The sequence below is a fragment of the Lemur catta genome, chromosome 1 (genome assembly GCF_020740605.2).
Source record: "Lemur catta isolate mLemCat1 chromosome 1, mLemCat1.pri, whole genome shotgun sequence".
In the NCBI taxonomy this organism is placed as follows: Eukaryota; Metazoa; Chordata; class Mammalia; order Primates; family Lemuridae; genus Lemur; species Lemur catta.
In genome coordinates this window covers 171,555,953-171,628,041 of record NC_059128.1, presented here as the reverse complement: position 1 = coordinate 171,628,041, position 72,089 = coordinate 171,555,953, and the positions used below count along the sequence as shown (strand labels likewise).

General features: G+C 38.1%; 2 protein-coding genes and 1 long non-coding RNA gene across 4 annotated transcripts; 2 read left to right on the top strand and 1 right to left on the bottom strand.

Moving 5' to 3' along the window:
- Nucleotides 1–18,541: 18,541 nt before the first annotated feature.
- COPB2 (COPI coat complex subunit beta 2) lies at nucleotides 18,542–48,487 on the top strand. Its single transcript, XM_045539238.1, has 22 exons — nucleotides 18,542–18,714; nucleotides 23,773–23,910; nucleotides 27,106–27,192; nucleotides 27,396–27,522; nucleotides 28,373–28,521; nucleotides 31,506–31,652; nucleotides 32,541–32,640; nucleotides 33,310–33,452; nucleotides 34,995–35,194; nucleotides 36,108–36,218; nucleotides 38,413–38,501; nucleotides 38,588–38,694; nucleotides 39,731–39,874; nucleotides 40,480–40,610; nucleotides 40,866–41,073; nucleotides 44,301–44,411; nucleotides 45,393–45,607; nucleotides 47,065–47,157; nucleotides 47,247–47,427; nucleotides 47,597–47,665; nucleotides 47,815–47,886; nucleotides 48,134–48,487. The coding sequence occupies exons 1-22, from the start codon at nucleotides 18,712–18,714 to the stop codon at nucleotides 48,227–48,229; spliced, it is 2,721 nt and encodes a 906-aa protein (XP_045395194.1). The 5' UTR covers nucleotides 18,542–18,711; the 3' UTR covers nucleotides 48,230–48,487.
- A 463-nt stretch (nucleotides 48,488–48,950) lies between these two features.
- Nucleotides 48,951–61,833, bottom strand: MRPS22 (mitochondrial ribosomal protein S22). Of its 2 annotated transcripts, none has more exons than XM_045539253.1 (8): nucleotides 61,631–61,833; nucleotides 58,798–58,961; nucleotides 57,539–57,703; nucleotides 55,325–55,468; nucleotides 54,918–55,001; nucleotides 53,356–53,501; nucleotides 50,243–50,351; nucleotides 48,951–49,149 (listed from the first exon to the last, which is right to left on the bottom strand). In XM_045539253.1, exons 1-8 carry the CDS (start codon nucleotides 61,800–61,802, stop codon nucleotides 49,054–49,056), a joined length of 1,080 nt encoding a protein of 359 aa, XP_045395209.1. In that variant the 5' UTR covers nucleotides 61,803–61,833; the 3' UTR covers nucleotides 48,951–49,053. The 2 variants fall into 2 exon arrangements, with proteins under 2 accessions (XP_045395209.1, XP_045395198.1); XM_045539242.1 differs by having other exon boundaries at nucleotides 58,798–58,964; nucleotides 61,631–61,828.
- On the top strand, nucleotides 56,745–58,728 carry LOC123629892. The gene is made up of 2 exons (XR_006732362.1): nucleotides 56,745–57,278; nucleotides 58,392–58,728. It is a non-coding gene; the product is annotated as an uncharacterized LOC123629892 (long non-coding RNA).
- Nucleotides 61,834–72,089: the final 10,256 nt, after the last annotated feature.

Below are 72,089 nucleotides of genomic sequence, written 5' to 3'. Positions count from 1 at the left end.
CTGCTATCTTTCTGTTACTGATTTCTAGTTGAGTTGATTGTGGTTGGAGAACAGACTCTGTATGATGTCACATTATTTTAAATTTGTTGAGGTTTGTTTTATGGCATAGCATATGGTCTATCTTGGTATATATTCTATGGCCATTTGAAAACAATGCAAATGTGGTGATGCTTGGTGGAATATTTTATATAGCTTGATTAGAGGCCAGGCGCAGTGGCTCATGCCTGTAATCCTAGCACTCTGGGAGGCTGAAGTGGGTGGATCATTTGAGCTCAGGAGTTCGAGACCAGCCTGAGCAAGAGCGAGACCCTGTCTCTACTAAAAATAGAAAGAAATTAGCTGGACAACTAAAAATATATAGAAAAAATTAGCCGGGCATGGTGGCACATGCCTGTAGTCCCAGATATTTGAGAGGCTGAGGCAGGAGGATCACTTGAGCCCAGGAGTTTAAAGTTGCTGTGAGCTAGGCTGACACCACAGCACTCTAGCTCGGGCAACAGAGTGAGACTCTGCCTCAAAAAAAAAAAAATTATATATATATATATATATACATATATATCTTGATTAGATCTTATTTGTTGATAATGTTGAGTTTCTAGAATTCTTTTATGTTCTTGCTGATTTTCTATGTAGTTGTTTTTGTCAATTGTTAAGAGAGGGGTATTGAAGTCTCCAACTATAATTATAGATTTGTCTAATTCTCCATTCAGTTGTATCAATTTTTGCTTCATATATTTTGTAGATCTATCATTTGGTGCATTCATATTTAGGATTACTATGTCTTTTTGGTGGACTAATCCTGTTACCAGTATATAATGTCCCTCTCTTTCCTCTGAAGCCTATTTTATCTAAACTAATTACCTTAATAGACATAAAGCTGACATAATTTTATCTGACAAAATATACAACAAAAAAATATAATTTGTTCTGAAATATATAGTCACTTCTTCTTGCTTCTAAGAAATGTTTGCATAATGTATCTTATTCTATCCTTTTATTTTTAACTGTCCATATAATTATATTTGAAGTGAGTTTCTTATAGTTAGCACATAGTTGGGTCACAATTCTTAATCACTCTGCCAATTTTTGTCTTTTAATTAGTGTATTTAAACCATTAACATTTAATGACATTATCGATATGTTAAGGCTTAAGTCTGCCATTTTATTTTTTGTTTTCTCCTTGTTCTGTTTTTTACTTCTTTGTGTTCTTTTTCCTGGTTTACTTTGGGTTACTTGAATATTTTTAGAAGTTCATTTTGTTTTATTTATACTGTTCTTGAGTATATCTCTTTACATAGCTTTTTATTGGTTCCTCTAGGTATAATGTTATTTATACATAATTTATCACAGCCTACTAATACCATTATTTTACCAGTTCAAGTGAAGTGTAGAAAGCTTAGCTCCCTTTACATATTTTTACACTCTCCTGCCTGTGATATAATTGCTAAATATTTCTTTTGCATACATGTAGAAGCACATCAGATGGTGGTATAATTTTTGCTTCAAGCTTTGAATATAATTTAGAAAACTTAGGAGAAGGAAAGCCTATTGTATTTACCCATATTATTGCTTACTACATTCTTTTTTCTTTCCTGGTGTTTCAAGTTTCATTCTTTTATCATTTTCTTTCTGTTTAGAGAATTTTCTGTAGCCATTCTTTTAGAATAATTCTCCTAGTAACAAATTTTTTTAGTTTTATTTTATTTGAGAATGTCTTAATTTTTCCCTTCAATCCTGAAGGTTATTTTGCTGGATATAGGCTTCTGTGTTGACAGTTAAAATTCCATAAGCATTTAAAAATGTGCTACTTCCTTCTGGTCTCCATGGTTTCTGATGAGAACTGGTGTCATTCAAATTGTTTCCCTGTATAAGTACAGTGTTGTTTCTCTCTTGCTTCTTTCAAGATTTGTAATTTGTTTCTAGTTTTCAGAAGTCTGACTATGATGTAATCTTCATGTGGATTTCATTGGATTTATCCTGTTTGGAGTTCTTGCAGCTTCCTGAGTCAAATTAGAGAAATTTTCTTTGAGTGTTGTTTCAGCTTTGTCCTCTTTCTCTTCTCCTTCGAAGACTTTGATGACATGAATGTTAGAACTTTTGTTATAATCCCAGAGATCTCTGAGGTTCCACTCATTTTGTTTTCAGTCTATTTTCTTTGTGTTGTTCAGATTTGGGTAATTTCTAATGTTCTATCTAACAGTTCACTGATTTTTTTCCTCTGCTCACCCCATTTTGCTATTAAGTCCATTCACTGAATTATTTTTGTAATTTCAGTTACTGTACTTTTTTAGTTCTAAAATTTTCATTTGCTTCTTCTTTATTTCTTTTATTTCTTTGCTGATACTTTCTTTTTACTTCTCTGAGACTTTGTACTTTTGTTTCAAGTATATTCATTAATTGCTCATTGAAGCATTTTTGTGATGAGTAATTTAAAATCTTTGTCATATAATTCTAAAATTTCTGGCATCTTGGTATTGGCATCTATTGATAATCTTTTAACATTCTGTTTGATCTTCCTGATTCTTAGTATGATAAGTGATATTCAATTGAAACCTGGTCATTCTGGGTATTATGCTTGATTCTTTTATCTTATTTGAACCTTCTGTTTTAGCTGACTTTCTCTAACACTGCTCCAAACAGTGGGAGTGGAGGATGGAGAAGGGCATCTCGTTATTTCCAGATGCAAGTAGAAGTCCAGGTTCCCCACTCCGCCTCTATCGACACCTGAAGACAGGATGTGAGTGTTCCTTGCTACTGCTAGGTAGGGGTAGAAGTTCCAATTTCCCATTAAGCCTCTACTGGTATCTCTCCAGCTGAGAGGAGTAGGAATACCTCATTGCTATTCCCCACATGGCCTCTACTGATGCCACAGGGGTAGAGAGCAGGGTGGCCTTCTTACTGCAAGGCCTTCTGTGATACTAGCCCACTGAGATTATGGAGAGCTACCTCATTACTGACAGATAAGGATGGATGTCCAGGGTTCCCACCTGGTCTCCACTGACACTGTGTAGAGGTCGGCCTCCTTATGATCCAGTGAGGATTACAGTCTCAACTCTCTACTTGGCCTTCTCTGATACCACCCCAGCAAAAAGGTTGGGACATTTCATCACAGTTTGGTGAGGATGAGTGTCTAGGCTCACTACTAGGTCTTTGTTGGAGTAAGTGGGGTGGGGCAGCATTTTTTTCTGTGGCTCTTGCCTGGAGTAGAACAGTTATCATCTAAAAGCTTTCTATCTTGCTAGACTGCCACTTTCCTGCCCCATTAGTTATAGAACAGGCCTTTGTTTGGGTTGGGTTTTGTGTGTGTGCCCATTGGTGTTTCCATGTTGCTGATTTCTTCAGCTCCAAGACTGAGATATACAGTGCAAAAAGTAAACCCTGGTAACTCACCATTGTATCATTATTTGGGTCCTGAGGTCCCTAGCTTGTCTGTTACACTTAGGGAAAGGAATAGGGGGTAGTATGTCTCCTCCATGTTCCCGGAAATGAAAGTTAAGAAATGATTTTACAAATTTTTCAACATCTTGAATCATTAGGAATTCTCTAGTCTATGTCCTGAGTCCTTTCTTTTCCTCCCCCACTAGAATAGACTAGAAGAGACTTGTTGTATATCTGTTTTCATCAGTACATCTCATCCCTGGGATAATCATTGTGGAATAGCACCATGAATAAAAGGATTGTGGGAAGTTGTAGCACAAAAGGCAAAAGGAAATACAAGGTGCCAAAAAAATTAGGTTAATATTTTTAAAAGGTACTCTCATCTCAAATATATTATTTTCATGACCTTTGTAGCAATCTATGAGTTAGGTATTACTACCATTTTACATTGAAAGACCAAGGTTGTTAAAGGTAGCAAACTTCTCCAAGTCAAGAAGACATGAAGAGATGGAGCCAGCTGGATATATCCTCTTTATTATGTAAATAAAGGTTTTCCCAGATCTCCTCCCCCCCCACCCCACCAGCAGACATCTACTTGCATCTCACTGCTGCAACAACTATGTCACATGTCCATTCCTCACTGCCAGGAAATATGGAAAAGCTAGTGAGTGCTTAAAGCAAACGGCAATAAGGAGAAGAAGGTTGAGAATGGCTACTGCATCCACCACACTGCAGTTTTGCCATAATCCATGGCGTTAACCAGCAGCCTCCTTCCTACACAGGCTGACCCACATCTCCATGGAGCCTACTTCGTTTTTTTTTTTCTTTTGCCCAGACTTAACTTTTCAGCACTGCTTCATTTTTTTTCAAGGCATATTCAATATGCCTCCATATTTGGAAACTTTAAAAATGAAGAATAAGTTTAAATAAAATTAAACTTAACATTTACTTAGTATCTAGAAATCTGGAACAGATGTAATGTTCAATATATGGGGCAGGAGAATTTTTATATTTAACCAAAAGGGGCATGAATTTAAATAGGCTAAAAGGCACTGTATTAAGAATTGAGCACCATGGGCTCTATTAAAAGACACTACCCAATACCCTGAAAGTTACAGGGACTCTAATGGCCACATATGAAGATGAGTTGATCACCTTCTTTGTCAGCTTGACTTATCTACTGAAGGAGGCCATGTTCTCTGGGCCTGTCCAGAGTCAAGCTTCAAGGAATCAGAAATAGTTTGGTGACAGTGTGAGTTAGCTCTTCCTAAAGTACAAGAGAGACCCACATGGGTAAAGAGAAAGGAAGATGCATGCTGTCAATCACAGCTAGGGCTAAGTGCCTTGTTTGGCAGCATTTTCCTTCAGGGTCACTGAGCACACACAGTAGCCAAGTTCAGGTAATTTCAGGAAAAGTTCTTCACTCCACATGATTTGCCCAAGGAGCAAAGCACAGTAGAAATATCAGGCAGATATGAAATTCCAAATGTTGGTGATAACTGTATTTAACCTCTCCTAAAGGAACACTACAGAAGCTTTAATTCTTTGGTGGGGGAACCCCAATGTGTGAAAAAAGAAACAGCAATTGCTGACAGAGTCACTTTCCACCTGAAGGAACCTTGCCAAAATCAATTTCTAATAGGAGAGAAGGGTAATGAGAGTGCATTGTGGATTACAGTCACATTCTACGTCTCTAAAAGCTTCTCTAGACAGACTGTAAATTACCTTGACCTTAAAGAAAATGTTCACACTAAGGCTTTGGTTTTTATGAACAGTCCACCTGGATAGTCCGACCTGGCTTTAGATAAAATAAGAAATGAGCCAAGAAACCAACCGAGCCGCACAGAGCCAAGGGTCGGGCCTGGTTGGATGATTGATTCTGACTGTTTTCTTGCAGCCCATATATCTAGAGAGCAAAGAGCATTATTTTCATAAACGATAATCAAACCCAAGTCCAATTTGGAATGGCTACTTGCTATCCTAACCTCGCTTTGGCTATCATTAAAATCAACGTGACATTTGGAGAATTAAAAACAATAGACACAGACTCTGGAAAACTTAAGCCCAAAAGGTATGTATCAGAAGTATATTAGCTGGGGAACAAGACATGCCATGATCCTACCGCAGGATCTGTTTGCTCAGCACAGTGCCATAAGCACCACAAGTACTGCAGGTGTCTCTACCCTAGGTCTTCTCCACTGGTGCTGCTGCACTTCCCTGCCCTGAGCATGCCCCCTGTGCTGTGACTCCACTGCAAATTATCACGAGCTGACCAGCCTCTCAAGATTTAGCTCAGGCAGCAGCACTTTACAGGTTGTACTGAGGCCACATGGCCACATACAAGCTCAAGTCCCCGGGGGATGGGGAATTCTCCAACACAGGAAGGGCATGCTGGGCAGCCTAAACAACACATCAGCTGTAAATGAGCTTAAAAAAATAAAGAGCTACTCCCATGTGATATCCAAATTTTTAATTATATAATACTATGTATATAATATTATTTATCTTATATACATATGTGGATATATATGTACATATTTTCTATGAAAAAATTAGCATTTTCTGGAAAACAATAAATATTTATAATCAGGGTTACCATGAGTACGTTTGGGTCCTGGTGAAGACCTTATTTTCAACTCCTCAGCAATAGAAGACAGGCTGAGAATCTTTACATGGGATTTGCATGGGTCCTCCTCCAGACTGTTGGGCCCCAGTGATTGGTACCAGTTTCCTGCCCTCCAGACCCCAACTGCAACCTCTAGCCCAGCAGTCCGCAACCTTTTTGGCAGCAGGGACCGATTCATTGGAAGGCAATTTTTCCACAGACCAGGGTTGCGAGGGGTGGGGGATGGTTTCAGGATGATTCAAGTGCATTACATTTATTGTACAAATCTCTCTGCTAATGATAAGCTGTATTTGCAGCCGCTCCCCAGCACTAGCATCACTGCCTCAGCTCCACCTCAGATCATCAGGCATTAGGTTCTCATAAGGAGCTGCAACCTAGATCCTTCGAATGCAGTTTACAGTAGGGTTCCTGCTCCTATGAGAGTCGGATGCTGCCACAGATCTGACAGGACGTGGAGCTCAGGTGGTGATGGGAGCAATGGAAAGTGGAAAGCAGCTGTAAAACTGTACATACAGATAAAGCTTCACTGGCTCGCCTGCCACTCACCTCCAGCTGTGCCACCCAGTGCCTAACAGGCCACAGACTGTACCCATCTGGGGGGTGGAGGCACAGAGGAAGGAAGGAGTTGGGGACTGCCGCTCTAGCCCACTTCTTTTTGACCCTTCTATTAGACATTTCCTTCTGAGTTAGGTGCTTTAGGAGATACAATATAGAAATAAGAAAAAGGAACTGACATTTACTGAGTGCTCATTTAAATTAATGCTATAGGAGCCTACCTAGCTTAACATTGCCTTTATCATAGGTAGAGCTATAACCTTACGACACTCATCTGGGTTTGAGGTCAACTCTACCAACATATTGTGACCTTCGGCAAGTTATTTAACCTCTGTGACCACCATATTTCTCATCTAATAAAAGGGGGATACTTTCAGGGTTGTTGAATGAAAAGCACCAAACACTGTGACACATGGCCAACTGCTGTTAATATCTCTTCCTTCTGAAATCTGGCCTATTCTTTTTTTTTTTTTGCTTTTATTATTATTTTTAATTGACACATAATAATTGTACATATTTATGGGATACAGTGTGACATTTCAATACATGTATACAAGATGTAATGATTAAATCAGAGTAATTAGCATATCCATCACCTCAAACATTTATCATTTCTTTGTGTTGGAAACATTGCAAATCTGCTCTTCTGGTTCTTTGAAAGTATCTTAATAAATTGATGTTAATTATAGTCACCTCACAGTGCTATAGAACACTAGAATTTATTCCTTCTATCTAGCTGTCATTTTGTATCTATTAACCAACCTCTGGCTATCTCCCCCACCCCTACCTTTTCCAGTCTCTAGTAACCACTATTCTACTCTCTACTTCTTTGAGATCAACTTTTGTAGCTTCCACAAGTGAGTGAGACTTTGCAGTATTTGTCTTCTGTGCCTGGCTTATTTCACTTAACCTAATGTCCTCCAAACTCATCCATGTTGCCATGAATGACAAGATTGTGTTCTTTTTTATGGCTGAATGGTATTTTGTTGTGTATATATATATATCACTTTTTCTTTACCCATTCATCTGTTGATGGACACTTACGTTGAGTCTATATTTTGGTATTGTGTGAATAGTGCTGCAATAAACATGGGAGTGCAGATATCTCTTTGACGTACTGATTTCCTTTCCTTTGGATATACACCAAGTACTGAGATTGCTGGATCATATGGTAGCTCTATTTGTAGCTTTTTAAAAAATCCCCATACTGTTTTCCATCATGGTTGTACTAATTTATCTTCCCACCACAATGTATAAGAATTCTTTCTCCACATCTTCACCAGCATCTATTATATTTTGTCTTTTTAATAATAGCCATTCTAAGTGAGCTGAGATGATATCTCATTGTGGTTTTGATTGCATTTCCCTGATGATTAGTGATGTTCAGCATGTTTTCATATGCCTTTTGGCCGTTTGTATGTATTCTTTTCAGAGATGTCTATTCAGCTCATTTGAATTTGGCCCATTCTTAAGTGTTTCCTCTTCCATGAAGCCTTCTTCAGTCTCCTAAGGCAGATGGTATCCTTCTCTCCTCTGTGTTCCTTTTGTCTTTGATTTGCACCTTCTTTACAGCACTCAACGTAGGCAGTGAAGGCAACTGAATGGCAAGACTCTACCATATCCCCAGCATCACCTAATAATGCCTTGCACAGACTAAGCCTTCCATAAAAAGTCACTGAATTGAAATAGCTAAAGTGAATTCTTCACGGTAAACTATCAATTTAGCATTCTAAATTTGCTAGTTAGTTTTCTAAATTTCCCTTTCTCAACAACAAAAAATATATTTTGCATTTATAGTACAGTCATACAATCAAGGTCTGGGCTCTACATTTGGCATATTATGAAAAATTATAACAAAATAACCCTTAAAAACATCCTTAGGAAGGAGCCATGCTGGAGACTGATGCACAACTGTCTTTCAATAAGTCCAACACAGGCATATTTACCTTTATTGTTTCCCAGGTTAAGCACTAGATACACAGATGGTTTCATTTAGGGGCATGTGATAGGAAAATGATCTATTTTTTTTTATTTCAGCTTATTATGGGGGTACAAAAGTTCAGGTTATATATATTGCCCATGTCCCGCCCATCCCCCCGAGTCAGAGCTTATTTAGTGGGGTGACAGGTTCACACTATGGGAGCTACAAAGGAATCAAAGTATTCCAAGAGAAAAACAAATTTACTTCTAGCTTGTGCTCATTCCATGGTAAGGAGAGAGGAATTACTAATACTGTTTAAATTATTTTTTATTTTTGAACTCAGCTGAATCTGCATAAATTTAAATGTATGATGTAATTCTGCTACATAGTCACAGGCTCACTGCTAATTTTCACCAGTCTCACTGGTAAATTTTGCTCAGAGTTTTGTTGTACACACTAGCTTTTTAGCAAATTGTAACCGGGAGTACTAGAGAATGAGACAATGGAAACATATTTGATCTGTAAAAAATGTCCCAAAGCTGCATCAAGAGCCATCTTTGCTGTAGTCTTGGCTGTTGGAAGATGTGGCTAAATTTCTGGTCTTTCTCCCTTCTCCCCTATTGCCAAAAGCAATACTGACGTTCCTCTTTATCTAGGGCTTTTAAGAGGCAATATGCAGATCACATCTCTCTTTGGTGTCCCATGGATGCTCTCTCTATGGGAACATGGCTCTCTACCTACCATACACAGGAAGCGGCCTCTTGTGCAAATGCCACTAACCTCTGCAAGTACTACTTCTCTGTGTACTTTGTTTTTCACTTATGTGGCTATAGGTACTAAAATCTGTAGTTAGATCCCTGCTTTTGTTGCAATTGTAATTTACAAAAAGAATGATTTTATAAAGTCCTTTCAAAGAGGCATCACCCTGGATATATTTGTGAGGACAAATATTATATTTTTGTAATATTTTAAATATATTATCATAATACACTCAGGCCCCTTTAGAATAAAGATAATGTCTTTTTTATCTCTTACCAGAACTTAACATTATTCCTAGCACATAACACGTCATAAAGAAATGCTTATTGAATTTAATTGTGTAGTCTACATTATCAGCGTGGTACTTGGGTTTGTAACATGGGTTCCACGAAGTTTTGAAATTGAGTGAAAAAATATCTGTGTAATATATTTTTTTCCTTCTTGGGAGAAGATCCTGCTCTAACCTGGGAACACTGGTGGATGCTGTGAAATTTTCTCTTATATTCTTATCCAGGTGAGAGAGGAAGCCGTGGTGGAAGGAATGGAGGGAGAACTTGACAGATGATTGAACAGAAGCTGTTAGAGAGTCAAGGCCAACAGATACTAGGAGAAAATAATCATATGAAGAAACCTGGGAAAAATTCTTGCCAAATATGTCAAAATGGTATCCTGCCACACCACTCATCCATGGGCTGAATTTTCAGGGGCCCTGGGAAAGCCTCCGTCTCACCTCCTTTTAAAATGTAGCTACGATTCCATTATGCAGCTCCTTGCCAATTAAGTCTAGACCGCTTTCAGCCATTCTAAATCAGAATAACTTAACATCATTATTGTCTTTCATCCTTACAATGCCTTTATTAAGGCCCATTATAAACTCCCTCAGAAGCTTCTGGCTTCTGGTAATAGCAAGCTAAGTTATTCAGATCAACATTCTTGCTGAAAACAACAACAAAAAATACTGATAAAATATATTTAAACCAACACCACTATCTTAAAATAATCAAATATTGGAAAACACAACAAAGAACTTCCAGGTCAACATCTGGATGAAAGCCTGCTACCAAAATGGTTAGAAGGCTACTGGATGACCAAAACCCCTGGAGGCATCTGTCAATACTCCTGTAGACAACAGGGGCCAAATTTGTACTAGTCAAGACCTGGGGCCCACACAAACTGGAGCGTCTAATAGGACACTCTCCCCTAAATTAATACACATGCAAATTAAAAATAAACCAGATCTAAATCTGCCTCCTCTACTGCTCAACCTGAGGGGACTGCAGAAAAACCTGCCTTGGCCCTGAGCAAAGCAGGAGAAGAAAAAGGAAAAGGAACAAAAAGTCCTTGAGAGGTTGTGGCCACAGACCGAATTCTTGTGGATTCCTACCGTAGGTATACTTAGCCCGAGCAGGCCAGAGACCTTTAAGCCATGCATTTGGCATGAGGGGATCTCGACTGTTGTTGCCCTCAGGTGCCTGGAAAAATAAATAAATAAATAAAGCCTCTCTGGACGAGGGCACATCCAAACTAGACTTCAGAGTACCCCCACAGATAACTTAAGGAAAATGACCAGTTATCTCATCAAAGATAATCAAGAACCAAGGGAACAAAAACCAGCAAAACAGAGGTAAGGAATAGACCAGCATAGACGTTAGCTATTATACCCGGGTTTAAAAACAATTATGCTTACAAATTAGAAATGAAAATATCGTAACTGAAATTTACAACTCAATGATCATATTTGCAACATATTGCCAATACCTGCATAAGGGAGAAATAATGAACTGGAAGGTGGGGCAGAAGATAATATATAGAATGCAGTACTGAGAGAAAACAAAAACAAAAAATACAAAAGGATGTAGGAGTTGTGGAGAATATAGTACAAAGTTCTAACATTGGTATGTCAGGAAGAAAAGAATGAAAGAATAGGATAGAGAGTGAGAATTTATCGGAACTGATGAAAGACACCAATTAACAGATTTACAAGACCCAGTGAATTCTAAGTAGGACAGAATAAAACCCATGCTTAGACAACTTATCATTTAGGAAATTGCAGAAACTTCAAACAAAGAGAAAATCCTAAAACAGCCAGAGAAAGAAAAATTATCTTCAAAGGAGCAACTAACAACTGACTTTTTAGAGGCAAGTCAGAAAAGGGTAGACTGATACAGCTTTAATGTGCTCAAAGAAAGGTAGCGCTAACCTAGAATTCTATGCACAAAAACAACAAAAAATACCATTCAAGAACAAATTTGGTCACTTTCCTTAGTGTGTGGTCCCCTATAAAATTCTGGACACTCTGGGAGAGGCTTGAAAAACCCATATTGATTGATTGTGATTTAAGAGTGATGCGTAAGGTAATAAGTCCATCAGACCTATGTCTGAGAACATTGTAGAACAAGGCCCTGACACGGCACACAGAGTTGGTAAAAGGTGGGAGGTACCTGAGAGGTTGGAGATGGCTGACAGAGACCAATAAGGTCTACCTTAAAATCTGCCCTAGTGTGAATATAGTCTGTTGGTGGAAAACATCTGCTTTCTCCTTGCATTGACTCCTCATCTCTTGATACATCAAGGCCTAGTTCTTTATTCCTACCTTACAAGCAGGGTTTACATTCAAAATATTTAACAATGCTAAGCACCAGCACTCATCTATCAGAAAGGATTCCCAGTATCAATCCAGATAGTGGCCAGTTGCACAGGAGCAGGATTCTGGCGCCCCCTACCCTATTCCTTCATTCATTTCTACCTGACATGACAATGTTAGAACCTTGTACTATATTCTCCACAACTCCTACAACCTTTTGTGTATTTTTTGTTTTTCGTTAACCCCTTTAGTGGCTGGATTGTGGAGAAACCCAGGGGAGGAACCTGATCAGCTAAGGTGGTGGAAAGCAGAGACTGTTTAACAACAGGTAAGGATTTCCCTATTTTAATACATGCATTGGCAATACTATACATACCAGCTGAATGTGAGCCCTGCCTACAGCCCTTTCACCAGGCCCCTTATCGTCTCTCATCCTTCTTCTGCTCCATGATCATTTGCCTCACCTTTCCCCTTTCAACTTTAAACCTTCCAACAAAGCTGCTTCCTTGTCTAGTTCCACCAGGAATACCCCTTAACATAAAGTCCATCTCTCTCTCAAAACCTGATTCTGAATTGCCTTGAAACACTGAGACAGTGATTTCATATTCTCTTTTGGCAGCCTATTCATTCCTGGATATGACTGTATCATTTTGTTGTACCTTAAGTGGGCTTTGTAAAATGAAAATCCAGATTTATCCAGAAAATAAAGAGGTATTTCTTAGTTATAGTCAGATTCAAAATAGGCTTCCTTCAAAATGGCAAGTTCCTTTGGTATATTTTATATTTGCTTAAAATAACTTCTTTTCTTTCTTACACAGTATATATTTATAATAGAAAAATTAGAAAATACAAATAAACAAAATCACCTATAATCCTCTTCTACCTTCCCCAGATATTGACTTTACTTATGTCTGTCTATATGTATGTAACACTCACTTTATATATAAACCTTTTCAAGATAAAGTCATAGCTATGTTCCTTGTCAGTGTCAGATGTATCAAAGTATGGCAAAGAAACAATTTCTTCTTCCTAGAGATAATAGCTTTATTTGGAGTTTAGTGAATGTATCAAGCACTATCAATGTGAAGTTGCTTTGACATCAAATAAGCAGCGTAGCTCAATATGATTTGGATTATCATCTTCAGATATAAAAGCACATACCATGAGTTCAGAGCCCAAGAACTTCATTTCTAAACCTTGGGGCTTGAACTACATTTGAATTCAAATTCAGTAATGCACTTAGATCAACTTGAGCTGACAAATTCTTTAGAAGAAAGTGGAATAAAGCAATTTGATGGAAATTGTACTGTGTAGTGCCTTGTCACTCCAGATATTTCACTTTTACATTAAATTTTTTTCAATTAATTTAAAGGTAACTGCTATATGCCAGATATCCAGGCTATTTGTCATTATTATTCATTTATTTATATGCAGCACTGTCATTTGCAAGGACATAATTCTTAAGGAAACATAATTACTCTAAACCTACCAACTTGCTTATGTAAAACTTTGTGAAATCTCTTCCCTGGAAAGAAAGTTAAATGTTGGTTGAGCCCCAGGACCCTAACATTTGCAGAGCCTTGTTCCAAGCATAATGAAGTCTCACCAAAAATTTGCTGACCGAAGGTGGCTTCCAGAGAAAAAGAGCAATGCATGCTATGAAATATGTGGGAAAAGCTACTGTGGTGGCACACAAATTAGGTAAAAATGAATGCCCATTAATAAATACTTCATATAGCCACTCCCCCCTCATCTACTTCATTTGACAAGAACATAGAATCACAGACTCAAAATTCTCAAAAATTCGGAATAGGAAGGGACTTTGGAGCTCAAGCTATCCAACCTCATTTTGTAGGTAATGAAACTAAGACCCAAAGAGGTCACTTCAAAAGACAACCCTGGGACAGAGAAGTACCCAGAGCCTGCTGGTCATGACTTACCACGGGGTCAGTAACCCATGTGTGAAGAGCAGGATACAGAATGCCTAAGCAGGTAGAATACTATGGAAATCACTAAATGACAAACTCCCCAAACTTTACTGCCATATTTACAATGTGTAGCAATTCCCATCTATGAAATCACCTTCTTCATTCTAAAGCTCACTTTAAACCCTGACTCCTCTAAAACTTTTTACTTAAAAAAACATGAAATTAATGTAATTTTTAAGGGTAAAATTATATACAAGTCAAAAACAGGACTAACAGTCTGGACTTTTACATTTTTAGGTAAACAAAAGTGAACGTCCTGTCTATGCTGAATCCCACATCAAACTCTCATGGAGTAAATTTATTTTAACAAATTAAAATTCTTAGAAGGCAATCATATGAAGTGTACAGCACATTGTGGTTGATCAATGCTTTTGCAATCATTCAAACCTTTGCCTCTAAGTGTTGGGCAACCACAAGCTCCATTTTCCTCGGAAGACAGCTCAGTGGTTCTCCAACTCAATTTAGTCTGCTGATGGCTGCTACGTGACTATGTGGTCAAAACTTTCATTCACTTCATGCAGACATCCAGCTGATAATCTTAACATTTCCTTTAATAGGAAAAGTAAGTGACCTGTAATGATGAATCAGTAATGGAGTATAAAGGTTACCCCACTTAACATTCTTCAATGGTTCCCCAGAGCCTTCAGGATGAAATCCAGACTCCTTTAACTGGCAATCATGAAGCTTACAGATCTGAGCCTCATCCACCTTTCTAGTACCAGTTCTCAATCCTCCCCCATCTTACTGTCAGCCTAGGCATGCTAAACTATTCTTAGTTCTGTGAAAAAATTGGATGCTCTGCATATACTCTCTTGACATTTGCCTGGCTAGTTACCACTCACACTGCAAAGGTCCATTTGGTTGCCTATATCCATTTGGAGTGTTATCATAAATTAACGCAGGAGCAGTCAACCACTTTCGGTGAGACGTGTCTCACATCAACATTTGCCTTTTCCTCACTAATCTCTGGGTAAAATAGTTTATACTCTACTTCATCCATTTATTTAATATATATATGTACATGTAAATTTGAGACAGGGTCTCATTCTATTGCCCGGGCTAGAGTGCACTGGCATCATCATAGGTCACTGTAACCTCAAACTCCTGGGCTCAGGTGGTCCTCCTGCCTCAGCCTGCCAAGTAGCTGGGACTATAGGCGCTCATCACCATGCCAAGGTAATGATTTCTTAATCCTTTGAAAACTTGCTTCCCCTAGCATTCCTCAACTGAAAATGCTTCTTTGAAGGCTACTGGTGTCCTCATATTCGTTTAATTCATTAGCAATAGTTTTCACAAACACTAAGCCTCCTTTAATTCTCTAAAGCCACTAAGACTGCTAGTCACTCTATTACATTTCCCCTTCCTTTTCCTTCCCTGACATACAGGTTTTTCTGGTTCTCTTACTCTGATTGTTCCTTCACTACCTTCATTTCTTTCTCTTTTTATTTTTTCTTGGTTCTCTTTCTCTGATAGTTCCTTCACTGGCTCCACTGTCATTCATTGGCGCCATATCATTCTCTAATTAAAGATATTCTTCTGGGTTCATTAGATTTAAAACATCAGCGATAGGATCCCTCCCACTCCCTGAACTCAACAAACTCCAGTCATATGTGTATCCAGTTGATTCTAGTTTCTCCAGAAAAAAGAAGAAATTACAGCCCAGCAAAAAGGCATTAGTATCATTAGATATTACTTCGGTTCACATCTTAGGTTTGTCACTCATTCTTGAGCAATGTGGCATAGAGCATAACTTAACCAATTCAGGCCTCAATTTCTCATTTATAAATTGGAGAAAATAATGCCTATCTTTTAGTATTATTTTATGAATTATAGTATGCAAAGCACATGTATTGGTGGGTACATAGTGGACACTCAAAAGTTTTTCATTATTTTATTTATATTTCATTATTATTTGATTTATATTTCATTATTAATTTATATTTTATTTTATTTCTACACTCACTTCCCCTAAATTTGTGTAGTCTTTCTGTCCCAATTCATTACTTCCAACATGTCATACACAACAACAAAATGTAAATCTTCTAGAGGGCAGATATGAACAGGTTTCATTTCTAGCCCAATGGTTCCCAACTGCTTACTGAATCAAAACCCAATTCCTCCCTATTTAAAATTTTTCAGGTTCTAGCCTCAACCTCCCTCTTCAATATTCTCCCTCACTGCTCTTCTAAATTATTATCATTCTCCAAGAAAACTGCACTTTTTCTGGTCCTCAAACATACTATATACTCTTTATCTAAAAAGCCCACCTCAGATTCTGCCTCCTTTATGGAACTTCTCTCTCCAGCTGGATATTTTACCTTCAGAGTATTTTATTGGTAGTCATAACCTGCTTGGTATTCGATTATTTGTGCATAACTGACTCTTCCTGCTATATGTTATAACCCCTTTGAAGGGAGAAACTAGGTTTTTATTCATCCTGCTACTTACCTCTTTGCTAAGTGATGACGCCTGTATATTAAAAGACAAAAACAAACAAAAAACCTAGACTCTTCCTCAAGGAATTATTTTCATTTCCTCAACTTCTCATGAAGGGGTGGGGATAGGGGATGGGAAGGGAAGAGTGTATAAGGGGTATTGATAGAGGGAGGCACTGCTGGCTGAGTTTCCACTTGGAATTCTCCCAGTAGCAGCAAAAAGGCAGGGTTGAAACAGCCATCCTAGAAACTGACCAGGTAAGACTTTAAGATCTGTTGATCAATTGCTATCAACCTCTTGGGAAACCCTTTACTAATTTGCTAAACTTGTCCATATTTTTCTTCCCCAGAGCTATTTTTCCTAATCTTCCAGTCTTCCCTAAACCAAAGAGTAAACAAAAGATTTTATTTTAAACCCAGTTGAACACACTGGGATATACACATGAATATTTAATGTTAGTTTATGTAGTAGATGTAGTAGAAAGAGCACAGAACTTGGAGGACATATCAGTCTGGGTTCATATTTGAAACTTTTATTTCTTTAAAATTTCTTTCAATCAAAATCCAAGACTAAATTTTACGGGTATTAAGGCAGCACCTAAGTGTAGTGCTTTGTATATAGCACAAATTCAGTATGTAATGGTTGAAAGAAGAATGAATTTATAGTTCAGAATTATAGGACTTAATTTTGGTTAATTGCAGTGGAAAAATGAGAAAAGATACAGTCAAACTAAGCATGACACTTGGGGGCTCAGCCCCACATCAATACCACTCAGATAAAACCTTGGGTGCCTAGTGGTATACAAAGATTAAGTATCCCCGGCTGAGCCCCTTGAGAATAGAGATGATATATCATTTTATTTTGTATTATTTGGTACTGTGCCAAATCCAAAGATACTCCCTCCTGCAAGAGTATCCGGGAATCAGAAATAGTGGAAGCTCCATTATTCAAGCAAATTGAGTATAGTTCATATCTGTAAATTTTTCTACTAACTCTTGTGATCCTCAATCACTCCATTGAGTAAGCAAAGTATGTAATTACTAGACCAAATTTACATATCATAAGATCACACTGCTGGTAATAAAATCCAGTTCCAGACCCACTCTCCTTTCTGCTACTGAATGTCACAGAAACACAGGATAGGAGAAATGCAAGGGCCTTTAGAAACCATCCAGCCTAATTTTTTTTGAAGGTGAAGAAAACTAAAGCCCACAAGAGGTCACGTTAGTGCAAGGACCCTACTAAAGTCCAAATAACTTGATGCAGAATCCATGTTTCTCTCTGAATATCACTACACACACACACACACACACACACACACGTATTTTCTCCTTTCTTAAAATCTGGAGGTCTAAAAAGACTCCAAGGCTTCTATCAAGTCAGAGATATGCGTTTATATGTAGCCAGAGGGTGGCAAATTTTATTTGGCCCACAATGTTTTACTAAAAAAAAAAGAAAGAAAAAGAAAAAATTTAAAAAAAAGAATGGAGGGGATGTGAAAGAGGGGTGAGAGGCAAATGCTCTTGCACTTTATTTTGCAACCCCTACAGCATAGGCATTTATTGTAGAGTTCAACTACCTTACTGAAGAGATGTTTTGACTAGCACAGGACTGAGGACAAATCAGTCTGGGTTCAAATCCTGATTCTACCAATTACTATGCAGTCTTGGCCAGGATATTTAACTTCTTTGAGCCTTAGTTTCCTTATCAGTAAAATGGAGATAATTCGGGTTTGATGTGAAGATATGAGAGGAAAGGACGTCTGGCACACAGCCGAAGATCGATAAATATTTGCTGAATGAATAACACAGCCGATGGCTAATAAAAGGCAATCAGACGCGGTCGGGTAGTCCCATCTCCTGGAGAGCTCCGGAACTGAGGGCTCTTAGGCTTCCCTCCGACCAGCCCGGAGCCCAGCCCCTCTTTTCAGCCGCAATCAGTTCCCGGTCCAGCGCCCGCAGGGAACGCTGTGGGCCTTGGGCTCTGCGACCAGAGCACGTTCGTCTAGTTTCTCCCTCTCTCTCCCTCTTCCCTCCCCTCAGAGCCAGAGTAGAGGAGGCCCGACAGCGCTTCCGCCATAGGCCTCCCCTACCGCTAGCATCCAGAGGGGAATAGGAATTTCATTTTCCTCGTCTTTTTAATCTCTCCGTTTTCTAGTCCTGGCCCACGCTCAGCAGCCGCAGGCCACTGCTCTCTGAGATCTGGGCCGTACGCTACCTCCCAGGCAGTGCCAGGCAGGCTACGGGCGGTTGGGTAGCCACGTTGCCTAGGAAACTGGGGCGGGGCTTGGAAACGCCAGCTCTGTGCGGGATTTGCGCAGGCGCTCAGGCCCTTGGCCTCCGCTATCGCGAGAATAGTCTCCCGGAAGTTCCACGTCAGTCAGTCGGTCAGCGGGTCGGTAGGTCTTTCGGGGTCTGTGTCTCCGGTAACAATTGGGACCGTCCGGGGTCGGACCGACGCAGCCATGGTAAGTTCAGACCCTGCAGGAGGGAGCGGGGGACCTAACGGCTACGGGTGATTCCTGGGGCTACTGGACTGAGGGCTGCGGTAAGCAGCGGTCTGGGCTCCTGCTACGGCCGCCGCCTCTGGCCTTGAGTCCTGGTCCAGGTTGAGTCGTGGAAGGGAGGAGGCTATGGGGCCCAGGAGGCCGAGATGGTTTGGGAATGCAACGTCTGCGAGTGAGGGGTCCCTGACTCCCCTGGCGCTTACCGGAGCTCCTGCGGTCTGCAGCGGAGTCGGTGGTGTGGGCAAATACAAGAGGCAGGAAACGTTGAACTCGGTAAGAGGCTTTGGCAAAACTACTTCATTTTGCTCTTAAAACAGAGCTAATCATGTACTCTTGTTGGGCTTGTTTTTGGAATAGTGTGCGCTGACCACAAACTACGAACTTAAGCAGAGATGCCCAGGAAAAAAATGTATATGGAGTCAAAAGTGGAATTTCAAATGTTTTGGAATCTCAGCTTAGGTTTCTAGGGAGAAAAGGAGAGTGGGGAGGTGCTGTTTATAATACTGGCTGGTGTGGTTTTCTGCGTTTGCAAATACAATGGCTGGAATAGGAGTCATGACAGCACGTTTTTATTATCACCCTCACTCTCAAAAATGCCCTAAAATACTTTACACAAGAGTGCTATAATAATAAAAAATACGATAATGTGAGAATATCTTTTCAGTATTTTATATTTAAGCATTTTCTTGCCTTTTTAAGTTTTACTTGTTGTAAAACACAGGATTTTGGAACATGAATACCACAGGGGTTAATAAATACAGTCCTTCATTGGCGGTTTAAAAAAAAAAAGCTTTAAGTTTGTATAAGGCTAATTGCAGCAAAGCTGGAACTAGAAACAGATTGATCCCTTGGGGAAACTGATGAAAGTTATGATTACCCCTAGAAAAATGCCATACAGAAACACACCTTTTCGAATAAAATGTATTGTGTTCACTCACAGACACCTCTCCCCACCCCTTCCTCATCCATGGACTTTCTTGGGACCCAGGTTAACAGCACCTGAACAAGACATCAAGTCTCTTAATTATACCACTTCATGTTACTAACGACCTGCTCTAATTTGGATCTGCTGTGCTTGCAGTCATGGACATTTTTGAAAAAGGCCCTTGGATCTGCCTAATTTAGTTTTCTTTTACAGTCTTTACATTTAGAAAACGTATTTTAATAATGAAACATTGCCCTCATTTTCTTTAATATATTTTAAATCTTTTATGTGAAACACAAAATGTGAATTTGCTCATTTGCTCATTTACCATAGACTATTTACTATGTGCCATGCGTTTTGCTAAACAATTGCCACCTGATTCTCTCAACATCTGGGGGATAGTTTCAATAATGCTTATGGTGTGGTTACTATAGGCCAGGCACTGCTCTAACTGCATAATTCTGAATTTAATTCTTACAACAATAATAGGTCAATAATAATAGTGTTATGCCTGTCCCAGACAAGTCCAACCTGAAAGAGGTGAAGTAAATTTACCCACTTTTGCACATTTGAAATGAGTGGTAGAACTGAAATTTGAATCTATCATTGATGCTCTAGTCCCGTGTTATAGTGTCTGTCCTTAAACCCCCATACCCAAATATATAAGGTGCTGTGGAGATAAAGACATGTATAAGTAATGACCATGCCTTTAAGGAGCATCTACTCTAGAAAGCAAGAAGACATATGCACATAAATGTATCATCAATGGTTAAAATGAAATCTTACAGGATCCGCTAGGAAAGAATACTTCAGGCTAGGATAATCAGAAAGGTCTTATTGGTGGCAGTGGCATTTAAGCTGAGTCCTAACGCACCTAGCTTTTGGAAGATGTAAGGAGACATTTAGAGTTGAGGATACAGTGTGAGCATCTTAATTATTGTTGTCCCAAAGCACCTAGTACATTCAAAGTAGTCACTTAAATGTTGGGAGAAGTGTTATCACAAGAGCTCTTGCCTATGCTTTATAAACTGAGACTTAGGCTTTGAAAGTACGTAGTCGTACTGGCATTGGTCAGAGTTCCCTGGCCCACCTTCTGGAGCATCACTTTTACTCAATAATCAAAAATTTAAAATATGTATTAAGGGTAAAACGTACACGATTTATAAGTGTCCATGAGTGTGAGATGGGCTGGCTTATATGAAAACTCCACGATAGTTCCTGGCACATAATACACATGTTGTATCTGTCCGCTCTGAAGAGAAAAAGGAGTTAAAATTTGTGGTTAGTAATTAATTAATGGGGCAAAGTTCAGAAATTGATGAAGTAAAGAAGTAAAAGGTCTCACTTCCCTGAACTAGCAAGGAATGCAAAGATGATGGTTTGAAAGTAGAAAATTTGAGATAGGAAGAGATGACAGTGGAAACATTTTTGAGGAAATTGATGAGAAGAGACAGAGAACTCTGATCTTTTATAAAAGTAAAGTAAGAGAGAGGTAAAGATTGTTGCTAAGAGTGAAGGAGGTGTGGATAGAAGTAAGAACAAGGCTTGAAGTAGTCAAAGACCCAAATTTGATAGAGATCCAAAAAGACATGAGTAAAAGCCTTGTGAGGTGTTTGCTTTGTCTTAGGAAATTATCTTTGCTAAATCTTCATTTTATGTTCAAAAGTAACCTTAAATTTCTGTCCCATTCATGATCATCATAGAAGATCATGACAGTGAAGATTTGACAGTAATTTAACTTGCCAAATAAGCTTTTAGGTTGTATTTAAGACCTGTTGAAGGGGAAATATATTTTAAATTAGTTTTTCTCAGCCTGCCTCCAAGAGAGAATTAAGCCTACCGCCTTAAGGCATCATTTTATATAATGAATTTAACTTTTCTCCTAGAGTGGCAACCTTGGGAGAGTGGGGAAGATAGTTAGTCCAGTTATTTTCTGTTCTGTGCTTCAGATGAAGAATCTGGCTTAAAAAGGCCATTTTAAACTATTAGTATGTTCTGACTTGAGAGAATATTTTTGTTTTTGTTTTAAATTGTTCCAGTTTCGTTACTAGTGTTTTTCTCTGGATCATAAGATTTCTGGTGCATTTTTTTTTACATTGTTTCAATTTTGAAATAAAATTTTAAAAGCATTAAAAAAATTGTTCCAATTTCATTAGATTTCTGTAATGTAAATCCATTAAAATATTTCAGACATTCCCATTTGCCTCCAAAGGCCTTCACACATTATTATTATGATCACACATTACATTACTGAGCATTTACTAATATTTTTGCCAAAATAAATCTACTTTTCTCTGAAGAAATCAATTTAATATTATGATTTAAAGTTACTAGGACTTCATGAATAACAATTCTTCAGAATATTTCCTGAATTACATGAACACAAAATAGTGATTTAATAGATATTTTAAATTTATTTACTAGATATTTTATAAACCATAGGTTTTCAAAGTGTGGTATATATTCTCTTATGAGTCTCTGATACTCGTTCCAGAGCTCCACAAATTAAAACTGTTTTCCTAATAATAAGATGCTATTGGCCCTTTTCACTATGCTATATTTGCACTGGTGATGTAAAAGTAATGGAAGGTAAAACTGCTGGTGCAGTGGCACCAAATTGTTCTGACAGTATGTTCTTCATTGCCACAGTTTTTTTAAAAGCTAGATGCAGTGGCTCATGCCAGTAACCCCAGCACTTTGGGAGGCCAAGGTAGGAGGATTGCTTAATGCCAGGAGTTGCAGACCAGCCTGGGCAACATAGGGAGACCTTGTCTCTAAAAAGAAAAACAAAACAAAAATAACTGTTTCATTTAACAATGTTGTTGACGAAAGAGTAAAGGTTGATTTTATTACATCTCTACACTTGAATATCTATCTTTTAACTATTCTGAGTAATGAAATGGAGAGTATTCATAAAGCAGTTCTGTGGTGGTTTTCTCAAGGAAAAACGTGTCTGTAGTTAAGTTGTGAGCTTTACTTGAGACACTGAGAAACCGTGGTTACATTTGATTATTTGGTAGACATTTTTTAAAAACTGAAAGAAGCTAGTTGGTCCCTGACAGTATTTGTTACCAATGATAAAATTAGAGATTTCAAGTAAAAATTAGAATTTTAGAAAACTATCACTGAACTTTGCAGATTTCCAGTGCCTAATAGCTTATCAGTTGAGATAGGTGGTGATATTAATGAATGTAATATTTTTTATAAAATATAGTTATAATGATGTGTCAACATTTGAAAGATCTGCATAACTCAGTGAATCAACATTTTCCAAATGACCAATTCTTGATGTTACAAAATCATGCATGAATGAAAGACCCATTCAAAGTACAGAATAGACCAATGGATTTTAATCTAAAAAAGTGTAAGCAGTTTATTGATATGGTTTCAGATTTCACATTGCAGGTAACCTTTAAGAAACTACCACTTCTCAAGCTTCAAAGAAGAATATCCTATGATTTGAAAAAACTATTAAAATATTCTTCTCTTTCCAACTACATATCTGTGAGGTCAAGTATTTTTTGTTATACGTCAACCAAAACATCATATCACAGCATATTGAAGGCAGATGCAGATATGAGAAACTGTCTTCTATTAAGTCAGATTTTAAAGAGTTTTACAGAAATGTAAAATGTTTCCACTCTTCTCACTAAATTTCTTTTGAGAACATTTTTCATAAAAATACGTTATTTTAGTTAATATGCAATGGGTTTATTTTTGTTACTTGAAAATAAATTAATGCATAAATATTTTAAAGTTGTTTCAGTTTTAATTTTTAACATGCTAAAATGTCAACAGATAAAACCCACCTTAGCAATAGCTCTTTGGGGTCTTCAAAAATTTTAAAGAGTGTAAAGGAGTCCTTGGACCAAAAAGTTTTAGAACTGCTATAATTTTTAAAATTTTAAATGTTCTCATTTTTTGTATGCATGAGTGAAGAAGTAGATGTGTTAGACTTGAAACTGTGTCTATAATTTCTCAAAGTAAAAAACTGAATTGTTTTGTAGGCCTGTTAATGCACTGTTTTTAGTTAAGATCTTAAGCATGTTTTCTTTGGCTTAGCAGTTTAATTTTTTTAATGTTTTTTTCCTTAGCCTCTGAGACTTGATATTAAAAGAAAGCTAACTGCTAGATCCGACCGAGTTAAGAGTGTGGATTTGCATCCTACAGAGCCATGGATGTTGGCAAGTCTTTACAATGGCAGTGTGTGTGTTTGGAATCATGAAACACAGGTAGGAATTTTTAAGGACTTCATTGGAAATAAAATACTGTTAGACTGTGTTCATAATGAAAGAGAAAAAATATCACAGAATCCTGTAGTTATTTGCAAACTGCTTTCTCTAATAAATTGGTACAAAGTATTTTAAATACAGAAGAACTAACATTTATGGGGGCATAGTTTGTGGGAGAATTTGTTCTAGGTATGTTATTAAATATTTAAATAAAACAACTCTGATTTAGTTAGTATTTGCTCTCTTGAAATTGAGGAAACTGATCCTAATAAAAAGATCACTTGCTCTAAAGTATTTAATAGTTAAATTTCCATTCAGCGAATATTCTATCTTAAATGTGAGATTTTTTATTTTACCCCAAATACTCAATGTAATGATATGCAGATAACTTTCAACCAGCCATACAGATTATAGATTATATTAGGGAAATACTTATAGTCAACTTTTGATTACATGTGATAGTTTGCATCTTACAGATTATCTGCCTTAAATGCTTGTCATGTTCTGTTTCACCTGAGTAAATAACATATCCTTCAAATTATCTCATATTCTCCACAGCCTTTCTAGGTCATCTTTAATCTTTTTCTTTTAGCGTATAAAACATAAAGCTAGCACTATACCATACAGTTTTGTGTCTGCTTATATGGCAATTATCCTCCAAATCCAAAGTTAAGTTCTTGAAATCCAGATAAAATTCACATTTGAGGAATTTAAGATGGCAAAAATAGAGTTAGGAAACTAAGGTCAGGAGTAAACCTAAAACCTCCTTTACACTCTCATACTCCCTGTAATGAAACAGTAATGGCTGTGCACAAAACCAAGATCCCATTGGTGACATTTTATCATTTTGCTTTCTGCTGTATCCCAGTATCTATAACATAACCTGGCATATAACAAGTACTCAATAATTATTTGTTGAACTAATGAATAATATACATTCCATTTATCACTAATTCAGAATTTCTTTCTCTGCAATTTTAAATCGTGTGATTTTCTTTCGCTTTGATGCAGATAATATACATACCAACTGGCTTTTTTGGTCTAGTCCTCCATCCAGATGTTTAAAACCTTTTTGATTTTATGTTTTACAGATATGTTGATGTCCTCTCCCCTTAATTCTTTCTAGGGATTCCCTCTGTTAGCTCCATTTGCCCATCTCTCAGCTCTATCACTAGACTCTCATATGCTCTCAGGCCCAGGTGTATTTCCCTTATCTTTCCCTAGGCTTTACCATAATATAGCTTTGCTTTGTTTGTGTCATCCACTTTGCCTCCTTTTTCTCTCTTATACCTTCCATCTGATTCCCCTGATTCCCCTTTCATAATTCATCTCATTGGTAATTTCGTGTTTAATTTCATTCTTTCCTCTAAGAATGGAGGTTCTATAAAAACAAGGATTACCCTAGTCTCATTTCCCACTCTTGCTCCAGTGCATGGGGTACCACCTGACACAGAGTCAGGCTCATGGTAGATAGTAAGTCTTTGTTGAATGATTGATCTATTTTTGGTTCTCCCTGCTGTTTTTCCTGTATTTATCACCAACAAGAGTTATTTACCACTCATGTACATTGAGAGCAAAATTCTTGAGAGAGCCAGAGAGGTTTTTGGACTTAAATTCACGTGTGCTTGAATTTCAGATAAGGAGATATATACTTTTTGAGGTGATGGATGCAGAGGGTTTTTACGAAAGCCAATATTTTATCATTTGAAGCCAACTTGCTGATAAAATTATATGGGCAAGCTGATCCTCCCTATATTTATCTAAGATGAAGATGAAATTTTTGCCCTCCCTGCATCACAGGATTGCCAAAAGGATCAAATAAAATTAGATAAAATTGTATATAAGACCTATAAAGTACCATACAAATATTAGTCATTACTTTCCTAACCTACACTGGTTATTTTTATGTACTGAATGTGTAGCTATCCCTACCCTTTAGATTGTTTGGCTTCTAGAACAGGGAGATCATTTTTACATGTCATTCGTATCAGCCATGGAACATATGTGGTGTGGAACCAAGACTGTTCTGCAGCTGCTTTATTGTTACTGCTCAGCAGAACCCTGGATTTATTGGTTCCTCATGAGCTTTTGTGGATTTTTCTGCTGTCTTATGGATTGCATGTTCTGTCTGATATCCTCCTTGTCTGTGTCATGGTCAGATGGTAGCGGTTGTACATGTTGGAGCTGATGTCCCCCTTCATTCAGTCTTTGAAGAATATTCGAAGTCTGGCTTGGAAAGTCAGAGTAGGCTCAACAGTTTTGACCCAGTCCCTATTCTTTTTCTTAGTGTACATGGTTAATCAGTAAGATTGTATTGTGTTCTTTAGTTATTTCATTATTGCTTTCCAGTACAAAAAGAGGGATTGAAAAATGATAGTTTGAGTTTCAGAATTTTAAAGAGCAGGCATCAAAAAGAGAGGACAAAGAGGTGCAATTATCTCTGCTCTTTCTAGGAGGGTGTCCTAGTTTTCTGCCTTTATCCTACGTATATAAGTCCACTCTGAGCATCTTGAAGGAACATATAAATCACACTGTGTTTTTATATTTTACTAAAAAGAAATAAATAGCATTTGTATGGAATCATACTTTTAAAGCATGCAAAAGAATTGTACCTTGTTTATGAGCCATTTCTATGGGTTTTACTTTTAAAAAGAAGAAACTAAGAGCCAATTCATTCAACAAATATTAGTACTTATCATGTACTACTTGTGTGCCAGCCACTGTTCTAGGCTCTGGGTATACATACAGTGGTGAACAAGATTCTTGCCCTTAGCATAGCAGGAAAGATTGACATTAAACACATAATTATGAGGTGGTACATTGCAAAAGGGGAGTACAAATTTCCGTGGGTGGGTTTTCCAGGCAGAGGGAACAGGAGCAGAGGTGAGGCTGGGGGTAGCCAAAGGTGAGAGGCGAGAGAGGGAGAGAAGGGCCAGAGCACAGAGGATCTGGAATAACATCTTGTGGACATTTGCTTTCTCTTATCTTCTAAAAGTGTTTTAATTTTGAATCTATTACAGAAAAGATGATTATTATATTTCTTTTCTCATTTTAATGTTGAGCTTTCATATTTTAGCCTGAGAATATGTCAAGATTATAAGTGATCAAAATAATTGGATGTATTAAATATAGCAGAATAGATTTTTCAGATATTCTCTCATAACTCAATGTGTATATTCTTCTTAAAATTTAAAGACATTGGTGAAGACATTTGAAGTGTGTGATCTTCCTGTTCGAGCTGCAAAATTTGTTGCAAGGAAGAATTGGGTTGTGACAGGAGCGGTGAGTAATTATATGAATCTCTAATCCCATTTTGTGAATTGCTCAGTAATTATGTAAATTAGTTGCAGAATTTTGATTCCTGATTTGTTTTATTAATTAGTGCAGTATTTTGAAATATGGACTTCATTCCTTGAGCCTATAATATAGTTTTTCATACAATTTACTTCATAACAGTGATGATGGTTTTAAAATTTCCATTCTAGGATGACATGCAGATTAGAGTGTTCAATTACAATACTCTGGAGAGAGTCCATATGTTTGAAGCACACTCAGACTACATTCGCTGTATTGCTGTTCATCCAACCCAGCCTTTCATTCTAACTAGCAGTGGTAAGAGATGACTTCTTTTGGTCATGTGCATCTCTTTTGGTAATTCATTTTCATTCAGTGAGACATGATATTCTCTAATTTCTGTTATAAGTAGAGTTCTAATTCCAGGCAGCCTTTAAACTATTTAGATCCATTACTGTGCTATTGATTCTGCTTGCTTATCAATAAAATATCAGCTATACTTAGGATTTGTATAGCAGTTGCTGTATTGTCAGAAAAGACCTGAAGGTCTAGATGTTTAAACATCTGCTAAACAGAAAGCTGATTTGCATCCTGACGAATGAGTTTTCAGCAGATTGCAATAGACCCTAGTCAGTTTTATCTTTATATTCAAATTAGTTTGCTCCTTAGGATTATGTATAGAACAGTGGACCTTTTGGAGGGCAATCAAAACAAGTAGCACTGAATTGGTAATAGCTCTTTGAAACATTTTTAAATTAAAAATTGAGATGTAATTCAAAACTTTTTTAAACCAGTCTTATAAGTGCAAATGCTTATTCTCTAGTCATTGCCATCATTATTCAGTCATACTTAGATTCTAATCAAACTTACATTACTCTTCTGTCATTCTTTAAAGCTCACTGAATTGTTCTTAAATTTGTTCACAAAATTTTTATATTTGCTATTAGTAATCTATTTTATTTATCTCCACTTTAATAGAGAGATAAGTTTATTCATAGGATAAGGATTTTGAAAAATCTGTTTAGTTTTCATTCTGTTTCTGCAAGTCATGGAATATATGATTTGTGTTAGGTTTGCTGCCTTAAAAGGCACTAAGACTCTGTATCTTAGCTCTGAAATGAAGAAAAAATAGAAATTGCACCTAACTTGAGATTTTCTTTTGGCCTAGATGATATGCTTATTAAGCTCTGGGACTGGGATAAAAAATGGTCTTGTTCACAAGTGTTTGAAGGACACACCCATTATGTAATGCAGATTGTGATCAACCCCAAAGATAATAATCAGTTCGCCAGTGCATCTTTGGACAGAACCATCAAGGTAGGGTGTCTACTCTTTCTTTGTGTCAGTTATCATTGTTAGTAAAATATAATTGCTTTAGGCATTTTACTACTGGCTGGCCAGACAATTACTCCTGTCTTAGAAGTTTTTCTCAAAATTTATTTTGAGAGTTTTTCTCAAAAGCTTATTTTGAAGTCAAAATAAGACTTCTCATTTCAACCCAAAAGGATATGTTTTATGTAGAAAAATATTGTGGCAACCCACTGCTCTTAATGCAGGAGCATTTTTCTGTGTGGAAGCAACATGTTGTAAAATTTGTTCAGCCTCCAGAAACCCAGAATAAGAAAAACACCCGTATCTTTTTTAGGTTACTACTTTCCTCTCCTTTTAGTGTATTCATTGACCCCACTCGTTATTGATCTATTTTATGTATTTAAATTCCATCTGCCTCCATTCTCTCTTTCTTATTCTAATTTCCCATACCACTGTCATTATCTTTCTAAAACATAGATTCCGTCTTGTCAGTGCCCAATCTAAGGATAAAGTCCAAATGCCTTAGTATGGAATACAAGGATTTCCAAGACTAGCTTGGACTAATATTATGAGACATCTCCTAAAATCCTGGTCTACTCACCATCTTGTAGAGATACCATGAATGTTCACACAACCTGACCTTATTTAACTGTTTCTTCTGCATTCTCTTTATTTTCCCATTTTGATTTTTTTTTTTTGAGACAGAGTCTCACTCTTTTGCCCCGGCTAGAGTGCTGTGGCATCAGCCTAGCTCACAGCAACCTCAAACTCCTGGGCTCAAGCGATCCTCCTGCCTCAGCCTCCCAAGTAGCTGGGACTACAGGCATGTGCCACCATGCCCAGCTAATTCATATATATATATATATAGGTTTTTTTTTGTTTGTTTGTTTTTTAGCTGTCCATATAATTTCTTTCTAGTTTTAGTGAGACGGGGTCTCGCTCTTACTCAGGCTGGTCTCGAACTCCTGAGCTCAAACAATCCGCCCGCCTCGGCCTCCCAGCGCCTGGCCCCATTTTGATTTATTTTTCTCCAGAGAACTACTCAGCTTTCAAGGCTTATCACAAATATTTGCTCTGAGAAGCTCTTAATCAGACATCTACTTCACTTCTAGACAGAGCCAGTTATACTCATCCCATTCCTTCCGTTGCTTTTTGCCTCTATAACAGCCTTTCTCACATTGAATCTTAATTAATGTGTTTTTGGAAATCTTTATCCTCTGAAATGTTGGATATTTAGGGCAGGAACTGTATGTCACTATCTTCCCCCAAACAGACATTCAGTAGCAAACAGCACAGTGTCTTGCCTGTACTAGATGCTTAATACATGTTACCTTGAGTGCAGTTATATTCCTTTCCATCATAATGTTTAAAATATCTTGGCTGGGTGTGGTGGCTCACGCCTGTAATCCTAGCACTCTAGGAGGCCAAGACAGGAGGATCACTTGAGCTCAGGAGTTCGAGACCAGCCTGAGCAAGAGTGAGACCCTGTCTCTATTAAAAATAATTCATTAATTGATTGATTGAAATATCTTTATATGCATGGATTTAAAATCAAATTAACTTTTGCTTACACATATTTGATTACATCTGTATAACATTTTTATTAGTTTTCTTTTTACTTACGTAGTATATGTCTGAATACCTTAGGATTTTGACCTTACTTTTTTCCTTTTTGTCAGATTGCCCTTACTTTAGACATAGGTTGGAAACTTTGAACTTACTTTTAAACTTTCTTCACTAAATTAGGCTTATTTTGAGAATAAGAATTACTTTATCTTTGGTTCCAGTAAAGTTTTTTGTATACAGTAAGTGGTAAATATGTGTTTATATATACTCCCCACAGGGCCTCCTATGTGGTAGACACTCAGTAAAAAAGATAAAGCTCAATTCTTTGCTGTGGGAACTTTTGACTGCTTTTCTATACTTTAAATTTTTTTTTTTTTTTTTTTTTTTTTTTGAGACAGAGTCTCACTCTGTTCCCTGGGCTAGAGTGCCATGGCGTCAGCCTAGCTCACAGCAACCTCAAACTCCTGAGCTCAAGTGATCCTACTGCCTCAGCCTCCCGAGTAGCTGGGACTACAGGCATGTGCCACCATGCCCAGCTAATTTTTTTTATATATATATATTTTTTTAGTTGTCCAGTTAATTTCTTTCTATTTTTTAGTAAAGACGGGGTCTCGCTCTTGCTCAGGCTGGTCTCAAACTCCTGACCTCTAGCGATCCTTCCGCCTCAGCCTCTGTACTTAAAATTTTTTCATTAAGTAGTAACTTTCTTTTAATATATCTTACTAAATCCACTTTCATTAGCTCTGTATTAAATCTCTCATAAAATCATTTCTTACCCTTAAAGTAGGGTTTTTCAAAGTCTTACACATCTAAGATTCTTGGACTTCATTGTAGATCAACTGAATCACAATCTCTAGGGATAAAGCCTAGAAATTGGCATTTTCAGAGAACAATATAGTGATTCTGTCCCCTGGAAATTCAAGTAAAGTAAGAAAGAACAAAAACAGGTGAAAAAAATGAATATTTCTTAGCTTTTCTTTCCTGGGCTTTGGCATTTTATATAATATGTCAGAGGGTGGTGGAGGCTGGGCATGGTGGCTCATGCCTGTAATCCTAGCACTCTGGGAGGCCGAGGAGGGCAGATCATTTGAGCTCAGGAGTTCAAGACCAGCCTGAGCAAGAGCGAGACCCCATCTCTACTAAAAATAGAAAGAATTATCTGGCCAACTAAAAATATACATAGAAAAATTAGCAGGCATGGTGGCGCATGCCTGTAGTCCCAGCTACTCGGGAGGCTGAGGCAGGAGGATCGCTTGAGCCCAGGAGTTTGAGGTTGCTGTGAGCTAGGCTGACGCCACGGCACTCACTCTAGCCCGGGCAACAAAGTGAGACTCTGTCTCAAAAAAAAAAAAAAAAGAAGTGTGGTGTATCTGCCTTCTGAAAAGCAAGGCCCTATATTGACTAGCAGTTGCTGTTCTCTGAAGGTGTGGCAGTTGGGCTCTTCTTCACCAAACTTCACTCTGGAAGGACACGAGAAAGGCGTGAATTGCATCGATTACTACAGTGGTGGTGACAAACCATACCTCATTTCAGGTGCAGATGACCGTCTTGTTAAAATATGGGATTATCAGGTACAGTTTTTTCATAACCTTACCTGCCATGTGTTAGATGTGTTTCTTACTTTTTCTTACAAGACAGTTAAAACTTGGGTCATTGAACTCTGTTCATAGCATAATTAAAGTCTTAAGGCTTTGTAGTTAAACTGTGTTCCTAGAATTATCCATAAAAATGCACACATGCATATCAAGATTTTAAAAATAAAATGCCAGCCTGTTTATTTTTCATTTAATAATAGAAATTAGAAATTTTAACATTTTAATGTTAAATTATACATCATCCAGTATCCTCATTGGCATGCTTCTATTTATATTGGAAAACTAGCAGATCAGTAAACAATATCATGATATAGCTATAGTACAACCATTTTGCCACATAGAACTCTTATAAACCTAGTTATGAACTCTTGTTACCATGCTTCTTATCTCCAAGATTTTCTTAAATTTCTTTGTTTCTGTTTCCCACATAAAAAGTTTCTTTAAGCAGTTAATAAAATGAGGCCTAGAAAACCAGTTTTACCCTCAAACTTTTTCAGATTTTTAGTTAAATACAGAATAAAAATATTAAAAGCTAAAACAGCACTATCTACTTAGTCCACAGACGGTAGGTATGAGTATAAAGGGGAAAATTTATTATCCTAAGAATTTGGGGGAATAATAGATGAAAACTTACTTGTTTTTTTTTCTTTAATATAGTAGTTACATTTATGTTTATCTATTTTGTGAAATAGAGAAAATTCACATATATAACAAAATTATTCTATTTCAAAAAATTTCTCTATTGGATACTATTTAAGTTGTCTTTACTATCATTTATAATGTATCTATGCACTGAAAAAATGAAAGGTGGGTTGGTTACTGGTTTTTCACTAATAAATAATGTTTTCTGTGTCTTAATTATAGAATAAAACATGTGTGCAGACCCTGGAGGGACATGCCCAAAATGTGTCTTGTGCCAGTTTTCATCCTGAGTTGCCAATTATCATCACAGGTTCAGAAGATGGTAAGTTAGAAGTGTATGTTTATTATTATGCTAGTAATTACTCAGTAGATATTTAAACCAGGCAGTGTCTCTGCATTGTAATTGAAGATTTCCAAGGATTTTGATATTTTTATTAGCGTACTGGGCTGAAGCTCTAAAAGAGTAAATGGGCATTATTATTATTGATATCATCATCATCATCCTAATGTGTTTTGATGCTATCCTTAAATAAGAGGACACCCAGATGTCCTAGAGAAAAACTGAAAAAGCATGTGTTTCAGAGTCAGACAAACCTAGGTTCAAATTCAGGTTCTGCCACTTCATGAATGTGTGGTTTGGGAAAATTATGAAATGGAAATACATATATTCACTTTATAGTATTACAGTGAGAAGGTGAAAAGAAATCATGGGTACAAAGCATCTGGCACATGGGAAGCACTGTACCCAGGAAATCCTATTGTTATTTCACACTTAAAATCACATTTCTTAGTTTTAGTTTCTTATACATTTTCTATTATTATGTTTATATTGCTTTATAAAATCTTTTAGAGGCTGTAGACCAAAAATAATCGCTAAGCTGCCAGGAAGTGTTTTTTATTCCAATAGAAAGACTTCGTGTGGCTCATTCACCTGACAGAGTTTATTGTTGGATTTTGTATCAAAAGGGAATATTCACATTGTTCTTTTTAGGAACAGTGCGTATTTGGCATTCAAGCACCTACCGGCTTGAGAGCACATTAAATTATGGAATGGAGAGGGTGTGGTGTGTGGCCAGTCTAAGAGGGTCCAACAATGTCGCTTTGGGCTATGACGAAGGGAGCATCATTGTTAAGGTAATTATACTATCTCTCTAAGTAGATGGACATAGGCAAAGCAGTTTACCTTGTATTTTAACACTGTCATCTTCCAAGTCACCAGTTTCATTAAACTGGCACTTCTTTCCTTAAGCACTAGAGATTAAACAATGGAGATTTAATATTAGGTTATTAAGTATGAAATGTCCGATTTCCTTAAGTACTAAGTTTGACAGTTGATATCTCTGACATTTCACTTTGACACTTCTTGTGTTGTTTTTATTGTGAAGGTACATCCTTATTCTTTCAAACACATGATTTGGCTTGTGATTATCTTTCAAATTTTTCGTTTAGAGCAAATTTTGTGAAGCCATGGATAAGTCAAAAATTCAAGTTATTTTCAAATATGAGTTGTGTTGTGGAACCAGTGCAGCACAGACAGCTCAAAATATCAATGAAGTGTTTGGGAAGGATGTGGCTAATGAATGCACAGTATATCGGTGGTTTAAGAAGTTCCGTTCTGGTGATTTTAATCTTGAAAATGAACCACATAGGTGACCTGAGACCAAGGTGGATAATGATGAGCTGAAAGCTATAGTGGAAGCGAATCCATCTCAACCTACATATGAATTAGCAGCAAGGTTTGATGTTATTATTGCCAGCAATATTGGACCATTTGAAACAAAGAGGCAAGGTAAAGAAGCTGGATAGATCCATACCACAATGAATTAAATGAGTGTCAGAAGAGAAATTGTCTCGAAGCTTGCCTTTCTTTGCTGTCATGACATAAAGGCGAACTATTTCTACACCATATTGTTACAAGTGATGAAAAATGGATTCTTTTTGACAATCGCAAGCGTTTTGTTAGATAAACGCTTAATTGGATAAAGATGAAGAGCTGAGAAACAGTCCAAAACCGAATATTCATCCAAAAAAGCTAATGCCACATCTGTTTTGTGGTCCAGCCCTGTTACCATCCACTATAGCTTCATGAAACCTGGTCAATTGATTACAGCACATGTGTACTATAACCAGTTGGACAAAATGATGAGGAGGCTTGCTATTAAGCAGCTGAAATTGGTCAATAGAGACAGGCCAATCCTCTTGCAAGACAATGCTCGACCATGTGGCCCACAAACAATGCTACTCAAACTACAGAGGTTGGACTTGGAAACTCTCTGTCATCCACTGTGTTTACCAGACCTTGCACCAACTGACTGCCACTTCTTCCAGGCTTTGGACCACTTCTTGCAAGGAAAAATATTCAATTCTCAACAAGCTGTGAAAAATGTCTTTAGCAATTTCATTATCACTCGCTCTCCAGGCTTTTGCTGCTGACATAAACAAGCTACTTACTGCTAAGATGACAAAACTGTGTCAATACTTTTGGTGCATTCTTTGATTAATTGTACTGCTTCTTGTTTGAGATAAACTAAACTTTTGATTCAAAATAGACATTTCATATTTAATGACCTAATAGTAAAAGGGGACTAGAGCTCTCTGTTAAGTAAAAAAAGAATATCTATTTTGTTGTGGTTTTGTTTCCTTTTCATTGCTAAGTGCCATCTGTCATTGTTTCAGCTTGGTCGGGAGGAACCTGCCATGTCCATGGATGCCAATGGAAAGATAATTTGGGCCAAGCATTCAGAAGTCCAGCAGGCCAACCTAAAAGCAATGGGAGATGCTGAAATTAAAGATGGGGAAAGATTACCACTGGCAGTAAAGGATATGGGCAGTTGTGAAATATACCCTCAGACTATTCAGCACAATCCTAATGGGCGGTAAGCCATCACCAAAATCTCTCTGGCCTTCTGTGAGCAGGGTTTGTATATCCATGGTGTATGCCATTCCTGCCCTATGGTAGATGTTTCTGATCATTCCCATTGAGCTCTTGCCTTGGCCTCACAATCCTCAACACAGCTGCAGGCAGGCAGCCATGCCAGTTGATCAAATTGGCATGTAAGATGGTGGAGCATATTTGCCCTCCTGGCCCTGTTGTCTACCACACATTTTTGAACAGTTAAATAGTATTGTGTTTACTTTTATTTCATATGCATTGGGTTTGTTTTCTTGTGCTCTTTTGAGAGAAAGGGGCAGGTGTTACAAATGATAACCTTAAAGAGAGTTAGATCTGTTGGGAAAATTTTATTTGACTATGCAACATTCTGTTTTTACTCATTGTTTGAATGTTAAAATATCCTGTTTATTTTGATAAATTTAACTGTCATTAAAAACTAGATTAAGATATTTTTATTCGTTTTATAATCAGTTTTAAAATGAAGATAGTCTTACAATAAGATAATGCCTTCGTGTGGTATAAATGTCATGAGCAAAGTGCTAGGCATCTTGGTGCTCAATGAGTACTAATTGAATAGTTGGGAACTTCCTCCTATGCATTTCCAGCCATTCTCACCTTCCTGTCCCCAATCTCTTTTGTTTATAAGAGAAGGCCATTGCCATAACATTTTCAACAATAAAGCCATATTTATAATTTGCTTTTGGATTTGTTGGCTAGAATATTTTTGTGTAGCTCTGTATTCAGAGAAATGTATAACTTTAAAAGATATAAAATTGTATTAATAATAATTGACTAAAAATAACACTTGTTATTAGAATTATTTTACCATAAAGATGAATTATTGTTACTTAACTTTGGTCCTCTGTACTTCCCTCCTTGGCTTTTGTAATTTCTAGGTTTGTGGTGGTGTGTGGTGATGGGGAGTATATCATCTACACAGCAATGGCATTAAGAAACAAGAGCTTTGGGTCTGCCCAAGAGTTTGCATGGGCCCACGATTCTTCAGAGTAAGTTTTGTCTGTAAGATATCCAGCTTGTCCTGACTGCAGATGGGTGTTTATACTGTTCTGTAAAAGAGATTCTCAAGGCTTGGTGTGGGCTGTGTTTCTGTGTTAAAAAACAGTTCTCACTAGAGCTGCCCATTGGAAGATTAGAGTCAGAGGCAACTGTGTAGCATGAGCTGTCTTTGCCCTTTCTATGTTAAGTATTGAGCTGGCTCACTCAAACTGATGTAACAATCCCATTTAAGTGGGGACCCAGCACCCAGTTCCTTGATGGAGTGCTTGGCCGGATCTGGCGCTTACGGGCTTAAGGCAAATTTGGCCCTCAAGTGTACTTTGGCAGGCCTTGGCAGACCTTCCCTGTGACATGGTGTCCTAAGGTGCTGCTGCCTCTTTATGAGCTAATTAGGGGAGATGTTGTGGTTTGATGTCATTTTGATGAGAAGTTTATTGAATCTTTTTTAAAACTCATTTTCTGTGATGTTAGCCACCTCCCATTTCTAACAAAATGAATTTCTGTTTGAATTCAGAATGTTCACATTAAAAGCAAGAAAAACGAATTAACTCTGAATTCTTTTACGAGATAGTCATTGAGTCTGGTTCCTTTTTTTATTCCTGTTTGGTGCATGTAATAAACATTATGACTTTGATGTTTTCAGACCACACAACTCTATTACATCTTCATAGTTTTCTTTATTTTATTTTCCCCACATTTGTTGCCTCCTCCCCCCAACAGTGGGGTAACTTGAGCCTCAGCACTGCATAATAAGATGCATTTTTAAAAATTTTATAATAACTAAAATTTACTGAGATGAGGAATTATTTTGATCTTTTTATAAATTTTCTAAATACACTCATATATGCACAGTTCTATATACTAAAAAGTACTTTGTTATCATCTTAAACATTTATAGTTTGTTAATTGGCTCACTTCTCTCAACATACCTCTCTGTTTCGATAGTTCCTCCTTTTTAGCTTTATCTACCCAAGACTCTGCTCAGCATCTCTCCTGTCCTGAGCAAAGCACTTAGCACATCACCTCACACGATCTCAAATATCCAGTGACAGCCCCCTTTTCCAGGGCAGACGCCTGAATATAATCAGTTTTATAAGGTGTTGCTGAACGTGGCTGACTAGTAAAACACTTGTCACGGGTTTTATTTTTTTAAATTACTTTTATTGAGGTATAATTTATACAGAACAGAATGTACCATTTGAAGTGTATAGTAGTCCCCCTTTATCTGCTGTTTGTTTTTCTGCTGTTTCAGTTATCCAGGGTCAACCTCAATCCAAAAATATTAAATGGAAAGCTTCCAGAAATAATTAATAAGTTTTAAATTACATGCCATTCTGAGTAGCATGATGAAATCTGCCATCCTGCTTGGGATGTGAATCATCCCTTTGTTTAGTACATCCATGCTGTATATGCTACCCACCTCTCACTGTATAGGAAAAAACATAGTGTAAATAGGGTTTGGTACTATCCCAAGTTTCAAGCATCCACTGGGAGTCTTGGAACATAACCCCCACAGATACGGGGATGGAGGGATAATGTACATTTCAATGGATTTGGACAAATCAGTGCATATAATCCATAACTATGAACACAATCAAATTATGAAACATTTCTGTCATCCCCCAAAATAGTCCCTTATTTCCCTTAACAGTCAGTCCACACTCTATACCCATCTACTCCTCAGTCCCAGGCAAGCACTCATCTGCTTCTTGTCACTATATAGATTAGATCTGTCATCTTTAGAGTTTTATATAAATGAAATCATATGCTGTGTACCCTTGTATCTAGCTGCTTTTGCTCAGCATGTTTTCAAGATTCATCCACGTTGTCTAGATCAGTAACTGGTTCCTTTATTTGCAGAGTAGTATTCCATTGTATGAATATACCACAATTTGTTTAATCATCCAACTGTTGATGGACATTTGGGTCATTGTCAGTTTCAAAAATGTTTGTAAGCCCTAGTAATTTGTGTAATATACACTATGAAAACCATACATTATCTATCTGTTCAACTGTAAGGAATTCACCGATCCCTTAGGGGAAAAAATACATCAGTGAATCTTCAAATATTCATTTTATATTTTTGCATAATCACTCAAAAATATTTGAAGATATTTCTAACACATGGTGGAATTATAGTTTAGTATATAATATGCTATTTTTGCCTTCCTTTTTTTCTCCCAGATATGCGATAAGAGAGAGCAACAGTGTTGTAAAGATATTTAAGAATTTTAAGGAAAAAAAATCATTTAAACCAGATTTTGGAGCTGAAAGTAAGTGTTATTTATATAGGATACATTTTTAGAAGCTTTGCAATGGCTCAAAAACATCTAAGCAAAAATTTCTATGTTCTTTTCAGGTATCTACGGAGGCTTCTTATTGGGAGTCAGATCTGTAAATGGCTTAGCCTTCTATGACTGGGACAACACAGAACTCATACGCAGAATTGAAATTCAACCCAAACATGTGAGTTTTCCATCCATTGTTGTTTTTGGAATGTTTATCTTTGTGGTGAGTTCTGGCTCCCTGAGGCCAAGAAGTGTCTTTTACCCTGCTGTCCTGTTCTACTGTATTGAACACAGTGCCATTTACCTCAGGATTGCTCAGAAAATCAGGATTGTGGTATTTGAATGAGGCAATAGACATGGGATATTTTCGGAAGTATAAAAAGTTGTACAAAGTCCAAGTGCTATTTATATTTTAAATACATTTTTTAAAAGCATACTTTGAAGACTTCCAAATCAGGGAATTCTTGACTTGGAAAGGCTAGAGAAGCTCCCACACAGTTTAGAAAACCTTTTCTTATGTTACCTGATGATGGCTGCCTAAACTTCAGGTGACTGTCTCCAGTGACAAAGTATTCTACCTTTAGAACTGCCTGCTACTTTGACAGCTTTCACTGTCAGGAAATTGTCTTTGAAAACAAACCAGTCTCCCTGGGGGCTGGTTCTAGAGCATGCATTCTCAATGGGGGCAATAGTGTCCCCAAGGGGGCAAAAATTGGTTCTTGGGGGGGTTGAAAAAAACTCACTCTGTTTATGTATGAAGCATAGAGATGTATATGTATGTGTATCACATATGTATAAACAGATATCCAGTATATCTGTGGTATTAAAATTTCTTTGGGGGAGGTGATTAGGAAAAAAATGTCTAAAGAGGCTCCTAGGGAGGGTGAGTAATAATGAAAATAAAGGGTGAGATACACTGTTCTAGAGCAATTGGGGAATAGGCTGCTGCTTCTCTAAATTATAGCACATCCAGTGTTTCCTGACAGACGTCCTTCCTGTCTCCCTTTGGTCTTTCTGTTACTAGGCTAAATAGAACAGCCCTGCCCTGTCTACCTTCCCAAATATATATATATAAATATACTACATAAAATTGTTAAGTGCATACTTATTATGTTGATATAAGAAGATAAATCTTTTAAGAAACAAAGTGTATGTAGTTTGTCCTATCCACTCAGAAGTCCAAATCAGTTGTCTGCGTTTTTGTCATGTTGCAGATTTTCTGGTCAGACTCTGGAGAGCTAGTTTGTATTGCCACTGAGGAATCATTTTTTATCCTTAAGTATCTGTCGGAAAAAGTCTTGGCTGCACAGGAAACACATGAGGGAGTAACTGAAGATGGCATTGAAGATGCCTTTGAGGTAATTGCATCAGCACAACTTTAGCATTGTTTTAAAATGATTTATATTCTTGTAACAGACTTCACTGATTTTAACATTTCATTATAAATTAGGTTTGGGGAGGCTAAGCATTTAAGGGGTTCTGGTGAAATGTGAAAATTAAAATCTTGGCTCAGAGATCAGAATCTGAAAGTAAATATATTTAAAAGAAATTTGTGCTTTGATTTTAGGGAATCTTTAAACTTACTTTGGTATCTTTCCATAAGGAAATTTGTAGTTGTTTTGGTCCGAAAACTATTGAGCCATAGAGATTTAAATGAGCTCCCAAATGGTAAAGACAAACCATCCATTTGGAGATGTCCTAGAAGATTTTATGAAATACTTAATATTCCAGTTTCATGTGAATTAGGAGGTTTTTGACCCAACAATGAGATTTCACATTATAAATACTAACCTGAGACTCTATTCTTAAATGAAGAAAGAAGAGAGAAATTCTAAGGAAAGATTTTTCTTTCTTGAAATAGGATTTTACTTTGCATTCCTTACTTGACCTTATCACCCTTTTTGTTACTGACAGATCTCTAATGTTGGATAAGGTAATAATAATCTTTATTTTCCTTCTGCAGGTTCTTGGTGAGATTCAGGAAATTGTGAAAACAGGGCTGTGGGTAGGCGATTGTTTCATTTACACAAGTTCTGTGAACAGATTAAATTATTATGTTGGAGGAGAAATAGTCACCATTGCCCACTTGGACAGGTAACTGAGTATGATTTTGCTTTTGACCTAAAGTTTTAAAGTGTGCTTTTTAAACAGAATCTGTTGCTGGCTTGTATTAATAGCAACAATTGGGTGATTAAATGTTATAGTTTTAGTAGGTTGCCTATCGTTAACCAAAATTGCATCAATCAAATGGGAAGATTTAGAGCAAGAGGCAGGTTGGGGTGTGGTGTCTGTGTGTGTTTAACTTCAGATTTGAGCCTACTTCTAATTTACTTTATGTTTCTATTATAGGACAATGTATCTCCTGGGCTATATTCCTAAAGACAACAGGCTTTATCTTGGGGATAAAGAATTGAACATTGTTAGCTACTCCTTGCTGGTTTCAGTCCTAGAATACCAGACAGCTGTCATGAGAAGGGACTTTAGCATGGCTGATAAGGTCCTTCCTACCATTCCAAAAGAACAGAGGACCAGAGTTGCACACTTTTTGGAAAAGCAGGTAAGAGGTTTTTTCTTTTCTTTTTGTTTTTAAAACTAGCAATATGAAAGAATGTTAGTATGGATTTGAAAAACTTAATTTCATAATCACCATTGATTTCCTATGACAATGGAATTTCTCCGTAAACTTAAGGCACTTGTTACAGCATATGGTGCACTCTCCTTATACACTTCCTTCTCCTTTCTCAATGTTCTTAGTACCCCCTTTAAATATTGGAGGTAATTTACCAGTCTTCCTCTTCTATACACCTCTTTTCCAGTGTCTTAATATTTTCATTCCCTATACTACATTTTTCTCTCTATCCCATCTGCCTTTTTTTTAATTGTGGTAAAATAACACATAAAATTCATTATTAGCAACATGGCTTTTTCTTAGTGTTTTTTAATCTAAGTTATACGCTATGTATGCACAAAGCATAAAGTGAGTTCTGTAAGGCTTAAGGAAAAAGCAGCCCTCCCTTCTCTGCTTCCTACTCCCTAGAGGTAAATACTTTTAATTATTTTATCTAACCTAACTCTTTTGGTATTTATTTCCATATCTCTAAGTAATAATGTGCATTTTTATAGCAAGCAGTGTAGCTATTTCTTCATTTCTCAGCTTTAGGCATTTCTTCTGACTTCCTACTCCATTGAAGAAAGGTTTAGCTTTCTTTTACCCCACTGCTATTTTTATTCCCAATTCTTGGTATTCTGTTTTTTCTCTGTGGAAACTTCTTGGATCTTGTCCCTATTGTTCTGAAATGTTTTAATGATGGTGGGTTTTGGCATAGGGGTCAATTTTCATTCATTCTGTGGATATTATTAGATGAGCTTTTTAAATGGGAAACTCATGTCCTTCATTTCTGAGAGATTCTCATGAATCATTCTGTGGTAATCCTTCCTTCGATTTCTATGTTCTCTTCTTCTGGAACCATTATTCAAATGTTGAACTTCCTGCACTGGTTATCTTATTTTGTTATTCTCTGACTTTTTAGATCATCTTGTTTATAGGTGAAAGTTTCTCTTATCTGATAATGTGTTTCTTTTTTTGGTTTTTGTTTTTAGTTTTTAAAGTTTTCTTTTACATGGTATGCGTTCTTCAAGTTGCTTTTATTGATTTGTTTTGATCTCTGTCTTTCCTGTTAGAGATTTCCCTTGGGTATCTGATGATCCTTGGGCCCTTATTTAAGAGCGGAGGTCCAAGAAGCAAATTAAAAGATCTGAATTTGGGGGGCGGGAGGCACAGATTTCACAAAATGTGATGTGGTTGGGCCATTTGATTAGGGATCCTCAACATCAATATTTTCATCTAATGCATTTAATGACTTTTCATGCATTAAATGTATTTAATGATCACTTAATGTGCCAGGCACTGTGCTAGCTGACATACAGCTCTCATGGAGTTGTCATTTTAGTATCTTTAGGTCTTTCCCTTTGGGTTGTTTAGATTTTACAGAGAAGCTCCCCAATCACCATCATTCTGGAGGCTGAGTAGAAGACAGCTTGGATTATTTAGTATTTCATTTAGTCTATATATCTATTTTCATAACTCTTATTTTCCTTTTGATACTCAATATTCTTCCCTACAGGTGTGCTGAGTATCTCCTAGACTGGATGCCCTCTAGTTTACCCTCTCCAAGGAATAAACTTGTCTTTGTGTGACATGGGGTGGGAGAAAGAGGAGTGGATCTGGGTTATTTAATTGCTTGTGGGGCAGTTTTTTGTTTGTTTAGTACTGCCCTTCATTAGATACCTTTGGGGGTTCTGAGGTATGAATCAGGTTGTTTCTATGCTGTCCTCACTCTGGATTTAGGATTTTTTCTGTAGTGTTTTAACAGAGTGTTTATACTCCTCTACCCACCTTCCAGCTTCCAAAATTTTGTTAGTAATGTTTCTTCTCCCTTTCTGTATGTCCTTTGGGAGTTCATGGCTTTAAAAAAAAATCCTTTTAGTGGGGACTTAGGGGAAATCCAACGTGTGTATATTTAGCCCATCTCATTTCATCTCTGCTTTCCCCTTGCCTATACTTGTCGAGTTCTAAAAATCTTCCGTCTTCCACTCTTGGGTTTTATGTTGTCTGCACCAGTGCCAGTGGGGAAAAAAAGGAGTAACTCAGATTATTTAGAATCTGGGAAGTTAATACATTTCACACACAGTGATAAGTTGGTCGGAGGTTGTGGGTTATTGTTAAGCTGATTTAACATTATCTCTCCCCACAACCATGCTTGACTAGCTTAAAAAACACATACACATACAATGATAAAGCCATCTTGAAGATCTAGCCAAACAGAACTCTTGAAAGCTATCCAGCTCTTCCATCCTGATCATGTCATTACTGAGCATTCTTCCTCAGTTTGATGAGAGGTAAACTAGCCCTGAGATTTTTATCCAACACACCACAATCCTACAGCTGAAAAACTTGCTCCTAGGGCAGACTCCATTAGTCCTTTGTCTTATGAGAGAAGCTAATTTTAGTTATTATAATAGTTAGTTTAAAGGCTTATTCCTGTTAGCTTAATGGAGCATGGGAAGGAAATTTTAGACATCTTGTCCTTTAGGTTAGGATACTTGCTGATGAATAAACTGGTCATGAGACCATAAATAAAGGCATAGGTAATGACAACTGACCGGTGTCTGGACCTGAATACAAAATGTTTGCCAAATGACCTACTAGAAAATTGCAAAATTTTATATTTGACTTCCCTTTTTTTGCCCATTTACTGCCAGTAACCTCATCTGTAAAGTGAGGGATTGGACTAGATGATCTCTAAGGCCCAGATGAGTAGATTACCAACAGTTAAGTTTACACCTCTGTGCCTGGTTTTCTTCTTTTGAAATGATTGTTATTCAATCAACTTTCTAAAATTCCTTTCTTGTTGACATTTCTGTTTACATTTCTCATTTTACTTACTAGTTGTTTTACTTGAGTTTATCTAGCATTGGCCAGTTTCCATTACCCTAAAAAACAATAAGCATTATGTGACTATTTTTTCTGCCAGATTTGCTCTTACCATTTAATTTAATGACTTTTTTTGTTTTCTTATTAAAGAGTATTTTGTTAACTGTCACTTTCGTTTTAAGTAGTAGTAGGGTTTCTATGTCAGCAAGGTATTTTTAATTTTAGAGGGAAGTGGAGGATTTGCTCTGTGGATGTGTGTACACTGTATAGACATACTATTAATACATATACACATTTTTATATGCATACACACACATACATGTATTTTTTTTTTCTCTTAATCTGTTTAGGGCTTCAAGCAGCAAGCTCTTACAGTATCCACAGATCCTGAGCATCGTTTTGAGCTTGCTCTTCAACTTGGAGAGTTAAAGATTGCATACCAATTAGCAGTAGAAGCAGAGGTATGTACTAATTCATGATTTTTCACAACTGATGGAAAGGTCAGTAGGTAGTTCTATGTGTTTAGTATGTGTTGTTATTAAAGCTTTCTCAAATGCAAATTAGTGACTCATTTTGGTGAGGTTATGGTCTCTGGTCTTTCTTAAAGGTGCACTGTGTTAATCTTTGCATAAATTACATGGATTATATTGGAGATAGTCTTAGCACTCTAATTTGTTTAAGAAAAATCATTTTCCTATCTTAAGTGAGATCTGTTTTACAAGAGAAGGAAAGATGTAAAATAGTTGGTAAACTAGTCTGGGAACTCTAAAAGTACAGATAAAGCAGTAATTTGCCAATATCCCAAACTAGCAAGAAAGCTGTTGGCTTTAAAAAGGGGTTCTGACATTTTTGAAAGACAGTTTAATGATATTTCTATAGATCTTTGTATATTGAGGCCTCTCAATTGTGGTTTTAAGTCTGGCATTTACTGGTAAGCTAATTTCAGATGTGCAAAATAAATTTTAGTGATGTTAAGATCATCAAAATATACAGCGTTTTATTTTATTCTGAGAAGCTACAAGTGAGATAATATTGTTAAATATTTAAGAACATAAAAAACAATTTTGTATTCTTTCAAAGAAGTGGTATTAAATCACTTATTAAAAATAATTATAATTACCTTGAAGCTCTAGTTAGATGGTTTTGAGTTTCACTATGTAATTAACAAAAATAAAATGGGTTGATAATTCATGTATTATTAAAATTGATTTGTGTTTGAATTCATTTTGTATATGTGAATAATTTCCATTTCCTTATTATACATTTTGTAATGTCATTCTTATTTTGATTGATAGAGCCAACTTAACAAGCCTGGCTCTCCCTATACATATATCTTCTGTTGTCAACACAGTAATGTTCACGTTAACAGAATAATGATGTTGGAAATTTAAATGTTTATTTCCAAATATATTTTGACTTAACTTAGAAATTCTTTTTTATAGTCAGAACAGAAGTGGAAACAACTTGCTGAGCTTGCCATTAGTAAATGTCAGTTTGGCCTAGCCCAGGAGTGCCTGCACCATGCACAGGATTATGGGGGTCTGCTGCTTTTGGCCACTGCCTCTGGAAATGCTAGTATGGTGAACAAGCTAGCAGAGGGTGCGGAGAGAGATGGCAAAAATAATGTGGCATTCATGAGCTACTTTTTGCAGGGCAAGTAAGTATTAAAATCAAAAAGACCTTGATGAGTATAGTGATTAAAAGCAGTTATTTCTACATTGACTTTGAGGATGGTTTTTGGAGAGGAATGTGAAAAATCAACCCTCCTGAACCCTGGAGGGAGAACTGAAGGATGGTTTGAAGGTGTTGAATAGTGGGGGCCATCAGAGAAGGACAGTGCTACTTTGGTGGCACCTTCAGCAGGAGTCTCTCTTAGCATATTTGGTGTAAATATTTGAGGTAAATGAGCTATTCAGGGAGCTCAAGTGGGAGAAATGTTAAACCCCTTTCTCAATAGTCCTGCCAGTAAACGGGCAAGGCATTTTCTTTTATGACTGCACGAGGGTATTGAGCTGCTCCAGTTGGTACCTGAATGGCAGTGATTTTACCCAAATTGGATAATTTTGATCTATTTATGGCAAAAATAGAAAGGAAGATAAGGATGCCAGCTACTTTTAGATTTGAGCCCACCAAAAAGCATAAAAATGTCACATTTTAAAGTCTCACAGTTAGTGCAATCCAAAGCATTTGGATGTTAGTTGGCTGTTTTATGAAATAAAATACAAAAGTGTTTAACCTTGTCCTACATACTTATTTTTAAAAACTCCATACTTCATCATAAAATTTGGAATGTATACCCCAATACATGTGAATATATTTATAAATTTAGCTACCTGTAATAGGTCCACTATTCCTTATCCATAATTCAGAAACCCAGAATTATTCTGAAAACAGTTTTTGAAAACAGTTTTTTGTAACAAATTTGATGGCAAAACCTGAACTCTGACATACTATTTTTAGTTGCTTTTATGCCACATGGTTTTTTTAATCGCATTTAATATTCATGTATTATTGCAGAAATATTAATATTTGGGGCTTTTGTTTAATGCTGAGAATGTTAGGTAACAGAGTATCTGTGCTATATCACCTTTGTAAAGTCGAAAAAATCTGAATTCTGAAACACATTATCTGCTATATAAAACTTGCAACAGAAAAAAACAAATTAAAAATTGAAGAAAAAATGGATACTTTGGTATTCTCCTGCTGAGCACCACTGGATTGCCTGCCCAGCCTATGCTGGAGACACTGCCCTACATAGTCCCACTTGTGAAATTGAATTTCCGCTTGCATATGTGCTGAAGCCCTTAAAATGTGATAATCTAACCTGCCTTAGCTCCCCTTGAAAAGCCCCTTTAGGTTCTTCTTACAAGTTCTCAAAACTAAGTAGATTGAAAGTGGTCAGAAAGCTCTTATCCTCGTACCCTTGGAGTCTGTTGGTTTTGTTAAATAACAACCATTAATTAAGTAATGGCTCAGTGACAGATGTGAGATGTATGTGTCGGGGTTGGGAAAATTTTGGCTTTGCAACACTAAATCCACATTTGTTTATGTTGTTAAGTGCCAGTATTATAGTGTTTATTCTTGGTAACTGTACCTCTCCTTTTTAATCTTTAGGCTTGATGCTTGCTTGGAGCTCTTGATTAGAACTGGACGGCTGCCAGAAGCTGCCTTCCTGGCCCGAACTTACTTACCCAGTCAGGTTTCAAGGTATAGATTTAATTTTAGGAAGAAATGTTTCAAATAAAATCAGAGCACACTTACTTAGTCTCTCTTTGGTTCCATGATATCTATAACAGGGTAGTGAAACTCTGGAGAGAGAATCTGTCAAAAGTCAATCAGAAAGCAGCAGAATCCCTTGCTGACCCAACAGAGTATGAAAATCTTTTCCCTGGATTAAAAGAAGCCTTTGTTGTTGAAGAATGGGTGAAGGAAACACATGCTGATCTGTGGCCAGCCAAACAATATCCACTTGTCACGGTGAGTGACTGGGGTGCCAAGCTTCATTTAGTGTGACTACAGGGTGGAATGCCTTCATACCTTCAGGTTTTGAGCTGCTAAGAGCTAATATCTGGGATTTAAGGCCAGGTTCATAGGTGAATTATGATTTCAAAATATCTCATTTTATCATTGTTTTATTCTCTCATAGCCAAATGAAGAGAGAAATGTTATGGAAGAGGCAAAAGGCTTTCAGCCCTCCAGATCTGCAGCTCAGCAGGTCAGTAGAGTACTTCATGTGATAATTTGGCTGAGATTGACTTTACCACCTCCCACTTTCTAAGCCTGATCATCTTCCTCTTGGGGGAAAAGTTTAAATTCCTGAGGAAATTCCTTTATTTTCATATGTATCACCATTTTGGCTTTCAGGAACTTGATGAGAAACCACCTTCTCCTACTCCAGTTATTGTAGCCTCCCACACAGCCAAGAAAGAAGAAAAGGTAGGTCAGATATCATACCCAAACCTCCCCCCGCCCCCCCCCCTCTTCCCTGTGAATATCTATAGGATATATAGGCCTCTGTGGCTTAAGCGATGTAAATCAGTTTCAGAGCAGGGGCATTGAAGTGGGACGGTCCCCTTTTGACTAGTGAGAAAATTTTAGTTCTCACTTTGGATCATGAACCACAGATAACTTTTCTTTCACACAATACTATATGACTTCATCACCCTCTTCCTTTTGTTTACAGAGTTTACTTGAACTAGAAGTAGATTTGGATAATTTGGAATTAGAAGATATTGACACAACAGATATCAATCTGGATGAAGATATTTTGGACGATTGAACGTAATGTCTTCCATTTACTCAACAGATCATTATTATGTATAGGTATTATCACCCTGACCACAGTACTCTGGACTAGGAGAAACTGTAGATTTTTATATGTAAATGCTGTGGACTACTGGGAGCATAATGCCCTCCTTAAGAGTTTATATGCAGCATTTAAATCACTATGTCCTCCTTGTTAAGTAGTTAAACGTGGATGTGGGCTTTGGCTTTTTTCCTATTGTCAGTAGACTATATTGCATAAAACCTTTTGAATGAATGAAGATACTTCAGTTTCCTGTCTGAATAATGAAAATAGGCTTCTAGTTTGAGAAAGCTGAGCCAAACTAGCAATTGGCCCCATATTCTCTTTTCTTTGCATAACTAAATCTATATTTTCAAATATCAATCACATTTTTCTTATAACTAAATATCCATGCTGTGATTCTCTAAACTCCCCTCCCACCTTTTTTTTTTGGTCTCATTGCATCATTCCCCTCAGTCTGTAGCTTGGGTGGCATGAGTTCATTATCTAATAGCTACCCATTTCTGAAATCTGTTCCTCTAACCTTATTAATAGTGGCGTTCTGTCTAAATTACCTGTTAACCTATTTGGTCACAGAAAAACAGAAATGCACAGGACTTTTTTAAAACAATTCATATCCAGGCCCTCAAATATATCTCTCAATTATCCCCTTGTAGCCTAGGCAAGTGAACAGGGTTACAGGTTTTTGTCTGTGTAAAGAACTACAAATCAATACCTTTTAATCTTCACATTTTTAAACATTCAGTTCAATATTAACAAAGGGAAACGTAGTCAGTAAAAGGTATTTTAAAACGATTTCAGGAAGCTGCAGAATGGCTAATGAATGCTTCTTGGTAAGTTTGCAGTGTTAATTCTATATATGCTCCCTTTTGTGCTTCTGTTTTTGCAAAGACCTGTTTAAATTAAAAAAAAGAAAAGTTTTAAAGCAATAGGACACACACTACGTATAAAGTTGTCAATTTTAAGACATCATTAGCACGGAAGAGTCACAGTTAAATTCACAATGTTTTTTTCTGGTTATAAAACAAAACAAAACAGAAACAGAAAAACAGTACCTAACACAGTTCAAGCGGTACTAATTCTAAACACCAAAAGTATCATAATATGGCTGCCATCATCTTTTAGCCTATTCTCAGAAAAAAATTAAGGCCCTAACATACATCTTGCTAGACCAAAATGAAAATCATTAGAAGTGTTAGAAAACTAACTTTAAAGAATGTTTTCTTCAAAGGCATTTTGCTTTATCTGGCTTATCAAAGAAGATTAGGATTAGTACTGCAGTTTACTCTTCCTAGTGTATCATCACAGGTCATTTTTATCTACAGTAAGCCTTGTTTTGAAGTATGCAAAAAATATTACTGGGATAGAAGCCGGTTCCACAATACCACGTCTATTCTGAGCATTAGAGGAGATGAAATTATAAACTCATCTCCCTTTCCCTTCCTGAAAAAAATCATCTCATCTCTCAGCAGGTATAGTTCAATCCACTTAAAACCATGGACTTAAGAGATGTACAATTCCAAAGTGAGAATACAACTAAGTTTTGTAGTATCCAAGCACCATCCTCTTCTCTCCTTGCACCTGTTTCCCCTGATGTCACCTGGCAAGCTGCTCTTTAGGATATGTGCTATTTAGTCCTCCACCCTGTCCTGCTGGGGACTTGATTACCTCAGATACAGCTCGGCCTCTCGAGTGCTCCAAAGAACAAGGCTGCCCTACCTATCCAAACTTCTCTGGACTCCAGCTGCCACCATGCCCACCACCTGCCCTACTTTACTGCACTCTTCCCCCACCTCCATGCCATGTTTCTGCTGTCCAGGCTGAAGAAATATGGGGACTGTAGTCAGTAGTCACTCAGATGTTTTTGAGACCACAAATGCTCCACATTCACAAATCTATTTAGTTACCATTAAATATGACCCACTTATGAATTTTTCCCAACTCATTTACCACCACAAAACAGCCTATATGGAAAAAGACCCTTACCTTAATTAAATTTATTCCCTCAGCAGCCTGATCTTTGGCCTCTAGAGCTGACTGGCCATCTGGATGGAGTAGGTGATACAGGTGGACCAAGCTGGTGGCATCATCGATTCTGAGAACGAAAGGGCTTGATGTTACCCAGGGGTTTTCTTCATTTGCATCATAGTCCTATAAAAGTGTGCACCAACTTCAAACTAAATTGCATTTCAGACTTTCCTCAGGCTGGGGGGTGCAGGTGTTGGGTGGTTGAGGAGCCTTCAGTTTTATAGTTTCAAAAGCATTTTCAGGAAAATTGACTAATTTAGGCCTCACACAGATTCTGTGAGGCAGGTAGGGCAGGAGTCACTACAGAAAGTACCCAGTTTCTGAAAGTGAATATATTCCCAATGTGGCTGTATTCTTTTTTGAAATGGAGCACCATTTCTCATAGAAACAACATTCCTAATGGTTGATGATTTCCAGGCCAGCCTACTTCACCAGCATGTAATAATCGAATCCAACTCAGAGGACAGAAATACAACTTCATCCCCATAAGCAGGAGGTTGGTGGTCACAGGGATCTCAAAGTTACTTGTCTTTACTAACATCTGCTAACAAATTTTCATCAAGACTAAATTAGCAGATAAATGTCACTACAAGAGGCCCTCTAGGAGTCCAAGGAAAGACTACAGGCCATCTGACTATTCACAGAACACATAGTTAAAAATTAGCATCTTAGTAAAACAAATCTGAAATTATGCAATATTTATCAACATTAAAACTTCCCAGCCTTCCCCAAACCAAACAGTCACTACCTTCTCAAATGATACCTTCTTACCATTTGCCACCTCAAAGGTGGGGGGGGCAGGTGGTAATATGAAAATAACCCTTCCAAAATGCTCATATTTTGAGGCTCTGCCATATATACTTACTTAGTGAGCTGCTGGCTTCTAGTTGATAGCCTACCTCAGCTATCACTCTTTAATCTTCCCTGCTTTCCCATTACCTGAAGGGCAATGAAGAGCAGGGTGACAGTGGGAGTATGTACGGAATTCCATAAGCCATGGTGACCCGAGAGAAATGCTCTAGGCCTATCCCTAAGGGCCATCTACCCTAAAGGCCATCTTGGGAAAGCTGAGAAACCAGAGCTGCTTGTCTGTTAAAGCTTTTCGGGGGGGATAAAACTGTTCATTACAAATCTATTGTGCTTGTTATTAATCTAACAAAGTCCAATAAACATGACAACAAAGTACCTCCCCAATAAAAGATAAAAGTAATTCCCTTTCAAGCTTAGGCATGTGGCCCTATAAAGAGCTTAACTAGGTTTCTATCTATTAGAATCATGTTTAGAGCTTCACTGGGTTCAGGCTGAAGTGTAATCTCCTACAGAACCATTTAAATTTAGCTTAATACCCAACCCATATTTGAAATTAACAGCAAATTTATATTTTCAAAAAGACTTTAAAAGGGTTTCAAAACAAACAGTGGGACTTGAGTTTGAAATAAACGTGCAGAATCTGAATTCTGGCCTGCGCTCTGTTCAGTGAGGTTATGCACCCTCTACTGTCCAGCCTGTGATTTGCAGTAAGCTCACCGTCCTGTTCAGAATTACCATAGGGGAGGTTTTGCACAGGCACAGCAGGTAAAGTTATACTATAATATCCTATATTAGTACAACTCAATAAAGAACTTTAATTTTCAAACTTAAACATTTCTATGTTGTTCTAATATTTTATAAAAACAGTTTTAATAATTTCAGAATGATTACATTCGAGAAACTCTTTTTTTTTTTTTTTTTTTTTTTTGAGACAGAGTCTCACTTTGTTGCCTGGGCTAGAGTGAGTGCTGTGGCGTCAGCCTAGCTCACAGCAACCTCAAACTCCTGGGCTTAAGCGATCCTACTGCCTCAGCCTCCCGAGCAGCTGGGACTACAGGCATGCGCCACCATGCCCGGCTAATTTTTTTTATATATATATTTTAGTTGGCCAGATAATTTCTTTTTATTTTGAGTAGAGACGGGGTCTCGCTCTTGCTGAGGCTGGTCTGAGAAACTCTTTTAAGTAAAGAATTCATTCATAGGAGATAATACACATAAAGGCAAGTCATTTGGACATTTCTATCACCACCAGCCCCCTTTTTATGTGTGGTATGAAGGTCTATTTCTGCCTTCTGATTTGGATTACACTACACATGCTGGTGAAACAGGCTGGCCTGGAAATTATCGTTAGGAATGCTGTTTCTAAGAGAAATGATATACTGTTTCCAAATGTGGGCTGCAGTTCTTAAGGCAATGCATGTAGAACCTTCTAGTACGAAATGCCTTACCTTTGTGTGTATGATTCAGGTTACATGAATGTATGTAGGATATACTCTGAGTCAAAACTAACAGTCTGAAGGTGGCAATAATCACTAAACCCTCTTCCCGTAGTTCAGACTTTAGAGTTCTGCAAGAGCTTTTGTGGAAAGTTGATTTTTTTACTACAGCCATTCCTTGTCATTTTGCCCTTCCTGAGCCAACTGATAGAAAGATGCTCAAAAATAACTGGTCTTCAGTTTTATCACGAGTTGTAAAGTACAATTATTATTTTCAGCTAGAAGCCTGGGAGCACACCAGCTTGATACTAAAATAAAACAAACATTCTTTGTTTCACACTACTTTGAAAAACTTTTTGATGCCCTAAAAATCTTACAAAAGCATGAGATATCAAAAGCAAAAGTATTTTCATAAGGTAAATGATGACTTTTACTGAAAAGCCCTAGAAATAGTTCTGCCAGAAAACAAACACCCCCCAGAGCTTATGTCTACTTTACATTTCCTATTTAATTTCCCTTTGTGTATCTGGAAAGTTCACTGACACCCAGGAGCACTGGTAAGCCCTGGATAAGTAAATATTCAGGGTATACAGTACAGATCCAAAGCCACTTACTCTTTCAAAGAATCTACGCTTGTATATGCAAGACAAAAGTGAAGATTGGGAAAACTGAGTTATGCTAGAAGAATATAAATTGAGGTAAGTGAAAGCTTCAGTTTCTCACTGGGCAACACACTATTAGCATTGGAAAAATATCATAGCTTAAATACAAATGAACCATTAGGGCAATAAGAATTGTTCTTTTACTTAATAAGATCATACTTACAAATCTCTCTGAATTTGGTCAATCAGCAAACCATCGATCTTTTTCTTATTCACAAAATACCAAGCCATTCCACCAAAGTGTCTTGTTGAACGCAAAAGGTCATACTTTCCATGTTTATCTAAATCTTCGTAGGTCTGGTGATGAACCTATCCACATAAAATACAAGTCTTCAAAATTTAAAAATAAAAAGAAGTGAGCAGCATTACTCGATACACACTGACTAGCATGAGTGCTGCCCAAGAAAGTAAAACCAGGTCTACATATAGCTGCCTCCTTATCATTAACCAATAGGTATGATTTAAACCATTCCTTGTACAATCCACCTTAGGTGGGATGGAGAGTTCTAGTAAGAAGAGCTTGCCTAAATGACAGCAAATCTGTACCTTCTCCACTGTAGAAGTGTGTGGCAGCCTGGAACAAGTTCTACCAAACGTTTATAGCCACATCAATTACTTTTCAGCAGCCAAGCACTATTTATTAAGGACCTCTTACATATGAATAGACTACTGGAAATAGTGTATCACCCATTTCTTGGTCACTAGGGGAGAAAAGAAATCAAGAATATATTTTCACTACTCCCCCTTTCCCTGATCCCATCATCCTATTCCCTCAGCTAACCCATTCCATCTTAAGTAATGTTCCTTCAGTTCTCCTTCCATATTGATCTTCCTGAATGAGGACTGATAAGGGCATTCCTCTGTCTAAACAGCTTTCAAAGGCCTGCTGACCAAAGTCCAGATTCCTCACCCTAGCACCAGAGATCATGGTGATATGGCCACATCCACTTTCCAGCTTGATGTCAAGCCACTCCCCTATGTACACACTGCGTGTACAAGCAAACCAGATGATTGGCCATTCCTCAAGCATACTTCATTATTTCCTACCTGTTGCTCGTACTGTTCTCTATACCTGAAACACCTTGTCCAACTCCACCTGCCACAATGTTCCCTGCCCTTCTGGAATGCTCTTTAAGACCCCTATGAAGCTTTTCCTGACAGTACTTTGTAACCTTCTCTTAGTGGCTAGCATTTTAAGCCAAAGGAGATAATTATCTGTATATTTACCTAGCACCCTTCCTCCACAATCATATCTGGACTGCTGGCTTTGACAGAGCACACCCTATCCTAGTTTATGGTATCACCTATACTACCCACAATAATACTTTAAACATAGAAGGTACTAATGAATACTTACTAAATTAAGTTATGATATACACATTGTACTTTGGCAAATTTTAGTAAATATAATAACTTTGTTCTTATATGGTAAATTGAAAAGAGAATAAACTTTGTCAGAAGTTTGGGTTCTAACCTTACCACTTACTAGCTATGCAACCTTCAGCAAGCTACTTACTTCTTCAAGTTTAAATTTCCTCATCCTTAATCAAGGATTGATACAAGGATAAAATATGTATGTCTGGCACACATCTATACTCAACAGATTTCTCAGACTTTCTGTTTCCCCTGTATCAAACCTTACAACCAAACTCATTGTGTTAGATTAAAAGTATTACTCATAATCATACTTAAGCCTATATTTTAGAAACTATAAAATATACGTACCTTGATATACTCAGCAGAATCTGGCTCAAATTGGGCAACACAGAGATTGAGGACATCAACATGCCGGTCCTGGCTATACATAGTCTAAAACCATACAGCAAAGTTGGAATCAGATTAGAATACAAAAGTTCAGCACTCATCCCGATGCTATGATAGGCCTGCCCATCCAAATATAGGCCACATCTGTGCTTATCAAGAAGCATAAAGAAATAACATGGGCTTTGTAATTGTTATACCCAGATTCGAATCCTAGCTAAGCCAATTATAAGAGAGAGAAACCCTAGTCAAGTTACCACTAGAAATTTTATCTGTGTTTAACAAGGCCAAATGCTGGGTAGCACCAGAGCCAACTAGTTCAACAAAGAAATTACCACTAACTCTAAAATATAAAACCCAAGTCACCTCACCTTAAGATTTTCTTCCTTGAAAATTATTGGTGGCAAAATTCTACGACCTTCTTTTGGGAAATAAACTTGTATCATTCGGTCCCGTTCTTCCCAAGAGGCTTTGCGTAATGTGCCACTTGGTTCTCTGACGACAATAAAACGCTCCTGAAATAGGAGACATAATCAAGGATGAGTTTGTGAGGAATTATTTTTAGTTCTTGTGTCCCATTATAAGAATAATTTGTAATCAACAATATAAATTGCAACTAGGCAACATAAAATGCAATCATGCATATGAGTTCAATGATAAGTTTAAACCTCAAAGACTTGGCAAGGTTTGACACTTCCTTCACTAATCACTGCTGTGAATCTGACAATCAGAAATCTAAAATAAAAGTATTTAGTAAGCACCAACTATGGTGCTAATGTGAGTTCAAGACATTATTAAATGGTTTAGTTAAAAAAAAGCTGATCTGAGATTCATCTAAATCCATTTTAGAGCAAAGAAGTACTATAAGACATTTTCAAATTATTTCATTTCCTCATCCTAAAGTCTCACCTAAACAGACTTTACAACTTTATAATCTATGTTTAAAGTCCTTAGGATAGGCCAGGCATGATGGCTCAGGCCTGTAATCCTAGCACTCTGGGAGGCCGAGGCGGGAGGATTGCTTGAGGTCAGGAGGTCAAGATCAGCCTGAGCAAGAGGGACCCTGTCTGTACTAAAAACAGAAAAAATTTGCCAGGCATGGTGGCACAGGTCTGTAGTCCCAGCTACTCAGGAGGTTGAGGCAGGAAGATCTCTTGAGCCAAGGAGTGAGGTTGCAGTGAACTATGATGATGTCACTACACTCTAGACAGGGTGACAGAACAAGACTCTGTGTCAGAAAAAAAAAAAAAAAAAAAAAACAGTCCTTGGAATAAAAGGAACAAACCCAAGAATGCAGAGTCTTAATTCTACACCAAGACTGGTCCACCTGCCTCCGGTCTCTCCACTCTTCCAACTGCCAAATTCCAGGCGATGGAATTCTCCTCTGAATTCCATCCACTGTTAATACCATTCAACTGGCAATTTAACACATGCACAATTCTTGACACTTCTCACATATTGTCATATAATTGAAAAAGGGCAAAAAACATGCATTGTAATTCTTTGCAACACCCCCAATGACATACATGAAGCTTTGCACATTGCTGATAATAATGTATCAATTAACAAGATAGTACTGACTCTCAACTTCTCAGAGGTTATATGAGTCTCTGTGTTCTGAGCACAGTATAATTAAAACTTTCATCAAGCACTGCAAATAGAAAAAAGACAGCAGATCCAAAATAACAAGCCAAAATAACACAATTTTTCCTCAAAAGGATTTTGGTAATTGGAGAAACCTGAATTCCAAGTTCTTTTCTCCCTTTTAAGTTATAAAATGCTCCCATAACCAGACTTTATAGCATTGCAAACATATATTAAAGCACTGCACAAAAAAAATTCTAATTAATGAAAATTCTGTGATCCTTATTCATTACGTCAGGCATGCAGATGGCTGGTACACAGACATGAACATAGCTCAAATCCTGTCTTCTAACCATAACCATATATGTATAAAAGACTGAGTAATATGGGGTGGCCCTTCTCCCAAACCTAGCATTCTATAGTATTTGAACGTATCTGGTGGGCTGAATTATAAATTACTCTCTCTTTATTCTTTGCTTACAAAGGCTCAAATACCAAACTGATATATTTTTTAAGTGCCAGAATGTTATTGGCAATCAAGGAAAGAAGAGCCAGAGAATAACAACTACAACAGATGAAGTGGTGATGTCTAAAAATTATCTGAGAAACATCTGTCATTCTTACTGAAAACTGTGGAAAGAAAATCCTTTGGAAGGCTGAGTTTCTTGGCATCATCAAGGAATTTACAGACAGAAACACTCCATCATCTCAAAAGGCTTCAGCTAAGGAAATCAGTCTAACGTAGGCAAAAAGAATCTCTTTCTCCTATTGCCTTGTAGATTTTTGTCAATTTGTGGTTTGGGGGTAGATTTCTATCTGTCTCTATACCCCTTGTTCTGTCTCTTTGCAGTCAATGTGTAATATACTGTGTCTATAATCCATAAGAAATTAAGGAATTCTGGTTTGGAAGCATCAGAGACAGCCAGGTCACATAGTCCCTCAAGCCCATCCCCACATGGTATTTCAAACAAAGATCATTTTGCAATTAAACATATACTTACCCGGTGTGGTATGCTGTATGATATATCAGTAAACACATACTTGGTTGTTTCTGTTCCTTCCAAAATCTTATCTTCAGCTAACACATCATTTATTGGTGCTCGTTCTTCCAAAACAGGTGGCATTTTTAATCGTACTTTAGCTGCTTCAACTGCCCGTCTTGTAGCCTAATGAAATAAAAAACATTTCTAGAGGAAAGCCACAAGATTACATACCAAAAGGATCATCTGACAAAAACAGATACTTATGAAAAAATGCTAAAAACTGCAAAGAAAATAAGCTATAGCCACCTATCAGTGAGTGAAAAGCCAAACTTGGACTTGTAAGCCCTGGTCTCTGCCTCTGTGGTGTGGCTGAGAGCTACAGGCTCAACTGTTATCAAAACTGCAAAAGAATGCTCTGATAGAGCCAGGTCTCAAAAGCTGCCTGAAATAAAGGATTGCATTTATTGGGTGCTTACTCTGTGCCAGTTATGATTCAAATACTCTGAATGTATTTGGCTCATTTAATGCCCACAACTATCTTATGAGCTGGGTGCTATTGTTATCATCTCCATTTTATGGAAGCAAAAAGAGAGGCATCCAAATGTTAAATAAATTGCTAAGAAGTTGCAACACTGGGATTTGAACCCAGGCAACCCAACTTTAGAGCTCATGCTCTTAACTACTAACTATACTGCTTCATGCCATATTGTTAACAGTGATTACCTCTGAGAGGTGAAAAGGGGACTTTCACACTTCATGTGATCTACTCTTAGATATTTGAATTTTTGGCTATCACTAAAAATTACTTTTGAATCAGAAGGAAGAGTATTAATACTTCATATATTCATACATCAAAGTGTTTTCCACAAAGGACTGAGTACCCATGGCTCGAGGAAGACAATGATGCCTGGAGTAGGATGCTGTTCAGCAGGATCTCATAATCTCACCAATGCTTCAGCCCCAAGGCAGCTCACAGCAGAGGTTTCTCCAGGAAGGAAGCTGGAGCAGGCAGGGAAAAGGAAGGATGCTCAGGCTGGTTTGAGAGCAAAGAGAAGACTCTCTGGACACCCAGATCTGACCATATTGCCCTAATCTGCTCAATTCTGGCCACACTCCCTACTTGCCTATTATAAGATTTTTGTTCTCAGTTCTGTGCCTGGTACTTTCCCTCACTAGTAACTGTGGAATAAAGGCTATAAGCACCTGGAGGGCCCTCTGGAAATCTTATTTAACCCCTTAAAGAAAGGTATTCTAACAATGTGCCTGCATTCACATACCTCTTCCAGCTGTGCCTGGGTCATTAGCTTATAGGTTGGTGGCTTCAGCTCTTGTATAGCTGGCTTAAAAGTCTTCTGCAAGTTTAAGCCTGTCATCTTGATGAGTATGCTTTGAACTTCCTCATCCATAAATGTAGGTTTCTTGATTTCTGAGTTACCAGATTCTGCTAAAATAGACTTTAGTAAATAAGAAGCTGGCAAAAATGATAAGCCAACAAGACTCCTAAATAGAAAAGTAACTTAACAATAAGAACCATTAGCACAATGTCTACCTCGGCACTGCATAATGCTATTAATAATACTTATGAGATTCAGTCATTCATTCTTTCATTTAAAATTTACTGAGCAATCACTATACTGATGATAAAGACTCAGCCTCTGCCATGACAGGCTATTGGAGGAAGCAACAGGAAAAAGTAATTAATGTAATAATAATGATAATTATAATGGTTGCTAACGTTTACAGAGTTGTCTCCTATATGCCAACCATAACATACATTTTCAGGAATGCTTACAACAACCCACAAAATAGCTATTGATATCCCAATTTTATAAATGAGGATGCTGAAGCCTACTCAAAGACAACTAGCTATTAAGTGATAGAGCTGTGATTTAAGCCAAGGTTTGTCTGGCTCTAGAGTCTAGATCATTCCCAATCTACCATGGTGCTCCTCAAAGTGCTATATACAAGGGAAGCAAGGGGGCTTGTGTGACTGCAGAGGAAGGAACTAAACATAGCCTGGGAATAGAGAAAGGCATGACGGGGTCAAGAAAGCTTCCCAAGGGCCTCATCAGGGCAGAGAAAAAAGAGAAAGAAATTCTAGGCTAAGGGGTTGCAGCTAGGAGGGGCTTGGATTACTGGACATGATACCAAAGAGGCCATGTGGTGTCATAAAAGAGGCTTAGACAGGAGAAGAGACTCAAATCTCAGGTCTGCCTCACGCAGTTTGCCTATTCCTTTGCCTAACTTCTATTTCCATTTCCATTAGGAAAGAAAAAGAAGAAGCTATTTGTTCCCAGTCACCTTTTCCTCTGCCAGTCCTGTAACTAACTGTTGGTGTCCCTTAGGATTCTGAACGATGTCCTTTTCTCCCTTCAAACATTCTCACTGGATGATCTCTCTTAGCCTCCCAGGACTTTAATTATATTTATATTCTGGAAACTCTAAAATCTGAATCTCTGGCCAAGATCATCTTCCATCCAATTACCTAACGGACATCTCACATGCACTTAAATATCGCCAAATCAAAACCAACCAACTTTCTCTTGTCTCAAGCCTGCTTATCTTACTGTTCCCTATCTCAGCACCACCCAGTAGGTCATTAAGGCCAAAAACCTTACAGTCATTCCTAACTTCGCTCTTACTCTCCAGATGTAGCCAGTAGCAGCAGTAATAACAGTAATGATAACAGCTGATATTTATTAGATATTTACCATATGCCAGTACTTACTGAGCTAAATATTTTACATCACATTTAATCCTTACAACAACCCCATGAGGTAAATAATAACCATTATCCCCATTTTACCAAAAAAAGCCCCAAAACAAAACAAAAACACTGACACAGAACATACTGATCGATATCCCTCATAAATCTCTCTTTAATCCTCCATTTCCCACTGTCAGCACCATCCTCATCTCTTGACTTAGCCTCCCTGCCTCCATTTTGGCTCCACTACAGCTCATTCTCCACAGAGCAACCAGCATAATCTCTTAAAAATGTAATTAAGATCATGCCCAAGCCTAAAATTCACAAATGGCTTCCAACATCACTTAGAAAAGAAGTTAAGGTGGCCTGTTTACATCACTATGTGCCCCACTAGATGACAGGCTCTCTGAAAACCAGAACCCTGTCTTATCTTGGGCACCTAGGGTCCCTCAGAGTGTCCAGCACACAGTAGGTGTTCAGCACTACTCTCTCCTCAATCTCGCCCATTCACCCAGCTTTAGTTAGCATTTGTATTCCGATGTTCTTCAATTTATACCTAACTGAATGCTGAATACCTGGATCTCAAAGGAACCTCCCAAAAAAAATTTTTTAAAAGACAGAGTCTCACTATGTTTTTGTTGTTCAGGCAGGTCAAATTTAATGTGTCCAAAATAGGTTTAATTCCGCCTGCATTCCCAATCTCCTGACCTTATCTACTCCTACCCTCCCGCAGGCCAGCCTCGCCCCCCGTTTTTCTGAAACCCAGTTCCTATAATTAATCTCCTCCATCTTGGTATAATGGGACGACCCTCCACTTAACTGCTGAAGCCAGAAACTTAAAAACAATCTTGATTTTTCCTTTTAACTAAATCCAAAACCAGAGCCAGGCCTCATCAATCCTACCACCAAAATCCTACCCCCAAAGACCTGCGTTCAGTCTCATTTCTGGACACTTGCTTATGCTGTCCCCTCTGCTTGGAATGCTTCTTGCTTTCTCCTTAGCATGGTTAACCAGGTCTTGGCTTTGGTCATATTTTCCAGGAACCCAGTTTGAGTGCCTCTGCTACGCGCGTCCCCTATCTCAGCCCGAGTCACACTGCACTGCCAATTCCCCAGCGAGCCATGAGTTCCCCGAGGAAAAAGTCCGTGTCAGCATTAGTTTGCCATACCGCTAAGCTTTGCACTGTGCTCTGCGAGGAGCGGGACTCAGGCATTACTGGCTTAGTGAGTGAATGAACAAATGTAGGCGATGACAAACTCTACAGGTACAGAAAGAAGCCGACTAAGTCTGAGGACGCGCTGCGAGCAGTGCCGCGGGGGCCGCCGCGTGGTTTTCATCAGCCGGAATCGGGTTCTGGGTCTCCCGGGAGAACGCCCCAGCGAACGGCCCGCAGATCACTTACCCGCCTCGGAGCCGAACCGGCAGCGTGGCAGCCCCACTTCGAAAAGCGGGGGGAGCGGCTGGAGCAGGGCATCGGGCCGGGACTGGGTTCGGACCCGAAAACAGAGCCGCTCCGAACCCCGGGAGCCTCTCAGGAGGCTCCACGACAACACAGACGTCCTGAGGGTCGCCATGTTTCCCCGAGACCACTTGCGCCGGCAGCGGCTGGGAGCGACTTCCTGTTCTCGCCTAGTTCGTGCGGCATTCTGGGAAATGTAGTCTAATTGAGGGCGGGAAGGGCGGAAGCCTTCCGGGCCTTTATATAATAAAGAATATATAAGAAACAATGGTGATATAGCACCTCTTGCATTTTCCTGGATGGAGCTGGAACCCATTCTACTAAATGAAGTATCCCAAGAATGGAAAAATAAGCGCCATATGTGCTCACCATCAAATTGGTTTCACTGATCAACTGCTTATTCACAAGCAGATGTTCGTCTCCCTCCCTACGCACAGAGCTTAAGTTAACACTTACACCCCTATGCAATTTTACCTGGGCCTTTTATTCTTTTGTATGGTTCTAAATAATACATTTCTACTTCATGCCCAAAACTTTTCTCCCATCCCCAGGTTTAAATCCTACCTATTCAACTTTCCAAACTTCTCACACACACCCCAAATCTAAATCCTGATTTCAAGCCCTGATTACCACCACCACCCCACCACCACCAATTCATCCATCTTATTCTGTCTCATAACTTGCTCCTTTCCTTTATAGCCCTTTTCACAATTTGTGATTATTTTGCTCATTCATCTGCTTCTTTATTTTTCTCACCCCATGAAGACAGTGATTCTACAGATCTTATTGCAATATCACCTAGCCTCGCATATGTATGTGCACAGCAAACATTTGTTGAATAAATGATTGACTAAATGATTCTTTTTGTTCTTTCCCAACTGTCCAGGATGTGCAGGTCTTATCCTTCCCTAGATACAGGTTGGTGCCTATACTAAGCATATCCCAAGGCCTGGCAAAAGAAGGTTGTTCAGTAAACACTTGTTTTAATTAGTGGAACCAACAGACTCACCTTCTAACCTCATCTCTTTTTTTTTCCCCACTCCTCATTAAGAATGCTGTTTATGAACTCATTCCTGATTGTGACAGGGGAAGCGATAGGTCTGGCACCTATTTGGGTATGACTGCTGCCCTGCTCTTCCCAACACTTCCTCTCACACCTATGCGATAGCAAGTGTCAGGGAGTGGTAGCAGAATGCAGGCAGATTTCTCTTAGCCATGACTTTTTCCTGAGAATTGACCATCTACTACTTTCCCACAGCCCCTGCTGAGAGGGCAGGCCTCAGCAGCTGTGCTTTTTTTATAAACATCCCCCCAGACACAGCTGATTGGACAATGGGTGAACACTTATTTCAGGAGGAATGAATCCATTGGTTGATGTAGTAGTTTCTTGTGGCTACTCTAACAAATTACCACAAGTTTGGTGGCTTCAAATAACAGAAATGTATTCTCTCCCAATTTCTGCATGCCAGAAATCTGAAATCAGTATTACTGGGCTGAAACCAAAGGATCAGCAGAGCCTTGCTCCCTTCAGAGGCTCTGGCTCTAGTGGAGAATCTGTGCCTTGACTCTTCCAGCTTCTGGGAACTACAAGCATTTCTTGGCTTGTGGCTACATCACTCTAGTCTCTGCCTCCATCTTCACATCAGCTTCTCTCTTTTGTTTGTGCCAAATCTCCCTCTGTTTATCTCCCTCTTATAAGGAGGTATGTGATTGCATTTAGGGCCCACTCTGATAATCCAAAGTAATCTCCTTATCTTAAAATCTTTAATTTAATCACATGTGCAAAGACTATGTTTCCATATAAGGTAACATTCATGGGTTCCAGAGATTAGGACATAATTATCTTTTGGGGTTGGGGAGAGGTGGGGGGACATTTTTCAGCCTTCCCATCTGAACAGACACCAAATAGATTTTCTCTCAATAATTCAGACTTAGATACATATTATACAAACTGTAATTGATGGTGAAAGTTTGAAGTAAATAATTATTCAGAGTTTGGGCGGAAGCAGCCTTTTTCAATGATGTGCTTACTGATAAGTGAGCAGAGAAAGCCAGTCTGCAGAGGAAGTCGGGAAAATGGAGCAGATATTCAGAAACAAGGATAGGAGATTGTGCAGAGAGAGATGAAGAAAGGTGCTGTCTTGGCCAGAGAGCTTTCTGCTTTCCTTTCACTAATCTCCTTTACTTGGTCTACAGTGAGTTTTACTGACCTGGAGTAACAAAGATTCCTGGTTCTAGCTATAACCTTGGGCAGATGCCCACATCTTTCAGAGCCTCAGTACCTCACCTGCAAAATGTGTATAATGATAATACTTATCTTGCAGACTTTAAGAATAAAATACTTTCAGGATCTGATTCCTGGTGTTTCATAAAGGGGATGTAAGAAGGTTGTGTGGCAATAAATTGGTTATGTTTTCTTTTTTTTAAATGTATTTCTCAGAATTTAAGGTCAGTTACTTTCTGAGGAAGGTATTCAGAGGTTCTCTGGTCGCAACAGACAAATTTTTCCCGAGTAAGACAGAGATGGAAGTCGTTGGAAGAGTGTTAAATATCTCAGAGTTAAAGGAAAAGTTGAACAGCCAAAAGTTAACAGCCAAAGCTTAGGAAGTACTTTAAGGATGGCAGATCCAGGGGCTTCAGAGGCAAGAACTCATGAAATCTCTCCAGGAGGATGCTGTCATAATAACTTGGTTCCCATACATGCTTTCTATCAAATCCAAGTTCCCGGTAAGAAAAGCTGATTGACCTGGGTGGGGTCCTATTTCCCCATGGAGAATGTGGAAAGATGACCCTCTGACTGACAGCCCAAGACTGTCTGGCTGCAGCTACAGGTAGGATTCATCAAGTCATACCTTTACCAGCTCTGCAGAGCAAGAATGGCTTCCTATTATTTGTAAAACAAAAGTATAGTGATGTCTCAATTACTCAACTGACAGTGATTTAGCAGGGTCTAAACTTTTGTTTTCCTAAAGAGACTAGGGTTTTTACCTGAGCTTTTAGAATTCAAGATGAGGTTTGGGGATAGAAGTCAGGGAGAGGTATGGAGAGAGAAAGGTGACAGTCTAGACAATTCAAGAATCCCTGCAGTCTCCAGCAACACCTTTGCAACTTCTACATGGTCTCTAATACCGTATCCTAGAAGCCTCCCCGAAGACGCACATCTGCCTCATTTTTGTCTTCACTCCGATTTTTTTTCCCCCTTCCCTCTGTTCAGGGTCCAAATCGTTTACATGTTCCTACAGAAACACAAATTCCATGGCCAAAATTCCCGTTTGTGTGCCGAGGAGAGACTGGTTTTAAGGGAAAAAGCAAAGAGCCAGCAATGAGAAGAGACAAGTGATGATTTGAGATGGAGGAAGCTTCAGGGGATGACAATCCTCCAAGTAGAGATATTGCCAGTAGATGGGAAGGAGCCTTGGTACCAGAAGGTAAGGAGTTAAAGATGGCATGTGGCTAAATTTGGGGGAGGGAATCAGAGTGTCTTCCTTCCTCTCTACTCCTCTTTTTCTGAGCATTGGAAAGCAAAGTCACTGGCCAAGAAGAGGTAGGGTTGCGTTGGGAGCTTCAGGAGTGAGAAGTTTGAAGTGTCTGCTGGGGCTGGGCACATGGGTGGGGTGCTGCCCACTGAGAGGTGGGACAGTCAGTAGCAGGGCAGAAGGCAAGCCAGGAAACTATTTCTAATAATTCCAGGGGTAGAGGGAAAACATTTGAAAGCATGGAAGACTGTGCAAGGCTGCATCTGAGCAGGAAAACCTTGAACAATATTGGGGATGGTGATGGCACGACCCCCTTTCCTCTCACTCAGAGTCCACTGTCTTCTTATCAGTCTTTTTGATCTTCATGGCAAATTGGTGAGACAGACAGTGCAGGCACCAATATTCCCATCTTCTATATGCATAAGCTGAGGCTTTGGAGTTAAGGATCTTGCCTGAGACCACCCAGTTTATTCAATGCGGAGACAAAGCTAAACTCTGAGGTCTCTGGCAGCTATTGTAGTGGAAAAACTCTGTTGCACATGTGTTCCATGGGGTGAAAAACACATTGAGACTTCCAGAAATTACATGGACTGTCTCCTGAGCCAGAATGTGTCCCAAAAGAGATGGGGAGATGGTGGGGGTGGATGAATCAGTTCCTCTTAGCCTGGAGTTATCAGTTCATCTCCAATTTTCCACATGACACTGTCTTTTCTTCTGGTAGCATCCACTGAACTACAATTCTACACCAAACTGAACACTCGAAATAGAAAATGATTGCCAGAGGCCAAACTACATCTGTCTGTGATGACAGGCAGACCCTCTGTCCTATAGCACAGGGACATAAATGTCAAAGGCACTGCAGCGGGCTCCTTCCTGCCACCCCAGCTGCCCCCACAGTGACTTGGGCCCAGAGCAACACCTTATGTCACAGCCATCGTGGATATGATCTGTAATAGATGACACTTGGCTCCCCTGCTCCCGAGAGCTGGCTGCTGTCAGGTTTGGTATGCGGAACATTTTGTCTGAGGGACATGCTGGCCTGGGTTGAAAGTAATTCCCATCAGCTCAGAACCGGGTGGTCTGTCATAAGGTTATTTTTCAATTTGATTTGGACTCAGGAAGTCCTTCGGACTGATAGCTTGTATTTTCAAAGGTTAATAAGCCCGTCAGAAATTTCTTTCATGGGAAAATGTGATGTATCTGATTGTCCGGACTCGCATGCAGTCCTCACATCAGAGGCCTGAGCATAATTTCACCTTAGACTTAGGACTTCAGTGTTCTGAAGATTTCTGGGGCCTGGGCTGAAAGAGGCTGGCAGTAGGATGCTATTTGTGGGAAACCAAAACTGGAAGGGCAGAAGGTATGTTCTCAGGGTACCCTAAGTGTGCACCTGTGTGCATGTATACATGCCTGTGTGTGTGCTCAGCTGTATCTGCCATGCGAATGTGTTTGCACATATGCGTATGTTCAATGGACATGTGTATGCAGGCATCTATGTATGTATGGTTGAGCGTGTGTGTGTGTGTGTGTGTGTGTGTGGTCTTATATTTGTGTTCAGGTGGACATACATGTATTCACACAGGTATTTTGGCCTGGGAATGGAGGCAGTTTAATAGCAGGAGCACAGGCTTTGGAATCAGAGAGACAATGGGTTCAAATTCTAGCTCTGCAACTTATTAGCTGTACCAACCCATGTTACTCCCACCTGTTGAGATTAAGATGTGATGGTAAGAGCTTCCACACAGGACTGGGGCGAGGGTAACAGACGCGAAGCAGGTAGTGCTCTGGCACATGGTCAGTGGCCATCGAGTGGTAAATAGTATTGCTATTACTACCATCATCATCATTCGTATGTCATTTTGTTCCCTGGCTGGGTGGCATTCATTCCACCTCCTCTAGAAACTGTCCAGGGATGCAAACATTTCAGAATGAAATGGATTGTCTTGACCTAGCAGTCCAGAGAAATGAGTGACCAGACCAAGTCCCCTCACTCTCTGTGACTTTGGCTACTTCAGAAAATCACAATTTCCCCATCAGCTAAATGGCACCAGTAAACATCCTTGCCCAATGAGTTTCTTCCTATGCTGGTATGTCTTGTAGGGACGAAAGTAATCAAACCTTTTTTGGCCATCTTCTGAGTACTCAGGCTTGAGATAGGCTCTGTGGAAAATATGAGAAGAGGAGGATACACATATTCCCGACTTCAACAATTTCCCAGTGGTTTTTTAAATAAATAAACACGTAAGTCAACAAACAGGTTTATTCAAGTGTAATGGGCATACGATAAACTGCACACACAAATTGCATAAAATTTTATATATCTTGACATATGAACATGCCATATAACCATAGCCACAGTCAAAATAATGAACATACCCATCACCCCAAAAGTTTTCTCATGCCTCTTGGTAATCCCGTCCTCCTACTCTTCCCATATAACTCTATCCCCGGGCAGTCACTGCTTTCTTTCACTATAGTTTGCATTTTCTAGAGTTTCATATAAAAAAATCACAAGTTTTTATTCTTTTTTACCTGGCTTCTTTCACCTAGCATAATTATTTTAAGATTCACCTATGGTGTCATATACATCAATAGTTTGTGCCTTTTTGTTGCTGAGTAATATTTCATTGCATTGATCTACCACAATTTATATATTCATCTGTTGAGGGACTTTGGGGTTGTTTCCAGGCTTTGACTATTACGAATAAAGTTCCTATGAACACTTGTGTACAATTCTTTGGACATATGTTTTCATTTCTCTTGTGTAGATATCTAGGAATGGATGGTTGAATCATATGGTAGGTGTATTTAACTTTTAAGGAAACTTCCACAGCTTTACAAAGTAATTGTACCATTTTATATCTCCATCAACAGTGTATGAGAGTTTTATTTCCTCAGCATCTTTATCAATACTCAATAAAATCATTCTTTTTAATTATAGTCATTCTAATAGGTGTGTTGTGGTATCTCATTATGGCTTTTAATTTTCATTGGCCTAATGACTAATGATGTTGAGCATCTTTTTATATACTAGTTTGGCATTCATTTATGTTTGTCGGTGATGTGTCTATTCAAATCTTTTACCTACTTTAGAAATTGATTTATTTGTTTTCTTATTATTAAATTTTTGGAATTCTTATATATTCTGGTTACAAGTCCTATATTAAAATATGTTTTCAAATATTTTATTCTATTTTGTGGCTCACTTTTGTATTCTCTTAACATCTTTTAAAGAGAAGTTTTTAATTTTAATGGAATCCAATTTATGGGTCATGCTTTATTTAACCCAACATCACAAAGATTTTTTCCTATGCTTTCTTCTATAAGGTTCATAGTTTTACATTTTATGTTTAGATCTATTGTTCATTGTGAGTAGATTCCATCAGATGTTTTATGTAGAGAATCTTGACATCTATACATAAAGTTTAATTCTTCCTTTCAATCTGGAGGCTTTTTTTTTTTTCCTTTTTCTTTTTTTGGGAGAGATGAATGAGGGACCTGGTTACACTGGCTAGAACCTCCAGTACAATGTTAAACAGCAGTGGGAAGAGTGGATATCCTTGTCTTGTTCCTGATCTTAGAGGAAAAGTATTCTAGTCTTTCCCATTAAGTATGTTATCTATAGGTTTTTCATGGATCCTCTGTCAGGTTGCAGAAATTCCCTTTTATACCTACTTTTCTGAGAGTTTCTTTTTCTAATCGGAAAAGAATGCTGGATTTTATCAAATGCTTTTTCAGCATCTGTTGAGGTGAACACAGGGTTTTATTTTTATCATTTGCTAATATGGTGAATTTAATTGATTGGGTTTTATATGTTAAAAATACTACCTTCCTGGTATGAACCCTGCTTGATAAGAATGTATCATACTTTTTTATTTATTGTTGGATTGACTTGAGGAAATATTTTAAGACTTTTTGTTCTATGTTTATAAAAGATATTAATCTGTAGTTACCTTTTCTTGTAATATCTTTGTGTGGTTTTGGTATCAGGGTAATGCTGGCCTCAGAATGAATTGGGAAGTCTTTCATGCTCTTTTAATTTTGGGGAAGAGTTTGTGTAGAACTGGTATTGTTTCTTTCTTGAATATTTGGTGGAATTCACCAGTGAAGCTGCCTTAGTCTAAAGTTTTCTTTGTGTAAGGTTAGTTTTTAACTATCACCTCACTATTTGGTTTTTATTTGTCCAAGCTGTTCTTATTTTATTTTTCTGATATCTTCTGAATTAGTTGAGTTATTTTGTATTCTATTTTGTATCCTTCATTGGCTTATTATATTTTTCTTTTAGTGGTTGTTTCAGAATTTACAGGACACATCTATAGCACAGTCTACCTCCAAGTGATATTATACCACTTCACATATAAGAAACTTATCATAGTATACTTATGTCTTTCCCCTCCTAGCCCTTATGTTATTTTATCATACATTTTACTTTTATATATATGATAAAGCCAACAATGCACTGTTACTATTTTGTTTAAATAATCCTTTTTAAATTTTAAAATAATATATCACATATTTATATATAACATATTTTTAATATATATTTTTTAGAGAAGGCTTACTTTTACAGAAAAATTGAGTAGAAAATATAGAGTTACCATATACCACCTCTCCCCTCAACACACACAGTTTCCCCTATTATTACATCTTGCATTAGTGTGGTACATTTGTTACTATTGGTAAACCAATATCAATACATTATTTTAAACTAATGTCCATAGTTTACATTAGCGTTCACTCCTTGTGTTGCACAGTTCTATGGGTTTTGAGAACTGCATAATGTTATGTTATGTTTCCACCATTAGAGTATCATTCAGAATAGTCTCACTGCCCTACATATTCTCTGTGCTTCACCTATTTCATCCCTGTTTGCATCCTTGAATCCCTGACAGCCACTGCTCTTATTACTGTCTCTAAAGTTTTACCTTTTCCAGAACGTCATGTACTTGGAAGCAAATAGTGTGCAGCCTTCTCAGACAGGCCTCTTTCACTTAGCACATATGCATTTAAGATTCCTCCATATTTTTTTGTGGCTTGATAGCTCATTTCTTCCCATCACTGAATCTATATTCTATTGTCTAGATGTATCACAGTTTGTTTATCCATTCACCTACTAAATGACGTCTTAGTCATCATTGTCATAATTTGACAATTATGAATAAAACTGCCATAAACCTGACTACAGGTTTCATAAGGGCAGGGCCTTTGGCACTATACCTTCTGTAGTCACCACAGTGTTTGTAACATAGTAGGAGCTCAATAAATATCCACTGAATAAATGAATAAATAAGTGAATAATGATAAGCAGAATTAGGAGAGAAGGGCCCAGGCCTCCAGGCAAGGATGAGAAGAACCAGCACTGCTAAGAGCCGGACAGCAGCGGTGATGGTGACCTTGGGGGCAGATAGAGCCCACAGGCCACCCAGGGCCCCTGAGTGACCGGAGAGTGAGTTCAACATGTGTTTGTGGAATACATGATGCTGATGATGACAGTAATTATGTCCATTCTTATTTAAGCTAAATGAAGAGAAAAAATCCGAATGTGATCAGAAAACTTAAGACCAATGTTTTATTGATGTTTTTTTCATTGTTATAAAAATATGAGTAAATTAGGTTAGTGTCTGATATATATAGTAAGTCTTAACAAATATTTATAGAAGGATTGAATTTTTAATAGATTTTTTTGTTGATAAGGTCTCTATCAGTAAGAATTGCATGTACCAGCTAACAAAGTACAAGTACCTGTGTTGGGTTCATCAGAAATTTACCTGAGTCTGTCAAGTACCCGGAAAGGTGACAGAGAGGAGTTATTGGCAAAACCAGGGGTTGGGATATTACACAGATGCAGGTTCAAATCTTGGCCATGTGTTAATTTGCAAATTTAATTTGGCTGCCTAGAAAATGGAGGTGACATTGCCTGCCTTATAGGGCTCTCTGAGGACTGATATGATGCAAATAAAGTGCATGGGTCATAAAACGCATTCAGCAAATGATAAGCATTACTTTACTTACTTGGGAAATGGCCATTTTGAGAGAGCTGACTTCATGATTTGGGGTTATGCAAACAGAGGTGACCTGAAACGATCCTGTGGGAGAAGCCCTGCAGCCAGGTACCGGGACCACCAGGTGCTGGGACCATCATCTGCTGCTTACTCAGCAGTATTCTCTGTTGAGAAAGGATAAACTGATGATGTCCCACCCACCCCACCCCACCCCCACACACACGCACACACACTGGCCCCTCAGAGAGATGACATGGGACGTCAGTGAGCACACAGTCCTAAAATGTCAGGTACAAATCTAGAACATCAGTGACATGTGAGAGCAATACAACTTTTTGTTGTATTTCCAATGGCTCTATCTCACATTTGTGTTATTCTCTCTCTTTCTCTCTCTATGCCCCCCCCCCACTCCTTCTCTCTCTCTCCCTTCCCTCTCTCTTCCTTTGCCTGGATTTCTGGTAAGACAGTCTGATAGTCCTATAGTCCTATAGGACTCTATAGTCCTTTCCCCTTTGTGTGTGCTCAGTGGCTGCTCACAATTGTGCAAGTTTGCAGAATGCTCTGGTTATCTACTGTAATATAAACCAACTCCTCAAAACTTAGTGACATTTATTTTGCTCATGAACCTGCAATTGGGAAGGGGCTTGGTGGGTACAGCTCATCTTTCCTCTCCCTTGCATCAGCTGGGGTGGCTCAAAGGCTGTGGCTGGGATCGCTGGCAGGCTCATTTGGTACATGTCCACCAGTTGATGCTGGATGTCAGCCAGAGTACCTATACGTGGCCTCTCTTTGTGCCCTGTGCTTCGTCACATCCTGGTGGCTGGATTCCAAAAGTGAGCATCCTGGGAGAGAGAGCCAGGCCAAAGCCATTTCACCTTTCTTAACCTGGTCTTGGAAATCGCACAGCATCACTTCCATCTCACT

Coding starts and splice junctions, on each gene's coding strand:
- COPB2 (XM_045539238.1), top strand. Junction 47,428..47,596: donor AACAATATCCACTTGTCACG/GTGAGTGACTGG, acceptor ATTCTCTCATAG/CCAAATGAAGAGAGAAATGT. Junction 47,887..48,133: donor CAGCCAAGAAAGAAGAAAAG/GTAGGTCAGATA, acceptor TTTTGTTTACAG/AGTTTACTTGAACTAGAAGT.
- MRPS22 (XM_045539242.1), bottom strand. CDS start 61,802: ATGGCGACCCTCAGGACGTCTGTGTTGTCGTGGAGCCTCCTGAGAGGC. Junction 55,469..57,538: donor CATACAGCATACCACACCGG/GTAAGTATATGT, acceptor CTCCTATTTCAG/GAGCGTTTTATTGTCGTCAG. Junction 53,502..54,917: donor ATTCTGCTGAGTATATCAAG/GTACGTATATTT, acceptor TTATGTGGATAG/GTTCATCACCAGACCTACGA.